General features: G+C 39.1%; 1 protein-coding gene and 3 non-coding genes across 4 annotated transcripts; all 4 read right to left on the bottom strand.

The window, feature by feature from the left end:
* Nucleotides 1-9,697: 9,697 nt before the first annotated feature.
* LOC130964714 (small nucleolar RNA R71) lies at nt 9,698-9,805 on the bottom strand. Its single transcript, XR_009080791.1, has one exon. It is a non-coding gene; the product is annotated as a small nucleolar RNA R71 (small nucleolar RNA).
* A 6,256-nt stretch (nt 9,806-16,061) lies between these two features.
* Nucleotides 16,062-16,748, bottom strand: LOC130963103 (uncharacterized). Its single transcript, XM_057889254.1, has one exon. It carries the CDS (start codon nt 16,746-16,748, stop codon nt 16,062-16,064), a length of 687 nt encoding a protein of 228 aa, XP_057745237.1.
* A 23,098-nt stretch (nt 16,749-39,846) lies between these two features.
* On the bottom strand, nt 39,847-39,950 carry LOC130963743 (small nucleolar RNA R71). Its single transcript, XR_009079863.1, has one exon. It is a non-coding gene; the product is annotated as a small nucleolar RNA R71 (small nucleolar RNA).
* A 6,853-nt stretch (nt 39,951-46,803) lies between these two features.
* On the bottom strand, nt 46,804-46,907 carry LOC130965128 (small nucleolar RNA R71). Its single transcript, XR_009081181.1, has one exon. It is a non-coding gene; the product is annotated as a small nucleolar RNA R71 (small nucleolar RNA).
* Nucleotides 46,908-72,089: the final 25,182 nt, after the last annotated feature.

Raw genomic sequence — 72,089 nt, 5'->3', positions numbered from 1 at the left:
AAGGAAGAAAGAAAGAGGAAGAACGTTAAATACAGATAGCTAGAAACTCGAAGGAAGAAAGTCCAAGTGATAATAAATGCCAAACAAAAAGATAACAGCTTAAATACATGGTAGCTACAACATGTAAATAAGACATCAATTAAGTTCATGAAGGCATATCATAACAACTAGATACATCGCACTACAAGAAAAAGCAATATTTGTAATAAAAAAATTGTTACAAAAAATCGAAATTTTGAACGAAAAGGATTTTGTAACAAAAAAGGTGTCACTGCAGTATGTCCCATTACAAAAAGTTTTTGTAACAAAAAATGAAACTGTTACAATTCAAAGTAATATTTTGTAACAATTTTTTCTGATACAAAAAACCAAAAGTCGTTACAAAGGTGATAACAAATTCTGATCTTCAAAATATTTTTTGTGACAATATATTTTTTCCTATCATAAAATTTTGTTACAAATTGTAACTTGATTTTGTAACATTTTTTTTCTTTAGGTACAAAACACTATTTATTTTGTAATAATTTTTTTTAATACAAATTACACGCATAATTTGCCAAATTATATTATTTTTTTAATTAATTAATATATTAACTAATTACTCAACAAGTCAACATTTATATAATATATAATAACATAGATAGTTCAAATATCTTTTATTTAACTAAAATTGCTTTATAAATCTTCAACCTATAAATTTTAAAGTACAAACTAACAAGGAATTATAAATCTCCAAAATATAAACTACAAATTACAAACTCCATCATGTTCATACATCTCCTTTTTCATGGAGAAGCTTCTAATAAGTGACACATATCTGAAAAGACGACCAACCAAAAACACTAGCTTAAGAAACAAGATTTGTTTTTCCTTTAAAAATACACAGGAAAAACAAAAAACTATACTCGTATTATTCAATAAAAAACTATAACCTTGGTAATTGTAGAACAAACCTCTCAACATCTCTAATATATAAAATGATGGGTGCAGTTTCTGAGATAGAAACCAAGACATTCACAAAGAAAACCAAAATTAAAAACAATGAAAACCAAAATTAAAAACAACACATAACACTATCTTCATCCAAGTGAAAATTAAAATAGAAGTTAAAATGAACTAATTATTTGATAATTTATTCTCAAAATTTAAAATCAACTAATCAAGAATACAAATTATCAAGAATTGATAATTCAATATATAAAATGTGGGCTAGTTAATCATCGTTCAATCACAAATATATAAAATGTGGGCTAATTAATCTACAACAATCTACTTTTAAGTCTCAAACATAAGCATTAGATGCAGTAGACCACATAATATAACACCATTAGTACAGCTACAACAACAAAAAGTATCACATTTCACTTACTTTTGTGATCGTTCATCTCAAAGGAAATCATTTTACTAACAACTCTTATGTCCTTGCGTTATCTGAAACACATGATAAAGTAACCAAACTAGGTTAGTAGAAGTAACCAAACTAGGTTAATAGAAGCATGTGGATTATTTATCTACAGAAAATGTAATTCTAAGATAACATTGTAACATCACCATCTAGAAAAATGATAATCCAGCAAAGAAAAAGATCCTAGAAAAAAAATTTCTTTATTTATTTATTTTCCATGTCCAACAAGAGTAATCTATTCCACATTCATTCAGAGAACTATAATAAAGGAAACTATTCCTAAGAGGTACAATCGAAAGTATACACCAACCTTCTATCAGTGGTGTCTAATATTTTGAGAATAACCATTCAAAATCCAAATCCAAAACCAAGAGGCTGAAAAGCCACTCTTGACCAAAAATCCATATGCATCCGTAAACCATCACATTGTGTCAAGCTTTTAAATAATAATACTGAAGAACATATTGATGTAAGAGACCATTCCAAGAAAAAAATGAAATTGTAGTATCTCAAAGAGACTTTTGAATCAAACTTGTAATATGAGAAGCGGCAATGAGCCCCATGGAGAATTTAAGACCAGTCCATAGAGAAAGCATACAAGGCAGACCAAAAAATTTAAACTTTATGTGGAATTTGAAGTGAAATTCTGAAGAGAATGACCAAGTACCAAGCTTTACCTTGAATGAGCAGAATCTTTAAAATCAGTGAGCAGAATCAAACAAAAGCACAAGCATCAAGCTTTACCTTCAGTGACCACAAGCACAAAAGAGGAGGCAACCTTTAGCAGCAATTTAGTATATTTCCCAAATTCACTCAATCAAATCAATATCCAAATGAATACAATACAATTAAACAAAATTCACATATTCATCCATATGAAATAAGTAACAAACAACTTGAGTGCACAATCTAAATTCATCATCATCATTGCACAAACTAAATTCACATAACAACAGTTGTTCACAATTCGATTCAGAAAAGAAGAAAATCATTATCATCAAATCACAGATTCACAAAATTTCAAACAACATTCATGATCATTCAACAAACAATTCACAAAAATTTATTTCAAACACATTCAAAACAGCAAAATCTTTCTAGACCTAATTCCTCTACAAACTATGTTCAGCCTACCTAACAACCTAGAATCCACTACAACATGCATATCTAACTAAGTCTAACTAAGAAAAATTAACATAATTAAATGAACTTAACAGAATTGAAAAAGCTTTCTATTAAACTAAAAATCACAATTTTTCGATTACTCTTTCTTTGAGAATAGAAGGAAGTTCGTGACTGCTTTGTAGTGTTTGTAAAAAAATAGAAAATAGCAACAGCAGAAAATATTCAGAATTCCATATAAAATTCAAATTAAATCCATCCACTTTCAAAATTAGTATGGTTAAATTTAACTTATCCAAGTTTTTTTCTCAGATTTTATAATTTAACTTCGAAAAATCGTAACTAATTCTCTAGTTAATACGAAACCTTTTAAATATGAATCTTAGCAACCATACGGCAGCTCCAGCATTGGCTCTCGGTAGTAGAAGGTTGGCGGCACATTCTCTAGTGGCAATCGACAACGGCAGTAGCTTCAAAAGGGACGGAATCCCAAACCCTAATAATCAGAATGAAAACTAGGAGCAAGAACAGAACAAAAACCAAAAGCAAAACAGAACTGAAACTAAGAGAAAGAATGCTTGCCTCGATTCATCTTCACAATGGTGGCAAGCTCCCACGGCGGCGGCGAGGAGAACACCCACCAATGCGTCCTTCGACTCCCCTCTCTCTTGGCCAGTCGCGGATTTTCCCTTCTCTCTCCCCCCTCTGCGTACGACGGCGATGGCTACGACGATGGTGACGAGCCCTAGCAATGACAGCGATGAAGCACGACGGCGACAATCTTAGGCGACGACGATAGAGATGGCTTCGTGCAGCTCCAATGGTGACGACAGCTCTGGGCAACAACCTTGTTCGCGAGCTCTCCCTCTCACCCACACAACAGCAGTGGCAGCGACGGTGGCACCCTTCCCGGCGCCATCCCTTCCCCCTCTTCTCCTTCCTCTTCTTCTCTAATTCCCCCCTTTTCCCTTATGTCTTTCCCCTGTTTCCCGTTTCCTTTCTTTTCCCTTTCTGAAGGCTTAAGGAAAGGGTAATAGATTTTGGAATCTAAATAAAATTAGGATTTTATTTGGTAATTCTAGAGTTAAGGTAAAATATATACAAGTAATATAATAATTATATAAAATATTTGAAATAAAATGATAATTTAGGGTTTAAATATAATATTGTAAAAATTAATTTTGGAACACATAATTTTATTAATTTATCAATAAATTTAAATAATTATTTTTAATTTAAATTATAAAATAAATATTCTAGTCATTTTATAAAATACATGTTAAACATGAAATATCTATTGTCTAAATTAAATTATATGACATTTTATTATTTTTCTATTACTAGAACTTTAATTTCAATTTGTATAACATAATTAATTATAATAAAATTGTACATATTCTTTTTTATTTCCATCTATGAAATAAATAATGTCTAAAATAAAATTTAAAATTTAGAAAATTCAAATTCACTTTGTTAATCTTAAAAATCTGATTATTAATAAAAATTATATATTAATTTTTTAAAAGAATATAAAATAATATTTACCATTTTTAAAAATTAATGAATACAAATAGTATGTAAAAAATTTTATTTTTTAAACAAAATAAAATTATTTTTTAAAAAATATATATACAATTTTTTTTTTACTCTTAAAGTATTTAACAATTTGAAAAAAAATTGTTATAAAATATACTTATATTTTGTGACAAACAATTAACTTGTTACAAGTAATATTAAATTTGTGATAAATTAATTTTTTGTTACAAAATAATTTGAGTTTTTTGAAACAAAAAGATATTTTATTATAAAACAATTGGAGTTTTTGAAACAAAATATTTTGTTACAAAATATTTCAAATTTTTGCAACTTCTTTTTTTTTTTGTTACAAAATATTATAATATTTTGTAACAAAACACCATCTCGTTACAAAAACTAACATAATTTGTAACAAAAAAACCAGATTATTACAAAATATTATCATGTTTTGTAACAACTTGTAATGTTGTTACAAAACATTATTCTTAACAATCACCAATTATTATTACAAAAAATTATTTTTTTGTAACAATTTTAAATTTGATACAAAATTTTTGTTACAAATGTTTCATTTTCTTGTAGTGTACAAGAGGGTTTAAAGCATGCAAGTAATAGGCATGAGAAGCATAGCTCAAGCATCGAACTCAACAATAAGTATTACATGTAACAAAATAATGAGCATTTGAATGTTGACAATTAATGACTAATATACTCAACCTACATAGAATTCAAAGGTTGTGAAAAAGAGGCATTAAAGTGTAAGAATAAAATAAAAGAGAAATCACAATGCCATAAGAGCTTTTTCACAAACACTTGGTATGCACTTTTAAAAGTTGAAAGTAAGGTAATTAATCCAAGCATGTATGAGACCTAGAATAAAATTTCAATTGTCAAATCACTCCTCGTAATATCCAAAAGCAAATACATAACAAAGCAATCACCCAAATAAATCTCTAACACCAACATAAGAATGCAAACATAGGGAGTAGAAGAGGGAAAGAAAAAGAACCTTAAGAAGAGGAAGATGAAAATAGGGAAGTAATTGAGAGTGAAGGTAATAGAAGAGTAGTAAGGATGAAGGAAGAAGAAATCAAGAAAGAGAGAAGAAGAAGAATAATGAAGAAGAGAGTAAGAAGGAGAAGAAGAAAGAATTAGGATTTGAAAAGAAAAGGAGAGAAAAAGGGTTTGAAAGAAAGTAGAACAGGGTGAGCTTAAAGGTGAGGGATGCGTCACCCACGCGTATGCGTGGGTGAGCTTAAAGGTGAGGGACGCGTAAGCGTCAGTCACACGTATGCGTGACTAGGATCCGTGCCAAACGCGCGAATCCATCTACACTTTCGCACAACTCTCTGTTCAATTGCCCATTTACGCCATTTTGGACATACACGTATACGCATATGTCACGCGTGCGCGTGACCACTGGTCATTCTAGACGCACAATTCCAGCGCCATGGCATCATAACTCTCTGTCAAAAACACTATTTTTCGCCGATTTACATACCACGCGTATGCGTCACTGACGCTTACGCATGGATTGGCAAAATCGCAGGGGACACGTATGCGTCAGTGCACGCGTATGCGTGGGTAGCATGTGCGTCAAGCACTCCTTCTGCACGTCTCCAGCCATCTCTCTGTAACTTTTTATAAAATTTGATCCTCCAAGGGATGCGTGCGCATCATAGACGCGTAAGCGTCGAAGACTCTCTATTTTTTTATATGTATATATATATATATATATATATATATATATATATATATATATATATATATATATATATATATATGCAGAAGTAAATATGCAGAACTGAGAAATAATAGTAGTATGAATGAAATGAAACTAATATAAAAGGTAAGATCATACCATAGTGGGTTGCCTCCCACCTAGCACTTTTCTTTAACGTCTTTAAGTTGGACGGTCCATGAGCTCAGTTCTCTTCTTGTGCTGGTGATGAGCGGATAATTTGTACGCTTTTTGGCATTGTTTTTAGTATGTTTTTAGTATGATCTAGTTAGTTTTTAGTATATTTTTATTAGTTTTTAGTTAAAATTCACTTTTCTGGACTTTACTATGAGTTTGTGTGTTTTTCTGTGATTTCAGGTATTTTCTGGCTGAAATTGAGGGACCTGAGCAAAAATCTGATTCAGAGACTGAAAAGGACTGCAGATGCTGTTGGATTCTGACCTCCCTGCACTCGAAGTGGATTTTCTGGAGCTACAGAAGCCCAATTGGCGCGCTTTTAACGACATTGGAAAGTAGACATCCTGGGCTTTCCAGCAATATATGATAGTCCATACTTTGCCCAAGATTTGATGGCCCAAACCGGCGTTCAAAGTCACCTTCAGATTTCCCAGCATTAAACGCCGGAACTGGCACCAAAATGGGAGTTAAACGCCCAAACTGGCACAAAAGCTGGCATTTAACTCCAAGAAGAGTCTCTACACGAAAAATGCTTCATTGCTCAGCCCAAGCACACACCAAGTGGGCCCGGAAGTGGATTTTTATGTCATGTACTCATCTTTGTAATTCTTAAGCTACTAGTTCTCTATAAGTAGGACCTTTTACTATTGTATTTTTGATCTTTGGATCTGAGATCATCTTGAGATCTTTGAATCTTTTGATCATTGGGAGGCTGGCCTCATGGCCATGCCTAGACCTTGTTCTTATGTATTTTCAACGGTGGAGTTTCTACACACCATAGATTAAGGTGTGGAGCTCTGCTGTACCTCGAGTATTAATGCAATTACTATTGTTCTTCTATTCAATCCTGCTTGTTTTTGTTCTAAGATATCACTTGTTCTTCAACTTGATGAATGTGATGATCCGTGACACTCATCATCATTCTCACCTATGAACGTGTGACTGACAACCACCTCCGTTCTACCTTCGATTGGGTGAATATCTCTTGGATTCCTGATACACGATGCATGGTTGATCGCCTGACAACCGAGCGCTCGCCTGACAACCGAGCCAGCCATTCCGTGAGATCAGAGTCTTCGTGGTATAGGCAAGAACTGATGGCGGCATTCAAGAGAATCCGGAAGGTCTAACCTTGTCTGTGGTATTCTGAGTAGGATTCAATGATTGAATGACTGTGACGTGCTTCAAACTCCTGAGGGCGGGGCGTTAGTGACAGACGCAAAAGAATCACTGGATTCTATTCCGACCTGATTGAGAACCGACAGATGGATAGCCGTGCCGTGACAGGGTGCGTTGAACATTTCCACTGAGAGGATGGGAGGTAGCCACTGACAACGGTGAAACCCTTGCATAAGCTTGCCATGGAAAGGAGTAAGAAGGATTGGATGAAGACAGTAGGAAAGCAGAGAGACGGAAGGGACCAAGCATCTCCATTCGCTTATCTGAAGCTCTCACCAATGATATACATAAGTATCTCTATCTTTATCTTTATGTTTTATTCATCACCTATACCCATTTGAGTCTGCCTGACTAAGATTTACAAGGTGACCATAGCTTGCTTCATACCAACAATCTCCGTGGGATCGACCCTTACTCGCGTAAGGTTTATTACTTGGACGACCCAGTGCACTTGCTGGTTAGTTGTGCGAAGTTGTAGTGATCACAATTTCGCCCACCAAGTTTTTGGCGCCGTTGCCGGGGATTGTTTCGAGTATGGACAACTGACGGTTCATCTTGTTGCTTAGATTAGGTATTTTTCAGAGTTCTTAAGAATGAATTCTAGTGTTTCAAGGTGATGTTCTTATCATCACCAAAGCTGATTGATTCTTATCAATTTAGCTCTTGAATGCAATGTCCTGCTGAAGCTTGGCTAGCCATGTCTAATTTCTTTAGACTAAAGCTTTAGACTAACATTGCATGATTCCTGGAATTCTCATAAAGAATTTTGATACCTTTATTTTCTTTTCCACTTAATTTTCGAAAAATCCAAAAAAATTTTTACAAAATCATAAAAAAAAATATTGCATGTTTCTTGTTGAGTCTAGTGTCTCATTTTAAGTTTGGTGTCAATTGCATGTTTCTGTTCTTCTTGCATTTTTCGAATTCATGCATGTGTCTTCATTAATCTTCAAGATGTTCTTGATGACTTCCTTGCTCTGATCTTTGAATTCTCTTGACTTGAGTGTTTTGTTGTTTCTCATGTGCATTCTCTTGTTGTTAGTGTCCGTAGTATACAAACTTCTAAGTTTGGTGTCTTGCATGCATTGTTATTTGATTTTAGTTGCATTTTGATTATTCCTCATTATTAAAATTCCAAAAATATTTTTAATTTATGTCTTTTCAAGTCAATAATACAGAGAATTGAAGATTCAGAACATACAGCAGAGGAATTATACAGAAAAAGCTGGGCGTTCAAAACGCCCGTGAGGAAGGCAAACTGGCGTTTAAACGCCAGCCAGAGTGCCTGGCTGGGCGTTTAACGCCCAAAAAGGTAGTGCATTGGGCGTTAAATGCCAGAATGTGCACCATTCTGGGCGTTTAACGCCAGGATGGCACAAGAGGGAAGATTCTGTTTTTAATTCAGATTTTTTTCAAGTTTTCAAAGTTTTTCAAAATCAAATCTTTTTCAAATCATATCTTTTCAATCAAACCTTTTTCAAAATCAATTTCTTTCCTTTTTCAAAGATACTTGCTAACAACTAATGATTTGATTGAACAATTCAAGTATGTTGCCTTTTCTGTTGAGAAAGGTTTAATGTTTGAATCATATCTTTTCTTGTTAGGCAAGTCATTAATTTTTAAAATCAAATCTCTTTAAAATTGTTTTTCAAATCATATCTTTTTCAAAATAGTTTTCAATCATATCTTTTTTTTATTTCTAATTTCAAAATCTTTTTTCAAGAATCACTTGATTCCCTTCCCACTTTTAGTTTTCGAAAATTATCAATCAACTTTTTCAAAATCTTTTTAATTAATTTTCGAAAAACTCTTCTTCTCTTCTTACATCCTTCTATTTATGGAGTACCACTCCTCCTCAATGCACAATTCGAACTCTATCTGACTAAGTTCGAATTCTTCTACCTTTTCCTTCTAATTTTCTTCTTCTCTGACACCTCAAGGAATCTCTATACTGTGACATAGAGGATTCCATATTTTCTTGTTCTCTTCTCTTTCATATGAGCAGGAACAAAGACAAAGGCATTCTTGTTGAAGCTGACCCTGAACCTGAAAGGACCTTGAAGCGAAAGCTAAGAGAAGCTAAGGCACAACTCTCTGTAGAGGACCTAACAGAAATCTTCAAAGAAGAAGACATGGCAGCCGAAAACAACAACAATGCAAACAATGCAAGGAAGGTGCTGGGTGACTTTACTGCACCTACTCCCGACTTCTATGGGAGAAGCATCTCTATCCCTGCTATTGGAGCAAATAACTTTGAGCTTAAGCCTCAATTAGTTTCTCTAATGCAATAGAATTGCAAGTTCCATGGACTTCCATTGGAAGATCCTCATCAGTTCTTAGCTGAATTCTTGCAAATCTGTGACACTGTCAAGACTAATGAGGTTGACCCTGAGGTCTACAGACTTATGCTATTCCCTTTTGCTGTAAGAGACAGAGCTAGGACATGGTTGGACTCACAACCTAAAGAAAGCCTGGACTCATGGGAAAAGCTAGTCATTGCCTTCTTGGCAAAGATCTTTCCACCTCAAAAATTGAGTAAGCTTAGAGTGGAAGTCCAAACCTTCAGACAGAAGGATGGAGAATCCCTCTATGAAGCTTGGGAAAGATACAAATAATTGATCAGAAAATGTCCTTCTGACATGCTTTCTGGATGGAGCATCATAGGTATTTTTTATGATGGTCTCTCTGAACTATCCAAGATGTCTTTGGATAGCTCTGCTGGAGGATCTCTTCATCTGAAGAAGACGCCTACAGAAGCTCAAGAGCTAATTAAAATGGTTCCAAATAACCAATTCATGTACACTTCTGAAAGGAATCCTGTGAACAATGGGACTAATCAGAAGAAAGGAGTTCTTGAGATTGATACTCTGAATGCCATAGTGGCTCAGAATAAAATATTGACTCAACAAGTCAATTTGATTTCTCAAAGTCTGTCTGGAATGCAAAATGCACCAAGCAGTACTAAGGATGCTTCATCTGAAGAAGAAGCCTATGATCCTGAGAACCCTTCAATGGAAGAGGTGAATTACATGGGAGAACCCTATGGAAACACCTATAATTCTTCATGGAGAAATCATCCAAATTTCTCATGGAAGGATCAACAGAGACCTCAACAAGGTTTCAACAACAATAATGGTGGAAGAAACAGGTTTAGCAATGGCAAGCCTTTTCCATCATCTTCTCAGCAACAGACAGAGAATTCTAAGCAGAACCACTCTGACTTAGCAACCATGGTCTCTGATCTAATCAAAACCACTCAAAGTTTCATGATTGAAACAAGGTCCTCCATTAGGAATTTGGAGGCACAAGTGGGACAGCTGAGCAAGAAAGTTACTGAACTCCCTCCTAGTACTCTCCCAAGCAATACATAAGAAAATCCAAAAGGAGAGTGCAAGGCCATCAACATGGCCAAATTTGGAGAGGAAGGAGAGGCAGTAAACGCCACTGAGGAAGACCTCACTGGGCGTGCACTAGCCTCCACTGAGTTCCCCAATGAGGAACCATGGGAATCTGAGGCTCAAAATGAGACCATAGAGATTCCATTGGACTTGCTTCTGCCTTTCATGAGCTCTGATGAGTATTTCTCCTCTGAAGAGGATGAGTATGTCACTGAAGAGCAAGTTGCTAAATACCTTGGAGCAATCATGAAGCTAAATGACAAGTTATTTGGAAATGAGACTTGGGAGGATGAACCCCCTTTGCTCACCAAAGAATTGGATGACTTGTCTAGGCAGAAATTACCTCAAAAGAGGCAGGACCCTGGGAAGTTCTCCATACCTTGTACCATAGGCACCATGACCTTCAAGAAGGCTCTGTGTGACTTAGGGTCAAGTGTAAACCTCATGCCTCTCTCTGTAATAGAGAAGCTAGGGATCTTTGAGGTGCAAGCTGCAAGAATCTCACTAGAGATGGCAGACAATTCAAGAAAACAAGCTTATAGACTTGTAGAGGATGTTCTGGTGAAAATTGAAGACCATTACATCCCTACTGATTTCATAGTCCTAGAGACTGGGAAGTGCATGGATGAATCTATCATCCTTGGCAGACCCTTCCTAGCCACAGCAAAGGCTGTGATTGATGTTGATGGAGGTGAACTGATCATTCAAGTGAATGAAGAATCCCTTGTGTTTAAGGGTCAAGGATATCCCTCTGTCACCATGGAGAGGAAGCATGAAGAGCTTCTCTCAAATCAGAGTCAAACAGAGCCCCCATAGTCAAACTCTAAGTTTGGTGTTGGGAGGCCACAACCAAACTCTAAGTTTGGTGTTGAACCCCCACATTCAACCTCTAAGTTTGGTGTTGGGAGGTTCCAACATCGCTCTGAGCATTTGTGAGGCTCCATGAGAGCCCTCTGTCAAGCTACTGACATTAAAGAAGCGCTTGTTGGGAGGCAACCCAATGTTATATTTTATCTATTTTCCTTTGTTATTTTATGTTTTTTGTAGGTTGATGATCATGAGAAGTCACAAAATCAATTGAAAAAGCAAAAACAGAATGAAAAACAGGAAGAAAAATAGCACACCCTGGAGGAAGATGTTGCTGGCGTTTAAACGCCAGTAAGGCTAGCAGTTGGGCGTTTAACGCCCAGTCTGGCACCATTCTGGGCGATTAACGCCAGAAAGGGGCACCAGACTGGCATTAAACGCCAGAAAAGGGCAATCACTTGGCGTTAAACGCCAGAAATGGGCACCAGCCCGGCGGTTAACGCCAGAAATGGCTAAAAACGCAATTTTGCATGCCATTTGGTGCAGGGATGACTTTTCCTTGACACCTCAGGATCTGTGGACCCCACAGGATCCCCACCAACCCCACCACTCTCTCTCTCTTCTTCACCCATTCACCAATCACCTCAACACTTCTTCCCCAAAAACCCTTCACCTATCAAATCCCATCTTTCTCTTCACCACTCACATCCATCCTTCATAAAACCCCACCTACCTCACCCTTCAAATTCAAACCACTTTCCCTCCCAAACCCACCCATACATGACCGAACCATGAGCCCCCCTCTCCTATATAAACCCTTCTTCACTCCTTCATTTTCACACAACCTAAACACCACTTCCCCTCCTCTTTGGCCGAATATAAAGCCATTCCCTTCTTCCTCATTTCTTCTTCTTCTACTCTCTTCCTTCTTCTTTTGCTCGAGGACGAGCAAAACTTTTAAGTTTGGTATGGTAAAAGCATTGCTTTTTGTTTTTCCATAACCATTTATGGCATCCAAGGCCGGAGAAACCTCTAGAAAGAGGAAAGGGAAGACAAAAGCTTCCACCTCCGAGTCATGGGAGATGGAGAGATTCATCTCAAGGGTGCATCAAGACCACTTCTATGAAGTTGTGGCCTTGAAGAAGGTGATCCCCGAGGTCCTTTTTTCACTCAAAAAGAGTGAATATCCGGAGATCCGACATGAGATCCGAAGAAGAGGTTGGGAAGTTCTTACCAACCCCATTCAACAAGCCAGAATCTTAATGGTTCAAGAGTTCTATGCCAATGCATGGATCACCAAGAACCATGATCAAAGTGTGAACCCGGATCCAAAGAATTGGCTTACAATGGTTCGGGGGAAATACTTGGATTTTAGTCCAGAAAATGTAAGGTTGGCATTCAACTTGCCTATGATGCAAGGAGATGAACATCCTTACACTAGAAGGGTCAACTTTGATCAAAGGTTGGACCAAGTCCTCACAGTCATATGTGAAGAGGGCGCCCAATGGAAGAGAGATTCAAGAGGGAAGCCGGTTCAATTAAGAAGGCATGACCTCAAGCCCATAGCTAGAGGATGGTTGGAGTTTGTCCAACGCTCAATCATTCCCACTAGCAACCGGTCCGAAGTTACTCTAGACCGGGCCATCATGATTCATAGCATCATGATTGGAGAAGAAGTGGAAGTTCATGAGGTTATAGCTCAAGAACTCTATAAGGTGGCGGACAAGTCCTCTACCTTGGCAAGGTTAGCCTTTCCTCATCTCATTTGTCACCTCTGTTATTCAGTTGGAGTTGACATAGAGGGAGACATCCTCATTGATGAGGACAAGCCCATCACTAAGAAAAGGATGGAGCAAACAAGAGACCCCTCTCATCATGAGATCCCTGAGATGTCTCAAGGGATGCACTTTCCTCCACAAGACTATTGGGAGCAAATTAACACCTCCCTAGGAGAATTGAGTTCCAACATGGGACAACTAAGGGTGGAGCACCAAGAACATTCCATCCTCCTCCATGAAATTAGAGAAGATCAAAGAATCATGATAGAGGAGCAACAAAGGCAAGAAAGAGACATTGAGGAGCTCAAGCACTCCATAAGATCTTCAAGAGGAAGAACAAGCCGCCATCACTAAGGTGGACCCGTTCTTTAATCTCCTTGTTCTCTATTTTCCTATTTTTCGAAATTTTCATGCTTATGTTTGTCTATGTTTGTGTCTTATGATCATTAGTGTCTTAGTGTCTATGCCTTAAAGTTATGAATGTCCTATGAATCCATCACCTCTCTTGAATAAAAAATGTTCTTAATTGAAAAAGAAAGAATTGCATGAATTTTGAATTTTATAACAGTTTGATTATTTTGATGTGGTGGCAATACTTTTGTTTTCTGAATGTATGCTTAAACAGTACATATGTCTTTTAAATTTGTTGTTCATGATTGGTTGGCTCTTGAAAGAATGATGAAAAAGGAGACATGTTACTGAGGATCTGAAAAATCATAAAAATATTCTTGAAGCAAGAAAAAGCAGTGAAAAAAAAAAAGCGAAAAAAAAAATTTGAAAAAAAAAACGAAAAAAAGGAGAAAGAGAAAAAGAAAGAAAAAGAAAGAAATAAAGTTGTGATCCAAGGCAAAAAGAGTGTGCTTAAGAACCCTGGACACCTCTAATTGGGGACTCTAGCAAAGCTGAGTCACAATCTAAAAAGGTTCACCCAATTATGTGTCTGTGGCATGTATGTATCCGGTGGTAATACTGGAAGACAGAGTGCTTTGGGCCACGGCCAAGACTCATAAAGTAGCTGTGTTCAAGAATCATCATACTTAACTAGGAGAATTAATAACACTATCCGGATTCTAAGTTCCTAAAGAAGCCAATCATTCTGAATTTCAAAGGATAGAGTGAGATGCCAAAACTATTCAGAGGCAAAAAGCTAAAAGCCCCGCTCATCTAATTAATACTGATCTTCATAGATGTTTTTGGAATTCATTGCATATTCTCTTCTTTTTATCTTATTTTATTTTTAGTTGCTTGAGGACAAGCAACAATTTAATTTTGGTGTTGTGATGAGCGGATAATTTGTACGCTTTTTGGCATTGTTTTTAGTATGTTTTTAGTATGATCTAGTTATTTTTTAGTATATTTTTATTAGTTTTTAGTTAAAATTCACTTTTCTGGACTTTACTATGAGTTTGTGTATTTTTCTGTGATTTCAGGTATTTTCTGGCTGAAATTGAGGGACCTGAGCAAAAATCTGATTCAGAGACTGAAAAGGATTGCAGATGCTGTTGGATTCTGACCTCCCTGCACCCGAAGTGGATTTTCTAGAGCTACAGAAGCCCAATTGGCGCGCTTTTAACGGCATTGGAAAGTAGACATCCTGGGCTTTCCAGCAATATATGATAGTCCATACTTTGCCCAAGATTTGATGGCACAAACCGGCGTTCAAAGTCACTTTCAGATTTCCCAGCGTTAAACGCCGGAACTGGCACCAAAATGGGAGTTAAACGCCCAAACTGGCATAAAAACTGGCGTTTAACTCCAAGAAGAGTCTCTACACGAAAAATGCTTCATTGCTCAGCCCAAGCACACACCAAGTGGGCCCGAAAGTGGATTTTTATGTCATGTACTCATCTTTGTAATTCTTAAGCTACTAGTTCCCTATAAGTAGGACCTTTTACTATTGTATTTTTGATCTTTGGATCTGAGATCATCTTGAGATCTTTGAATCTTTTGATCATTGGGAGGCTGGCCTCACGGCCATGCCTAGACCTTGTTCTTATGTATTTTCAACGGTGGAGTTTCTACACACCATAGATTAAGGTGTGGAGTTCTGCTGTACCTCGAGTATTAATGCAATTACTATTGTTCTTCTATTCAATCCCGCTTGTTTTTGTTCTAAGATATCACTTGTTCTTCAACTTGATGAATGTGATGATCCATGACACTCATCATCATTCTCATCTATGAACGTGTGACTGACAACCACCTCCGTTCTACCTTCGATTGGGTGAATATCTCTTGGATTCCTGATACACGATGCATGGTTGATCGCCTGACAACCGAGCGCTCGCCTGACAACCGAGCCAGCCATTCCGTGAGATCAGAGTCTTCGTGGTATAGGCAAGAACTGATGGCGGCATTCAAGAGAATCCGGAAGGTCTAACCTTGTCTGTGGTATTCTGAGTAGGATTCAATGATTGAATGACTGTGACGTGCTTCAAACTCCTGAGGGCGGGGCGTTAGTGACAGACGCAAAAGAATCACTGGATTCTATTCTGGCCTGATTGAGAACCGACAGATGGATAGCCGTGCCGTGACAGGGTGCGTTGAACATTTCCACTGAGAGGATGGGAGGTAGCCACTGACAACGGTGAAACCCTTGCATAAGCTTGCCATGGAAAGGAGTAAGAAGGATTGGATGAAGACAATAGGAAAGCAGAGAGACGGAAGGGACCAAGCATCTCCATTCGCTTATCTGAAGCTCTCACCAATGATATACATAAGTATCTCTATCTTTATCTTTATGTTTTATTCATCACCTATACCCATTTGAGTCTGCCTGACTAAGATTTACAAGGTGACCATAGCTTGCTTCATACCAACAATCTCCGTGGGATCGACCCTTACTCGCGTAAGGTTTATTACTTGGACGACCCAATGCACTTGCTGGTTAGTTGTGCGAAGTTGTAGTGATCACAATTTCACCCACCAGCTGGGTCCTTCAAGTGGAAGATCTCCAGCTCCTTATTGCTCTTCATTTTCTCACCATGATATAAATTCAAGCGGTGGCCATTTACCTTGAAGAAGGTGGGGCTTGAAAGGTGACTCAGGTGGAAGACTCCATAAGGCTCAGCCTTCTCCACCCTATAGGGTCCTTCCCACCTTGATCTCAACTTTTCTGGCAAGAGTCTTAGCCTTGAGTTATAGAGGAAGACCAAATTCCCAGCTCTAAACTCTCTTCTCTTGATATTCTTGTCATGCACTGCCTTCACCTTTTCCTTGTAGAGCCGTGAGTTCTCATACTCCTCTAGTCGAAGGCTCTCTAATTCCTGAAGTTGCAGCTTCCTTTTAATGCCGGCTCCCCTCAATCCTAAGTTGCATTCTTTCACCGCCCAGTATGCCTTGTGTTCCACCTCCACTAGAAGGTGACATGCCTTTCCGTAGATGAGGCGGAATGGACTCATTCCGATAGGTGTCTTGTATGTAGTCCTATAAGCCCAAAGCGCATCTGCCTGTCGAGCACTCCAGTCCTTCCCGTGAGGCTTCACATTCTTCTCTAATATGCGCTTGATCTCCCTATTTGACACCTCGGCTTGCCCATTGGTCTGGGGATGGTAAGCTGTTGCCACCTTGTGAATGATGCCTTGTTTCTTCAGCAGACATGTCATTCTCCTGTTATAGAAATGAGAGCCTTGATCACTCACGATTGCTCGTGGTGATCCAAAGCGACAAATGATATTATTTCTAACAAAAGAAACAGCAATGTTAGCATCATCAGTACGGGTAGGAATTGCTTCCACCCATTTAGAAACATAATCGACAGCTAACAATATGTATAAGAAACTATTAGAATTTGGAAATAGACCCATGAAGTCAATACCCCACACATAAAACATTTCACAGAACAACATAAGTTGTTGGGGGCATCTCATCCCTCTTGGATATATTCCCAAATCTCTGACATTGGGGGCAAGACTCACAATAAATACTAGCATCCTTAGAAAGTTTGGGCTACCAGAATTCATAGTCTAAAATTTTTCTAGCAGTTCTCTGAGGACCAAAGTGTCCACCACTCTCAGAAGAGTGGCAGGCCTCTAAAATTGACTGGAATTCTGATTGTGGTATACACCTTCTAATTATTTGGTCAGCACTACATCTCCACGATATGGGTCATCCCATATGTAATACTTGGACTCGCTTTTAAGCTTGTCCTTTTGATGCTTAGTAAAATTAGGAGGAAATGTATGACTAACCAAATAATTAGCTATATGTGCATACCAAGGAACAACCTCAGATACTGCTTGCAAGCTATCAAGTGGAAAATCATCATTGATAGGAGTGAAGTCACCTTTAATATGCTCAAGGCGACTCAAGTGGTCCGCCACTAAATTTTGGGAACAACTCCTATCTTTGATTTCTAAATCAAATTCTTGCAAAAGTAGTATCCAACGGAATAACCTTGGTTTAGACTCTTTCTTAGCTAACAGATATTTTAAGGCTGCATGGCCTGAATATACTACCACCTTAGTACCAAGTAAATAAGCCCAAAATTTATCCAAGGCAAAAACAATAGCTAAAAGCTCTTTTTCAGTGGTAGTATAATTAGACTGAGCACCATCTAGAGTTTTAGAAGCATAGGCAATTATATAAGGGTCCTTACCTTCGCGTTGAGCCAGCGCCGCTCCTACCGCATAGTTGGATGCGTCACACATGATCTCGAATGGCCTACTCCAGTCAGGCCCTCTCACAATAGGATCTTGGTGATGAGTGGATATTTTATACGCTTTTTGGGGGTAATTTCATGTAGATTTTAGTATATTTTAGTTAGTTTTTAGTATATTTTTATTAGTTTTTAAGCAAAATTCATATTTCTGGACTTTACTATGAGTTTGTGTGTTTTTCTGTAATTTCAGGTATTTTTTGGCTGAAATTGAGGGAGCTGAGCAAAAATCTTATTCAGGCTGAAAAAGGACTGCTTATGCTGTTGGATTCTGACCTCCCTGCACTTGGAATGGATTTTTTGGAGCTACAGGAGTCCAATTGGCACGCTCTCAATTGAGTTGGAAAGTAGACATCCAGGGCTTTCCAGAAATATATAATAATTCATACTTTGCTCGAAGATAAATGACGTAAACTGGTGTTTAACGCCAGTTCCATGTTGCATTCTGGCGTTGAACGCCAGAAACAAGTTGCAAGTTGGAGTTAAACGCCAGAAACAGGTTACAAGCTGACGTTTAACTCCAGAAACAGTCCAGGCACGTGAGAAGCTCAAGTCTCAGCCCCAGTACACACCAAGTGGGCCCCAGAAGTGGATTTCTGCATTATCCATCTTAGTTTACTCATTTCCTGTAAACCTAGGTTACTAGTTTAGTATTTAAACAACTTTTAGAGACTTATTTTGGATCTCATGAAATTTTTAGATCTGAACTTTGTACTCTTTGACGGCATGAGTCTCTAAACTCCATTGTTGGGGGTGAGGAGCTCTGCAGTGTCTCGATGAATTAATGCAATTATTTCTGTTTTCTATTCAAACACGTTTGTTTCTCTCTAAGATGTTCATTCGTACTTAACCATGATGAAGGTGATGATCCATGACACTTATCACCATTCTCAATCTAAGAATGCGTGCCTAACAACCACCTCCGTTTTATCTTCGATTGAATGAATATCTCTTGGATTCCTTAATCAGAATCTTCGTGGTATAAGCTAGAATCCATTGGCAGCATTCTTGAGAATCCAGAAAGTTTAAACCTTGTCTGTGGTATTCCGAGTAGGATTCAGGGATTGAATGACTGTGACGAGCTTCAAACTCGCGAGTGTTGGGCGTAGTGACAGACGCAAAAGGATCAATGGATCCTATTCCGGCATGATCGAGAACCGACAGATGATTAGCCATGCGGTGATAGCACATTTGGACCGTTTTCACTGAGAGGACGGATGGTATCCATTGACAACGGTGATCCACCAACACACAGCTTGCCATAGAAGGAACCTTGCGTGCGTGAAGAAGATGACAGTAGGAAAGCAGAGATTCAGAAGACAAAGCATCTCCAAAACTCCAACACATTCTCCATTACTGCGTAACAATTACTAATTTCATGCTCTTTTACTTCTTACAATTGAAACTAAAGAACCCTATTGGTATCCTGACTAAGAATAATAAGATAACCATAGCTTGCTTCAAGCCAACAATCTCTGTGGGATCGACCCTTACTCACGTAAGGTATTACTTGGACGACCCAGTGCACTTGCTGGTTTGTTGTGCGGAATTATATAGTGTGAGTGTGATTTTTGTGCACCAAGTTTTTGGCGCCGTTGCCGGGGATTGTTTGAGTTTGAACAACTGACGGTGAATCTTGTTGCTTAGATTAGGAAAATTTTGTCTTTTTGGTTTAGAGTCACTAGAATTGTATCTTTTATTATTCCTTTTAAAATTTTTTTCTTCAAAAATATTATTTTTCTTTATTTAATTGTTAGTTTTTCATTGAGTCTAGTTGCATGTTTTAAGTTTGGTGTCCTTTGTGTTTTTGTCATAAAAAAATCAGTTTTTATCTGTTCAATCCTTGCATTTGTTAAATGTGCCTATTTTCTTGGGAATAGTTGCCCCTTTGAGTTTTTCTTTTTAAAAATAATTTTTCTTTGATTAAATCTTGTGCCAAACTTTAAGTTTGGTGTTCTCTTGTTAAATTTTCTTTGAATTTCGAAAATTTTATTGTGGTTTTCTAAAAATTTTAAGTTTAGTGTTCTTTCTTTTGTTCTTGGTGTTCTTGTGAGTCTTCAAGGTGTTCTTGAGTCTTCTTTGTGTTTTGATCTTAAAATTTTTAAGTTTGGCATGCCTTGGTATTTTCCCTCCAAAATTTTTGAAAACAAGGAGCATTGGATTTAAAAATTTTAAGTCTTGGGTCTTTTGTGTGTTTTTTTCTTTCATAATAAAATTCAAAAATAAAAAAATTATCTTTTATAAAAATTCAAATTTCAAATTTCAAAATTTTTCAAATCTTATCCCTTTAAGATTTTTTAAAAAAAATCATATCTTTTTCAAAAATATCCCAACCACTTTCTCTCTCCTCACTTTTTCGAAAATCTTCATAAAATATTTTCAAAATTTCTATTTTTTATTTTTATTTTATTTTTTAGTCTTATTTTATTTTATTTTATTATTTCGAAAATTATTTTTCTTATATAATAAAATAAATAAAATAAGTCCACATCATCTCCCTTTCTCCATCATGGACCTTAGTGGAAATGAACAGTCCAGAAGGACTCTGGGGTCATATGCTAACCCCACTACTGCTTCATATGGGAGTAGTATCTGTATATCCTCCATCGGAGTTAGTAGTTTTGAGTTGAATCCTCAGCTCATTATCATGGTGCAGTAAAGTTGCCAGTATTCCGGTCTTCCACAGGAAGAACCTATAGAGTTTTTTGGCACAATTTTTACAAATTGCTGACACAGTACATGATAAGGAAGTAGATCAGGATGTCTACAGATTATTATTGTTTCCATTTGCTGTAAAAGACCAAACTAAGAGGTGGTTAAATAACCAACCTAAAGCTAGCATAAGGACATGGAAACAGCTGTCAGAAAAATTCCTGAATCAATACTTCCCTCCAAAACGGATGACACAACTAAGGCTGAACATCCAAGGCTTTAAACAAGGAGATAATGAATCTCTTTATGATGCCTGGGAGAGATACAGAGAGATGCTAAGAAAATGCCCCTCTGAAATGTTTTCAGAATGGGTGTAGTTAGACATCTTCTATTATGGGCTTACAGAGAAAGCTCAGATGTCTTTGGACCACTCAGCTGGTGGATCTATACACATGAGAAAGACAATTGAAAAAGCTCAAGAGCTCATTGATACAGTTGCCAGAAATCAGCATCTATACCTAAGTAGTGAACTTTCCGTGAAAGAAGAGGCTAAAATAGTAACTACTGAACTCAGTCCTGCAGAACAAGTTACTGAATTCAACCAGCAATTAGATTTTCTAACAAAACAGCTAGCCGAATTCAAGGAGATACTACAAGAGACAAGAATGGCTAATATGAATATGGAAGTGCAGTTGAAGCAAACAGAACAGCAGTTATCAAAACAAATAACAGAAGAGTGCTAAGCAGTTCAATTAAGAAGTGGGAAGATATTAAATACCTCACTTCAAGGCAGCAAGAAGCCAAGAAATAAACAAACTGCTACCCAAAATCCCTCTGAGGACAGTAAAAGCCCAGAGAGGAACAATTCTGGCATTCAAACGCCAGAAGAGGGTGAAGGGCTGGCGTTAAACGCCCAACCCATGCCCAGTTCTGGCGTTCAAATGCCACAAACAGGCAGGAAAGTGGCGTTGATCGCCCAAAAGAAGCTCAGTTCTGGTGTTCAGATGCCAGAAACAGGTAAGGAGTTGGCGTCTAATGATGAGCGGATAATTTATACGCTTTTTGGCATTGTTTTTAGTATGTTTTTAGTATATTTAGTTGAGTTTTTAGTATATTTTTATTAGTTTTTAGTTAAAATTCACTTTTCTGGACTTTACTATGAGTTTGTGTGTTTTTCTATGATTTCAGGTATTTTCTGGCTGAAATTGAGGGATCTGAGCAAAAATCTGATTCAGAGACTCAAAAGGACTGCAGATGCTGTTGGATTCTGACCTCCCTGCACTCGAAGTGGATTTTCTGGAGTTACAGAAGCCCAATTGGCGCGATCTCAATGGCGTTGGAAAGTAGACATCCTGGGCTTTCCAGCAATATATGATAGTCCATACTTTGCCCAAGATTTGATGGCCCAAACCGGCGTTCAAAGTCACCCTCAGAAATTCCAGCGTTAAACGCCGGAACTGGCACCAAAATGGGAGTTAAACGCCCAAACTGGCATAAAAGCTGGCGTTTAACTCCAAGAAGAGTCTCTACACGAAAATGCTTCATTGCTCAGCCCAAGCACACACCAAGTGGGCCCGGAAGTGGATTTTTATATCATTTACTCATCTCTGTACACCCTAGGCTAGTAGTTCTCTATATATAGGACCTTTTACTATTGTATTTTTCATCTTTGGACATCTAGTTCTTAGATCAGATCTTGGTTCTTCTGGTTCCCTCTCTGGGGCCGAAACCAATGATCACTTTTGTTCTTATGTATTTTTCAACGGTGGAGTTTCTACACACCATAGATTAAGGTGTGGAGCTCTGCTGTACCTCGAGTATTAATGCAATTACTATTGTTCTTCTATTCAATTCCGCTTGTTCTTTGTCCAAGATATCACTTGTTCTTCAACTTGATGAATGTGATGATCTGTGACACTCATCCTCATTCTCACTTATGAACAAAGTGACTGACAACCACTCTTGTTCTACAAGCAACAAGGCTCTAGTGAATATCTCTTGGATTCTTTAACCGGAATCTTCGTGGTATAGGCGAGAACTGATGGCGGCATTCAAGAGAATCCGGAAGGTCTAACCTTGTCTGTGGTATTCTGAGTAGGATTCAATGATTGAATGACTGTGACGTGCTTCAAACTCCTGAGGGCGGGGCGTTAGTGACAGACGCAAAAGAATCACTGGATTCTATTCCGGCCTGATTGAGAACCGACAGATGGATAGCCGTGCCGTGACAGGGTGCGTTGAACATTTCCAATGAGAGGATGGGAGGTAGCCACTGACAACGGTGAAACCCTACATAAGCTTGCCATGGAAAGGAGTAAGAAGGATTGGATGAAGACAGTAGGAAAGCAGAGAGACGGAAGGGAAGGCATCTTCATTCGCTTATCTGAAGCTCTTACCAATGATATACATAAGTATCTCTATCTTTATCTTTATGCTTTATTCGTTTATCACTATACCCAATTGAGTCTGCCTGACTGAGATTTACAAGGTGACCATAGCTTGCTTCATACCAACAATCTCCGTGGGATCGACCCTTACTCGCGTAAGGCATTACTTGGACGACCCAGTGCACTTGCTGGTTAGTTGTGCGAAGTTGTAGTGATCACAATTTCGCGCACCATCTAACACCACTCCAGCTTCCACCCCTGGCATTCAAATGCCAGTGGGGGATCAGACACATACAAGTGCTGATAGCAACCTTTCTAAAAAGGCTTCTCAACCCACGTTTGTAGGCAATAAACATGCAGCAATTAAGGTTGAGGAATACAAAGCCAAAATACCTTATCCTCATAAACTCTACCAAGCGGAACAGGATAAGCAATTTGCCCACTTTGCAGACTATCTCAGGACTCTTGAAATCAAGATTCCATTTACAGAGGCACTTGAGCAAATACCCTCTTATGCTAAGTTCATGAAAGAGATCTTAAGTCATAAGAAGGATTGGAGAGAAACTAAAAAAGTTTACCTCACTGAAGAATGCAGTGCAGTCATTCTGAAAAGCTTACCAGAAAAGCTTAAAGATCCCGGAAGCTTTATGATACCATGCACATTAGAGGGTACTTGTACCAAGCAAGCTCTATGTGATCTTGGGGCAAGTATCAACCTAATACCTGCATCTACTATCAGGAAGCTTGGTTTGACTGAAGAAGTCAAACCAACCCGGATATGTCTCCAACTTGCTGATGGCTCCATTAAATACCCATCAGGCGTGATTGAAGACATGATTGTCAAGGTTGGGTTATTTGCCTTTCCCACTGACTTTGTGGTGCTAGAAATGGAGGAGCACAAGAGTGCAACTCTCATTCTAGGAAGACCTTTTCTAGCAACTGGACGAACCCTCATTGACGTCCAAAAAGGGGGAAGATACCCTGAGAGTCAATGAGGACGAGTTTAAGTTGAATGTTGTCAAAGCTATGCAGCATCCAGACACCCCAAACGACTGCATGAGCATTGATATTATTGACTCTCTGGTAAAAGAGGTCAATATGACTGAGAGTCTCAAATCAGAGCTAGAGGATATCTTTAAAGATGCTCAGCCTGATCTAGAGGAACCAGAGAGAATAATAGAACCTCTAAAAATCCCTCAGGAAGAGGAGAAACCTCCCAAACCCGAGCTCAAACCATTACCACCATCCCTGAAATATGCATTTTTGGGAGAAGATGATACATTTCCTGTAATCATAAGCTCTACCTTAGAGCCACAGGAAGAGGAAGCACTAATTCAAGTGCTAAGGACATACAAGACAGCTCTTGGGTGGTCCATCAGTGATCTTAAGGGCATTATTCCACTCAGATGCATGCACAAGATCCTATTAGAGGATGACGCTACGCCAGTGGTTTAACCACAGAGGCGGCTGAATCCAGCCATGAAGGAGGTGGTGCAGAAGGAGGTCACTAAATTACTAGAGGATGGGATTATTTATCCTATTTCTGATAGCCCCTGGGTAAGCCATGTCCAAGTCGTCCCTAAGAAGGGTGGCATGACAGTGGTTCATAATGAAAAAAATGAACTGGTTCCTACAAGAACAGTTACAGGGTGGCGTATATGTATTGATTACAGAAGGCTCAATACAGCTACTAGAAAGGATCATTTTCCTTTACCATTCATTGACCAGATGCTAGAAAGACTAGCAGGTCATGAATACTACTACTTCCTGGATGGATATTCAGGTTATAATCAAATTGCAGTAGATCCCCAGGATCAAGAGAAAATAATATTCACATGTCCATCCAGAGTATTTACATACAGAAGGATGCCATTTGGTCTGTGCAATGCACCTGCAACCTTTCAAAGGTGCATGCTCTCTATTTTCTTTGATATGGTGGAAAAATTTCTGAAAGTCTTCATGGATGACTTTTCAGTATTTGGAGACTATTCAGCTCCTGTCTTGACCATCTAGCACTTGTTCTAAAGAGGTGCCAAGAGACTAACCTAGTTTTAAACTGGTAGAAATGTCACTTTATGGTGACTGAAGGAATTGTCCTTGGGCACAAAATTTCGAACAAGGGAATAGATGTGGATCAAGCTAAGGTAGAGGTAATTGAAAAATTACCACCACCTGCCAATGTTAAGACAATCAGAAGCTTTCTGGGGCATGCAGGATTCTATAGGAGTTTTATAAAAGATTTTTCAAAAATCGTCAAACCTCTGAGTAATCTGCTAGCTGCTGACACGCCATTTATCTTTGATAAGGAGTTTCTGCAGGCATTGGAGACTCTGAAAGCTAAGTTGGTCACAGCACCAGTCATCTCTGCACCAGACTGGACATTACCATTTGAACTAATGTGTGATGCCAGTGACCATGCTGGTGGACGAAATTGTATCTCTTTATGGAATATGATAATAGAGCCTGGTCCAAGATCAACTTCGTTCAACTAACCAGCAAGTGCACTGGGTCGTCCAAGTAATACCTTACGTGAGTAAGGGTCGATCCCACGGAGATTATTGGCTTGAAGCAATCAATGTTTATTTTATTTGACTTAGTCAGGATGTCAACAAAGTTATTTGGATTACTTGAACAATAGAGTTATTTGTTTATAAAGGACTGGGGAATATGTTACTTGTTATGCAGTAATGAGAAGTATGTTGGAGTTTCGGAGATGCTTTGTCCTTTGACTTCAACTCTTCCTTGAAATCCTTCAATACACGCAGGGCTCCTTCCATGGCAAGCTCTATGTAGGGTGTCACCGTTGTCAATGGCTACTTCCCATCCTCTCAGTGAAAACGTTCCTATGCTCTGTCACAGCACGACTAATCATCTGTCGGTTCTCAATCAGGTTGGAATAGAATCCATTGATTCTTTTGCGTCTGTCACTAACGCCCAGCCTTCAGGAGTTTGAAGCTCGTCACAGTCATTCAATCCCAGAATCCTACTCGGAATACCACAGACAAGGTTTTAGACTTTCCGGATTCTCATGAATACCGCCATCAATCCGGCTTATACCACAAAGATTCTGATTAAGGAATCTAAGAGATATTCATTCAATCTGATGTAGAACGGAGGTGGTTGTCAGGCACACGTTCATGGATTGAGGAAGGTGATGAGTGTCACGGATCATCACCTTCTTCACAATTAAGCGCGAATAAACATCTTAGATAAGAACAAGCGTGTTTGAATGGAAAACAAAGGAATTGTATTAAATCATCGAGACGCTGCAGAGCTCCTCACCCCCAACAATGGAGTTTAGAGACTCATGCCGTCAAAAAGTATGTAATTCAGATCTGAAAATGTCATGAGGTACCAGAAATGTCTGTAAAAGTTGTTTAAATAGTAAACTAGTAACCTAAGTTTACAGAAAATGAATAAACCAAGATAATTGGTGCAGAAATCCACTTCTGGGGCCCACTTGGTGTGTGCTGGGGCTGAGACTAAAGCTTTCCACGAGTAGAGGCCTTTATTGGCATTAAACTCCAGGTTATGACGTGTTTTGGGCGTTCAACTCCGGATCATGATGTTTTTCTGGCGTTTAACTCCAGACAGCAGCATGAACTTGGCGTTCAACGCCAAGTTACGTCGTCTATCATTGCGCAAAGAATGGACTATTATATATTGCTGGAAAGCCCTGGATGTCTACTTTCCAATGCCATTGAGAGCGTGCCAATTGGACTCCTGTAGCTCCAGAAAATCCATTTCGAGTGCAGGGAGGTCAGGATCCAACAGCATCAGCAGTCCTTTTTCCGCCTAAGTCAGATTTTTGCTCAGCTCTCTCAATTTCAGCCAGAAAATACCTGAAATCACAGAAAAACACACAAACTCATAGTAAAGTCCAGAAATATGATTTTTGCCTAAAAACTAATATTATTTTACTAAAAACTTAACTGAAACAAGCTAAAATCTACATGAAATTACCCCAAAAAGCGTACAAAATATCCGCTCATCACAACACCAAACTTAAACTGTTGCTTGTCCTCAAGCAACTAGATGAATAAGATAGGTTTTAACAGAAATAAAGAAGTAATAATATTCTCGAGTTTTAAATGAAGCTCAAACTCTTATTAGATGAGCGGGGCTTGTAGCTTTTTGTCTCTGAACAGTTTTGGCATCTCCCTGTATCTTTTGAATTTCAGAATGATTGGCATCCTTAGGAACTCAGAATTTAGATGGTATTATTGACTCTCCTAGTGTAGTATGTTGATTCTTGAACACAGTTATTTTATGAGTCTTGGCTGTGGCCCTAAGCACTTTGTTTTCCAGTATTACCACCAGATACACAAATGCCACAGACACATAACTGGGTGAACCTTTTCAGATTGTGACTTAGCTTTGCTAAAGTCCCCAGTTAGTGGTGTCCAGAGCTCTTAAGCACACTCTTTTGCTTTGGATCACGACTTTAACCACTCAGTCTCAAGCTTGTAACTTGGACCTGCATGCCACAAGCATATGGTTAGGGACAGCTTGGTTTAGCCGCTTAGGCCTGGATTTTATTTCCTTGGGCCCTCCTATCCATTGATGCTCAAAGCCTTGGATCCCCTTTTTACTCTTGGCTAGTGCTCATGGCTTATGAATATATATATATATATATATATATATATATATATATATATATATATATATATTTGAACTGCTTTTTCTTGCTTCAAGAATCAATTTCATGATTTTTCAGATCATCAATAATATTTTTCGTGTTCCTCATCCTTTCAGGAGCCAATATTCATCAAATTCAAAGTACAATTTATGCACTGTTCAAGCATTCATTCAGAGAACAAAAAGTATTGCCACCACATATAATTAATTATAGTCTTTATTACTAAGAACTCATAAATATAGATTACTTCTTTATTCTAAAAAAATTCTACTACTTTATTCATGCCTGATGATGATGAGAAAAATAAATTATAGCTTTAATTGGAAATAAAATCAAAATAGACAAACTAAATATCTCCTAAGGTAAAATCCTATAATAATACTATCACAGAGTTAAAGCTGGAATTAGAACTTAACAACCTGTATTTTGGGAAGTGGATGTTCCTCTAGTCTGTGGGGTGTCTTCAAGAATCTGACGCTTCAGCTCCCTTAAGTTCACATCCTTGCTCTTCCTGTTCTCTTAGGTGCCATGATCTTAATGAGTTTTAGCTCAGTGATCATGGCAAATCACACCAAACTTAGAGGTTTGCTTGTCCTCCTCCCATCATCCTGGCGTTGAACGCCCACATGGTGCATGTTTTGGGCGTTCAACGCCCACATGTTGCTTCTCCTGGGCGTTCAACGCCCATTTGGTGCTTCTTTCTGGCGTTGAACGCCAGAAAGTCCTTCGTCACTGGGCGTTTTTCTGAACGCCCAGGATGCTAGCAGACTGGCGTTAAACGCCCAGAAGGTGCATCTTTCTGGCGTTTAACGCCCAGAAGATGCTCTTTTCTGGCGTTTAACGCCCAGATGGCTACCCTTACTGGCGTTAAACGCCCAGTGGGAGCTTCTTTTGGGCGTTTAACGCCCAAAGTATTTCTTACTGGCTTTTTCACGCCAGTGAGCTTCCAAATTTCCCTGTAACTCTGTGACTTCAACCAATTGCTATTTTACCTTGAAGAGATTTGGACCTATACCTGTAAAAAAAGAAAATTTATATAATTAGTAAATATACTTTGTAAATGGCTGGGTTGCCTCCCAGCAAGCGCTTCTTTAATGTCATTAGCTGGACTATCACTGAGTTCTAATCAAGTCTCAGTTTCGAGCATTCTTGCTCGAAGTTACTTTCAAGATAATGTTTAATTCTCTGTCCATTAACAGTGAACTTTTTGTTGGATTCATTATCCTGAAGCTCTACGTATCCATATGGTGATACGCTTGTAATCACATATGGACCTCTCCACCGGGATTTTAATTTCCCGGGGAATATTTTGAGCCTGGAATTAAATAGCAGAACTTTCTGCCCTGGCTCAAAGACTCTGGATGACAATTTCTTTTCATGCCATCTTTTTGCTTTCTCTTTGTAAATTTTTGCATTCTCGAAAGCATTGAGTCTAAATTCCTCTAGCTCATTTAACTGAAGCAATCGTCTTTCTCCAGCTAACTTGGCATCAAGGTTCAGGAATCTGGTTGCCCAGTAGGCCTTGTGTTCCAGTTCCACTGGCAAGTGACACGCCTTTCCATACACAAGCTGGTATGGAGAGGTCCCTATAGGGGTCTTAAATGCTGTTCTGTATGCCCACAGAGCATCATCCAAGCTTCTTGCCCAATCCTTTCTACGGTTAAGTACAGTCCGTTCCAGGATTCTTTTGAGTTCTCTATTTGAGACTTCAGCTTGCCCATTAGTCTGTGGGTGATATGGAGTAGCTACCCGGTGACTAACTCCATAACGAACCAGAGCAGCATAAAGCTGTTTATTGCAGAAATGAGTGCCCCCATCACTAATTAACACTCTAGGGATACCAAATCTGCTGAAGATGTGTTTCTGGAGGAATTTTAACACTGTCTTAGTGTCATTTGTGGGTGTTGCAATAGCCTCCACCCATTTGGATACATAATCCACTGCCACCAGAATATAAGTGTTTGAGTATGATGGTGAGAAAGGTCCCATGAAGTCAATGCCCCATACATCAAACAACTCAATCTCCAAGATTCTTTGTTGAGGCATGGCATAACTGTGAGGTAAGTTGCCTGATCTTTGGAAACTGTCACAATTAAGCACAAATGCTCTGGAATCTTTATAGAGAGTGGGCCAGTAGAAGCCACTTTGGAGGACCCTTGTGGCTGTTCGTTCACTTCCAAAATGTCCTCCATACTGTGATCCATGGCAATGCCAAAGGATCTTCTGTGCTTCTTCTTTAGGCACACATCTACGGATTACTCCGTCTGTATATCTCTTGAAAAGATATGGTTCATCCCAAAGATAGTACTTTGCATCTGTGATTAATTTCTTTGATTGCACCCTACTGTACTCTTTGGGTATGAATTTCACTGCCTTGTAGTTTGCAATGTCTGCAAACCATGGCACTTCCTGGATGGCAAACAGTTGCTCATCCGGAAAGGTTTCAGAGATCTCAGTGAGAGGGAGGGACGCCCCTTCCACTGGTTCTATTCGGGACAGGTGATCAGCCACTTGATTCTCTGTCCCTTTTCTGTCTCTTATTTCTATATCAAACTCTTGCAGAAGCAACACCCATCTGATGAGTCTGGGTTTTGAATCCTGCTTTGTGAGTAGATATTTAAGAGCAGCATGATCAGTGTACACAATCACTTTTGATCCTACTAAATAGGATCTGAATTTGTCAATGGCGTAAACCACTGCAAGTAGCTCTTTTTCTGTGGTTGTGTAGTTCTTCTGTGCGTCATTTAGAACACGGCTAGCATAATAAATGACGTGCAGAAGCTTGTCATGCCTTTGTCCCAACACTGCACCAATGGCATGGTCACTGGCATCACACATCAACTCAAATGGTAAAGTCCAGTCTGGTGCAGAGATGATTGGTGCTGTAACCAATTTAGCTTTCAGAGTCTCAAATGCCTGCAGACACTCTTTATCAAAGATAAATGGCGTGTCAGCAGCTAGCAGGTTGCTCAGAGGTTTGGCGATTTTTGAAAAATCCTTTATAAACCTCCTATAGAATCCTGCATGCCCCAGAAAGCTTCTGATTGCCTTAACATTGGCAGGTGGTGGTAATTTTTCAATTACTTCTACCTTAGCTTGATCCACCTCTATTCCCTTGTTCGAAATTTTGTGCCCAAGGACAATACCTTCAGTCACCATAAAGTGACATTTTTCCCAGTTTAAAACCAGGTTAGTCTCTTGGCATCTTTTCAGAACAAGTGCTAAATGGTTAAGGCAGGAGCTGAATGAGTCTCCAAATACTGAAAAGTCATCCATGAAGACTTCCAGAAATTTTTCCACCATATTAGAGAAAATGGAGAGCATGCACCTCTGAAAGGTTGCAGGTGCATTACACAGGCCAAATGGCATCCTTCTGTATGCAAATACTCCAGATGGGCATGTGAACGCTGTTTTCTCCTGATCCTGGGGATCTACTGCAATTTGATTATAACCTGAATATCCATCCAAGAAGCAGTAGTATTCATGACCTGCTAGTCTTTCTAGCATTTGGTCTATGAATGGTAAAGGAAAATGATCCTTTCTGGTGGCTGTATTGAATCTTCTATAATCAATACACATACGCCACCCTGTAACTGTTCTTGTAGGAACCAGTTCATTTTTTTCATTATGAACCACTGTCATGCCTCCCTTCTTAGTGACAACTTGGACAGGGCTTACCCAGGGGCTGTCAGAAATAGGATAAATAATCCCAGCCTCTAGTAATTTAGTGACCTCCTTCTGCACCACTTCTTTCATAGCTGGATTCAGCCGCCTTTGTGGTTGGACCACTGGTTTGGCGTCATCCTCCAACAAGATCTTGTGCATGCATCTGGCTGGGCTAATGCCCTTAAGATCACTGATGGACCACCCAAGAGCTGTCTTGTGTGTCCTTAGCACTTGAATTAGTGCTTCCTCTTCCTGTGGCTCTAAGGTAGAGCTTATAATTACAGGAAAGGTATCACCTTCTCCCAGAAATGCATATTTCAAGGATGGTGGTAATGGTTTGAGTTCGGGTTTTGGAGGTTTCTCCTCTTCTTGAGGGATTTTCAGAGGTTCTATTATCTTCTCTGACTCCTCCAAATCAGGCTGAACATCTTTAAATATGTCCTCTAGCTCTGATTCGAGACTCTCAGCCATATTGACCTCTCTTACCAGAGAGTCAATAATATCAACACTCATGCTGTCATTTGGGGTGTCTGGATGTTGCATTGCTTTGACAACATTCAACTTGAACTCCTCCTCATTGACTCTCAAGGTTACTTCCCCTTTTTGGACATCAATGAGGGTTCGGCCAGTTGCTAGGAAAGGTCTTCCTAGAATGAGAGTTGCACTCTTGTGCTCCTCCATTTCCAGCACCACAAAGTCAGTAGGAAAGGCAAATGGCCCAACCTTGACAATCATGTCTTCAATCACGCCTGATGGGTACTTAATGGAGCCATCAGCAAGTTGAAGACATATCCTGGTTGGTTTAATTTCTTCAGTTAAACCAAGCTTTCTGATAGTAGATGCAGGTATTAAGTTGATACTTGCCCCAAGATCACATAAAGCTTGCTTGGTACAATTACCCTCTAATGTGCATGGTATCATAAAGCTCCCAGGATCTTTAAGCTTCTCAGGTAAGCTTTTCAGAATGACTGCACTGCATTCTTCAGTGAGGTAAACTTTTTCAGTTTCCCTCCAATCCTTCTTATGACTTAAAATTTCCTTCATGAACTTAGCATAAGAAGGTATTTGCTCAAGTGCTTCTGCAAACAGAATCTTTATTTCAAGAGTCCTGAGATAGTCTGCAAAGCGGGCAAATTGCTTATCCTGTTCCGCTTGGCGGAGTTTTTGAGGATAAGGCATTTTGGCTTTGTATTCCTCAACCTTAGTTGCTGCAGGTTTATTACCTACAGAAGTGGGTTGGGAAGCCTTTTTAGAAGGGTTATCATCAGCACTCGTAGGTGACTGATCCCCCACTGGCAATTGAATGCCAGAGGTGGGAGCTGGAGTGGCGTTAGACGCCACTTCCTTGTTTGTTACTGGCGTTTGAACGCCAGAACCATGCTCCCTTTGGGCGTTCAACGCCGGATTCATGCTTGTTTCTGGCATTGAACGCCAGGAATGAGCATGGTCTGGGCGTTCAGCGCCAGCTTTGTTCCTCTCTGGGCTCTGCTTGTCCTCAGAGGGATTTTGAGTATCCTCTTGTTCATTTCTTGGTTTCCTGCTGCTTTGAAGTGAGGTATTTAATGTTTTTCCACTTCTTAATTGAACTGCTTGGCATTCTTCTGTTATTTGTTTTGACAGTTGCTTTTCTGTCTGCTTTAATTGCACTTCCATGTTCCTGTTAGCCATTCTTGTTTCCTGTAATATTTCCTTGAATTCGGCTAGTTGCTGAGTTAGAAAATCTAATTGCTGATTGAATTCATTAGCCTGATCCACCGGACTGAGTTCTGCAGTTACTGTTTTAGCTTCTTCTTTCATAGAGGATTCACTGCTTAGGTACAGATGCTGATTTCTGGCAACTGTATCAATAAGCTCTTGAGCTTCTTCAATTGTTTTTCTTATATGTATAGATCCACCAGCTGAGTGGTCTAGAGAAATCTGAGCTTTTTCTGTAAGCCCATAGTAGAAGATGTCTAATTGCACCCATTCTGAAAATATTTCAGAGGGGCATTTTCTTAGCATCTCTCTGTATCTCTCCCAAGCATCATAAAGGGATTCATTATCTCCTTGTTTGAAGCCTTGGATGTTTAGCCTTAGCTGTGTCATCCGTTTGGGAGGGAAATAGTGATTCAGGAATTTTTCTGACAGCTGTTTCCATGTTTTTATGCTGTTCTTAGGCTGGTTATTTAACCACCTCTTAGCTTGATCTTTTACAGCAAATGGAAACAGTAATAGTCTGTAGACATCCTGATCTACTTCCTTATCATGTACTGTATCAGCAATTTGCAGAAATTGTGCCAGAAACTCTGTAGGTTCTTCATGTGGAAGACCAGAATACTGGCAGTTTTGCTGCACCATGATAATGAGCTGAGGATTCAGCTCAAAGCTACTAACTCCAATGGAGGGTATACAGATACTACTCCCATATGAAGCAGTAGTGGGGTTAGCATATGACCCCAAAGTCCTCTTGGACTGTTCATTCCCACTTGCTTCCATACTAGATCACAAGGGATAATTTATATGTTGATATTATTTATTTTATAAAAATTAATTTTTATAAAATAAAATAAAAACGAAATAAATAAAAGAAAGTGGAAATTTTTTTTTGAAATTGAAAATTGAATTTTTATAAAAGATTTTCGAAAAAAAAATAGTTCAAAATTAGTTAGAAAAATAAAAATTTTTTGAATTTTGAATTTTATGATGAAAGAGAAAAACACACAAAAGACACAAGACTTAAAATTTTTAGATCTAATGCTCCTTATTTTCGAAAATTTCTGGAGGGAAAACACCAAGGAACACCAAACTTAAAAATTTTAAGATCAAGACACAAGAAAAACTCAAGAACACCTTGAAGATTCACAAGAACACCAAGAACACAAGGAAGAACACCAAACTTAAAATTTTTAGAAAACTTTGATGAAATTTTTGAAAATTATGAAAGATTAACAAGAAAACACCAAACTTAAAGTTTGGCACAAGATTAAATCAAGAAAAATTATTTTTGAAAAAGATTTTCAAAAGTACTGGTGCTCCCTCTTCAAGAATATAAGCTAATGCTTTAGCCAATTGGGAATAAATATAACACTTGTTCTAGATATTCCAATTAGTGCTTTAAAAAGAACACAAGTGAAACAAGAGAAGACACAAAGCAAGAAAAACTCAAGATCAAACAAGAAAAATAAGCAAGAACAACTTGAAGATTAATGAAGAACAAAGAACACAAGTCGAAAATTTTAAAGAAAAATATGAGATATGCAATTGACACCAGACTTAGAACAAGATACTAAACTCACGAAAAATTAACAATTAATTTGAGAAAAATAATATTTTTGAAAAGAAACTATCCTATCAAGATTTAATGACTCTATAACAATAAAACTAAAAATAAAAATAAAAATAAATTATTCCTAATCTAAGAAATAAAATAAGCCTTCAATTGTCCAAACTCAATAATCCCCGGCAACGGCGCCAAAAACTTGGTGGACGAAATTGTATCTCTTTATGGAATATGATAATAGAGCCTGGTCCAAGATCAACTTCGTTCAACTAACCAGCAAGTGCACTGGGTCGTCCAAGTAATACCTTACGTGAGTAAGGGTCGATCCCACGGAGATTATTGGCTTGAAGCAATCAATGTTTATTTTATTTGACTTAGTCAGGATGTCAACAAAGTTATTTGGATTACTTGAACAATAGAGTTATTTGTTTATAAAGGACTGGGGAATATGTTACTTGTTATGCAGTAATGAGAAGTATGTTGGAGTTTCGGAGATGCTTTGTCCTTTGACTTCAACTCTTTCTTGAAATCCTTCAATACACGCAGGGCTCCTTCCATGGCAAGCTCTATGTAGGGTGTCACCGTTGTCAATGGCTACTTCCCATCCTCTCAGTGAAAACGTTCCTATGCTCTGTCACAGCACGGCTAATCATCTGTCGGTTCTCAATCAGGTTGGAATAGAATCCATTGATTCTTTTGCGTCTGTCACTAACGCCCAGCCTTCAGGAGTTTGAAGCTCGTCACAGTCATTCAATCCCAGAATCCTACTCGGAATACCACAGACAAGGTTTTAGACTTTCCGGATTCTCATGAATACCGCCATCAATTCGGCTTATACCACAAAGATTCTGATTAAGGAATCTAAGAGATATTCATTCAATCTGATGTAGAACGGAGGTGGTTGTCAGGCACACGTTCATGGATTGAGGAAGGTGATGAGTGTCACGGATCATCACCTTCTTCACAATTAAGCGCGAATAAACATCTTAGATAAGAACAAGCGTGTTTGAATGGAAAACAAAGGAATTGTATTAAATCATCGAGACGCTGCAGAGCTCCTCACCCCCAACAATGGAGTTTTGAGACTCATGCCGTCAAAAAGTATGTAATTCAGATATGAAAATGTCATGAGGTACCAGAAATGTCTGTAAAAGTTGTTTAAATAGTAAACTAGTAACCTAAGTTTACAGAAAATGAATAAACCAAGATAATTGGTGCAGAAATCCACTTCTGGGGCCCACTTGGTGTGTGCTAGGGCTGAGACTAAAGCTTTCCACGAGTAGAGGCCTTTATTGGCGTTAAACTCCAGGTTATGATGTGTTTTGGGCGTTCAACTCCGGATCATGACGTTTTTCTGGCGTTTAACTCCAGACAGCAGCATGAACTTGGCGTTCAACGCCAAGTTACGTCGTCTATCCTTGCGCAAAGTATGGACTATTATATATTGCTGGAAAGCCCTGGATGTCTACTTTCTAATGCCGTTGAGAGCGTGCCAATTGGACTCCTGTAGCTCCAGAAAATCCATTTCGAGTGCAGGGAGGTCAGGATCCAACAGCATCAGCAGTCCTTTTTCCGCCTAAGTCAGATTTTTGCTCAACTCCCTCAATTTCAGCCAGAAAATACCTGAAATCACAGAAAAACACACAAACTCATAGTAAAGTCCAGAAATATGATTTTTGCCTAAAAACTAATATTATTTTACTAAAAACTTAACTGAAACATGCTAAAATCTACATGAAATTACCCCAAAAAGCGTACAAAATATCCGCTCATCACATGCCATTGGTGCAGTGTTGGGACAAAGGCATGACAAGCTTCTGCACATCATTTATTATGCCAGTCGTGTCTTAAATGACGCACAAAAAAACTACACAACCACAGAAAAAGAGTTACTTGCAGTGGTTTACGCCATTGATAAGTTCAGATCTTATTTAGTAGGATCAAAAGTGATTGTGTACACTGACCATGCTGCTCTTAAATATCTACTCACAAAGCAGGATTCAAAACCCAGACTCATAAGATGGGTATTGCTTCTGCAAGAGTTTGATATAGAAATAAGAGACAGAAAAGGGACAAAGAACCAAGTAGCAGATCACCTGTCCCGAATAGAACCAGTAGAAGAGACGTCCCTTCGTCTTACTGAGATCTCTGAAAACTTTCTGGATGAACAACTCTTTACCATCTAAGAAGTACCATGGTTTGTAAACATTGCAAAATACAAGGCTGTGAGATTCATACCCAAAGAGTATAGTAGGCAGCAATCAAAGAAATTGATCACAAATGCAAAGTACTATCTTTGGGATGAACTATATCTCTTCAAGAGATGTGCAGACGGAGTAATCCATAGATATGTGCCTAAAGAAGAAGCACAGAAGATCCTATGGCATTAACATGGATTACAATATGGAGAACATTTTGGAAGTGAGCGAACAGCCACAAGAGTCCTCCAATGTAGCTTCTATTGGCCTACTCTCCATAAAGACTCCCGAGAGTTTGTACTTAATTGTGACAGTTGATGCCAAGGCATCTTAGGCTAGTTTCACTAGCATTTTTCTGTTAGTTTTAGTTGTTGTATGCATTTTCTTGAGCTTAAAGTAACCAAGAATGGTTAAATGAACAACAAAGCAATGAACCATCCAAACAGTATGATTTTGATGCAAATTCCATGAGTTTTTAGTTATATTACTTGAATGCTATGAATGGATGATTTCTCATGAAATTTTGTAAGACTTTGATGCAATTGTTTGGATGATTTCAGGGAAGAAGAGGCTAGGCAAGGAAGCAACAAAATCAATAAAGGAAGCTTGAATATCAAATGTGGAGTTTAAGCTCCAGTTTAAGCCTAAACTGGAGCTTAAACGCCAGAATCATGAGAAAGGAGGAAATGCTGTAACTGGCGTTTAACCTCCAGTTTAACCTTAAACTGGAGGTTAAACGCCAGAAGCAAGAGAGGCACCAGGAGCATTTCCACGTTTAACCTCCAGTTTAACCTTAAACTGGAGGTTAAACGTGTTCGACTATTTCTCTCCTCCAGGGTTGCTTTCTCATTTTCCACGTTTAACCTCCAGTTTAACCTTAAACTGGAGGTTAAACGTGTTCGACCCAATTGCTCCTCCAGGGTTGTTTTCTTCATTTCCACGTTTAAGCTTCAGTTTAACCTTAAACTGAAGCTTAAACGTGTTCGACATTTTACACCCCTAGGTTGCTTTCTTCCAATTCCACGTTTAAGTTTTAGTTTAACCTTAAACTGAAACTTAAACTTCAACTTAAACGCCACCTTTTGAAGGGGTTTCTGGGCCAAATATATTGAAGTTTAAGTTAGCATTTGAGCACAGATATTAACTTAAACGTATTATGGTATGAAACCCAATTGAATATCATGGTTTATGGGATTGGGCCGGAAGAATTGATGAGTCTGGAACTTCAATTTGTTGAGTCTTGTGTCATTACTTGTTTATCACTAAGTTTGCTCAATGAATGTTACAGAATTGGATCACAGCCTCATCAGGATTATGGATCATAAACCCAAAGCAAAAGGAAATCAAGAGAAAGCCTCAAAGCCCAAGAAAGTCAACAGAAGCTCAATTTAGAAAGTGTATAAATAGGATAGAATTGAAGTTAGTTGGCACTTTTGACAGGAGGGAACTTTTTGATCATTTGCTAGTTTTCATACTCTTTGTAATTGAATTCAGAGCTATGACTCACTAAACCCCTTTCATTGGGTTAGGGAGCTCTATTGTAATTCAATGAATCAATAATAGTTTTATCTTCTTCTTCAATCTTTTCTCTTGAATTTTGTTAGAAAGCTTCTCGATCTAATTCCATTGGGTAGTTGTCTTGGGAAAGAAACTACCCATAATTGGAATCCTTCGGAACCTTGGGAAAGGAATGATGGATTCATGCTAGAGAAGCTTTCTCATAGTGAATTGGATTGGGGTTTGGATGGATATTGTGACATGTAATCCTACCAAATTGTGGTTCATGAAACTGTGTGGTATAATCAGTGATCGAGCATCATCTCTTCTTATGAACATTTAAACCAAGGGATTGGGAATTTGTTTGTTTTTAGAGAGAATTGGTGAGCCAAGGGATTGGGATCCAATCATATAAGATTGCCAAGCAAAATTCAATGAATGCATTGGTTGAGGAAGGGATAAAAGTTGTTTTGATTCGGAGGTCTCAATATCTCCTAACACCCAATGAACTCCCCATTTCTGATCTACACTTTCTCTTTACATTCTGCAATTTCAATTCATGCAATCACCCCAATTCCCTTTTACTTTCAGCAATTTACTTTCTCGCACCTTAATTCTCGCAATTTAAGTTTATGCAATTTCAATTCCTTGCAATTTACGTTTCCTGCCACATTTACTTTATGCAAATTCACATCCAAAAGTTGATTCCGCTCAACTAAACAAACTTCTAATTCGAATTGCTCATTCAACCAATCCTTGTGGGATTCAACCTCACTCTATTGTGAGTTTTTACTTGACGATAATCGGTGCACTTGCCGGAAGGAATTTTGCCGTTCGTGCAATTTCCTAAAATCGTAGCATATCAAGTTTATGCGTATCAAGTTTATGGTGCCGTTGCCGGGGATTGGTTTTCGATTGACAATTCTCAAATTGGAAGTTAACTAGATTGAGCATTTTTCTTGTTTTGTTAATTTAGTTCAAGTTACTTGTTGAATTTTAATTTCTGCACTCTGTTAATTGCTTTTTCTTTCTTATGTCTTTCAATTCAAGCAACTAACTCACTGACCCACTAACTATTTGAATTAATTCCTCAACTGCTCTAACCATACTCTTCCATTAACCAAGAGTATTCCACTTGTTTGTTGCTTGTGGTGTGTTCTTGTATGACAGGTAGGAGAGGAGAGACATCAACTCCTCCATATACCGAACCAGAGAGGACCCTTCATAGACTTAGAAGGGAAGCAAGAGGGAAGAGAGTACTGAGAGAAGAAGAATCTGAAGGAGAATCTGAGGACAATTTTGAGGAAGCTCTAGACCTCAACATGGATAGAGAAGTTCACAACCATGAGAGGGCTGATGGAAACAATGCCATTCCTGAGAGGAGGGTTCTTAGTTCATACATAAATCCAACCTCTGGGAATTGTGGTAGCAGCATCCAGAAACCACCCATTCAGGCCAACAATTTTGAACTCAAACCACAGCTAATATCATTGGTGGAGGATCATTGTTCATTTGGTGGGAGTGCTAATGAAGACCCAAACCAACATCTCACAAAATTCCTGAGAATTTGCGACACTGTGAAGTCCAATGGAGTCCAGGAAGATGCCTATAAACTGCTCTTGTTCCCATTTTCACTTAGGGACAAGGCAGCTAAGTGGCTGGAATCATTCCCAAGGGGGAGCCTAACAACCTGGGATGAGGTGGAAAGCAAGTTTCTGGCACGTTTCTACCCCCCACAAAAGGTCAATAGGCTTCGATCTGAGGTTCAGACTTTCAGACAACAGGATGGTGAAACCCTCTACGAGGCATGGGAGAGGTTCAAAGAATTGACAAGGAAATGCCCACCAGACATGTTCCATGACTGGGTGCAATTACATATTTTCTATGATGGACTTTCTTATGAATCAAGGAAAGCTGTAGACCATTCATCAGGAGGTTCATTGAACAGGAAGAAGACTGTGGAAGAAGCCATTGAAGTGATTGAGACAGTGGCTGAGAATGAATACTACTATGCTTCAGAGAGGCACAACACTAAGGGAGTCATGGAGCTGAACCATGTTGATACAATTCTAGCCCAAAACAAGGTGTTTGCCAAGCAACTAGCAGAGCTCACCAGGAAATTAGACACAAAGCATGTGGCTGCAGTACACACAAGATCAAGAGGAAGTAAGCATTGAAGGAGGTGATTGGGAAGAGGCCAACTATGTGGGAAACCAACAAAAGCAATCATATGATCCACATTCCAACACTTACAACCCAGGATGGAAAAACCACCCAAACTTTGGGTGGGGAAACCAGCAAACCCAACCACAAACCCACAAACCTTACAACCACAACCAACATAACAATTCCACATACCAAAACTCCAACCAAAGATCATACCAAGCCACACAAAACACTTACTCCCAACCACCATATCATGGCCAAAATAATCAACCTGCCCAACCTAATCCGAGCCAACAATTTCAAGATCAATTAAACAGGATAGAAGGAATGCTTGCAACCATGGGTCAGGACATAAATGAGTTGAAAAGCTTTAGGGAAGATGTGAGATCGACCTTAAGGAACCATGGTGAAAAACTCAAGTGGATGGAGTCTCGAGTAGGAGAGCTATCTCAATAGGCCCCCAAGTCAACTGCAGTGTTCCCTAGTGACACAGAAAAGAATCCTAAAGGGGAACAAAAGGGAGTGAGATGGGAAGAATGCAAGGCCATCACCATATTGAAGGAAGTCTCAGAAGAAGAAGGAATCAGACCCTCAGAAAAGGAGCCAGAAATCTTGAAAGAAGGTGTGGAAGAAGCTAAGCAGGAAAGTGAAACTGAGCAAGCCAAGGAAATGCAAAAGGAAGGCATGCTGGGAACATACCAACCAAAAGCACCATTTCCTCAGAGGTTAGGAGGAGGTGAAAAAGGGAAAACATATTCAAAGTTCTTAGAGACATTTAAGTCTCTCCATATCAATATTCCCTTTCTTGAGATCCTCCAGCAGATGCCTACACATATCAAGTATTTGAAGGAATTGCTGAGCAAGAAAAGAGTTTTGAAGGGAGGACAAACTGTAATAATGAACAAGGAATGCAGTGCACTCATCAAGAAGGATATGGTCTCTAAGAAAACAGACCCAGGAAGTTTTCATATCCCCTGCATCATAGGGGAAACAAAAATTGACAGAGGATTCTGTGATCTAGGAGCTATCATAAATGTGATGCCTCTGACTCTTATGAGGAGGCTACAACTGAATGAGGTGAGATCCACTGATGTAATCATACAACTGGCTGACAAAACTCAAAAGCAAGCTGAAGGGGTAGTTGAGAATGTGCTGGTGAAAGTGGGAAATTATTTTTTCCCCACGGACTTTGTCATTTTGGACATGGAGGAAAGCTACCTACACCCTATCATTCTGGGAAGGCCATTTCTAGCCACTGCTAGAGCGCTCATAGATATAGAACAAGGAGAGCTAATTTTGAGAGTACATGATGAACAGCTCATTTTCCATGTTTTTAAACCTGCATCTGAGCCTGAACCAGAACCTGAAAAGCCTAAGGATGATAGTAGCAATCTGTGTTTGGAGGAAAGCAATTCAGCAGCTGAAACTCTAAAACAATCCTTTGAAGGCAAACAAGAATTACAAGAGTTAAAGCCACAAGAATCAATAAAAACAGATCAGAAGGTTCCTCCTAGCATAAGGGTCAATGAAGAAATCCTCGAGAGAGAGGGAAGAATTGTAAAGAAATTGCCAAGAGGGTGGAGAAACAAGAAAATTCCCACTGAAGGTTTCTCTCCGGGAGACAAAGTGATATCAAGTCATTATCTGCCAATCCCACCTGGCCTCAAACCCATTCCTTCCCAGCTCCCTCAAGTGTGCACAATCAGGAAAGTTCTTTCTATGGAACATTTGGAAATCATGAAGGAATCAAATGGGGACGTTTCCATAGTGAGAGGAGAGGACATCAAGCACTACAATCCACCCTAACAAGGGACAACCGTCAAGCTAGTGACGTTAAAGAAGCGTTTCATGGGAGGCAACCCATGTTTTAGTATCCTTACTCTTTATTGTTTTGCTCTGCATCTAATAAAGCATGGTTTCTTATGCATGAACTTGAATCCTCAGGACAACTGTTGATAAGGTGCACTAAACATTGCAATGTAAAATACAATTGGTCTCTAAGTTTGGTGTACCTGAAGGCAACCCAACCTGAGGTAATACTCTTTTGCTGTTTCTTTTAATTGTTTCAATAAAAAGGTGAAGTAGTTTCTGTGTATTGCAAAGAATTAAGTTTGGTGTTTCACACCAAACAATGAATTCATGGATCAATAATTCAAAAGGGAATGTGTGACTCTAAGTTTGGTGTTCCACCATACAGATCAACTGAACACAACAACCTTTGAATTATATGAAAGGAACAACCATTCTAAGCAATCACAGAAATGCTTAAATTCCTTAGCAGTAACTTCATTCCAAGAAGAATTCAAGGATTCAAAAAGCAGAGGAGTAAGTAGGAGACTAAGTTTGGTGTTCACACACCAACTTAAGACTCAGACACTTACCCATACATAGTTGAGCTAACCACTCAAGTGCTTGAGAAGCAAGCAACTTCATCACTCTTTGCAGGAAAGGAAACAAGGATCTTAGAAAGAACATGAAGCAACAACTAGGAGAGAAGGAGAAATCAAATTGTTTCCTGGCAACAAAGAGAAAACAAGAAATTTCACAAGGTGGTGTTGTTCCTTGACCATTCTTTAAAAGGCAAACAAAAGCATGCTTGTTCTGGTTTAAACTGTAATTGTTGAATCTTTCTGGAATGTGAAGTTTTTAGTCTGAGTGTTGGTTTATTGCTTTGAATAAAGTGAATGCCTAGATGTTTGGATATAACTCCACCTTCTTAAACAAATGCTTGCCATGCTTGTTCTGTTTCCAAAAATTAAAAGAAAAGTTTGAACAAAAGTAACTTGGCTCAATTAGTGACAAATCAAGTAGAATTAAGTGGTGGTATGCATGCTTGATTGTTTAGTCAGCTCACTGGAAATTGAGTGTAGAATTATCATCATTGTGTAGAAGTTGAATACTGTCTATGGATCTTGATGAATAAATGTCTTTGGCCATGAAAAAGAAAGAAAAAGAAGAAGAAAAAGCCACTGAAAAAGGGCAACCAAAAAGCAAAAAAAAAATTGAGAAAATAAGCTAGGCACCAATGGTTTGAACTTCTGAGACAAATGCCTGTGGTGTTTATGTATTAAGGATATGCTTGGATGAATAGGTTCTGAGGAGTGTTTCAACACTTGGTAACTTGGGTTAACTAACCCGGGATTATCAACCAAAAGTCCATTATCAAGAGCAGCCTAAATACAAAACATTTAGTCACACAAAGAGGTGTTGGGCACCAATGTCTCAAGAAGAAATGTGAACTAAAATGCCTGTAGTGGATATGTGTAATGCATTGATAAGAAAAAGAAAATGCCAAAGGCTTGTGCAACACATGACACTGAGCAAACAAGGAGCAAAAGAGCTCTAAGAAAAAGAAAAACAAAGAAAGGAAAAAGTGCCAAGGACATAAGAATAACAAGAGGCCATAGAAGTGTTTGATGGATGCAATGAAAAAGTGATAATCCTACCTGATAAGAATGAAAAAGTGATGCTGCAACTTTCTGCATAAAACCCTTCTGATGAACTTCAAATGCTTGCTAATATAGCCAATGTAATTGCTTTCTGCTTCATACTTTCTTCTCAAATAACTCAGGACTTGCTTAGGGACAAGCAAGTATTAAGTTTGGTGTTGTGATGCCAAGGCATCTTAGGCTAGTTTCACTAGCATTTTTCTGTTAGTTTTAGTTGTTGTATGCATTTTCTTGAGCTTAAAGTAACCAAGAATGGTTAAATGAACAACAAAGCAATGAACCATCCAAACAGTATGATTTTGATGCAAATTCCATGAGTTTTTAGTTATATTACTTGAATGCTATGAATGGATGATTTCTCATGAAATTTTGTAAGACTTTGATGCAATTGTTTGGATGATTTCAGGGAAGAAGAGGCTAGGCAAGGAAGCAACAAAATCAATAAAGGAAGCTTGAATATCAAATGTGGAGTTTAAGCTCCAGTTTAAGCCTAAACTGGAGCTTAAATGCCAGAATCATGAGAAAGGAGGAAATGCTGTAACTGGCGTTTAACCTCCAGTTTAACCTTAAACTGGAGGTTAAACGCCAGAAGCAAGAGAGGCACCAGGAGCATTTCCACGTTTAACCTCCAGTTTAACCTTAAACTGGAGGTTAAACGTGTTCGACTATTTCTCTCCTCCAGGGTTGCTTTCTCATTTTCCACGTTTAACCTCCAGTTTAACCTTAAACTGGAGGTTAAACGTGTTCGACCCAATTGCTCCTCCAGGGTTGTTTTCTTCATTTCCACGTTTAAGCTTCAGTTTAACCTTAAACTGAAGCTTAAACGTGTTCGACATTTTACACCCCTGGGTTGCTTTCTTCCAATTCCACGTTTAAGTTTCAGTTTAACCTTAAACTGAAACTTAAACTTCAACTTAAACGCCACCTTTTGAAGGGGTTTCTGGGCCAAATATATTGAAGTTTAAGTTAGCATTTGAGCACAGATATTAACTTAAACGTATTATGGTATGAAACCCAATTGAATATCATGGTTTATGGGATTGGGCCGGAAAAATTGATGAGTCTGGAACTTCAATTTGTTGAGTCTTGTGTCATTACTTGTTTATCACTAAGTTTGCTAAATGAATGTTACAGAATTGGATCACAGCCTCATCAGGATTATGGATCATAAACCCAAAGCAAAAGGAAATCTAGAGAAAGCCTCAAAGCCCAAGAAAGTCAACAGAAGCTCAATTTAGAAAGTGTATAAATAGGATAGAATTGAAGTTAGTTGGCACTTTTGACAGGAGGGAACTTTTTGATCATTTGCTAGTTTTCATACTCTTTGTAATTGAATTCAGAGCTATGACTCACTAAACCCCTTTCATTGGGTTAGGGAGCTCTATTGTAATTCAATGAATCAATAATAGTTTTATCTTCTTCTTCAATCTTTTCTCTTGAATTTTGTTAGAAAGCTTCTCGATCTAATTCCATTGGGTAGTTGTCTTGGGAAAAAAACTACCCATAATTGGAATCCTTCGGAACCTTGGGAAAGGAATGATGGATTCATGCTAGAGAAGCTTTCTCACAGTGAATTGGATTGGGGTTTGGATGGATATTGTGACATGTAATCCTACCAAATTGTGGTTCATGAAACTGTGTGGTATAATCAGTGATCGAGCATCATCTCTTCTTATGAACATTTAAACCAAGGGATTGGGAATTTGTTTGTTTTTAGAGAGAATTGGTGAGCCAAGGGATTGGGATCCAATCATATAAGATTGCCAAGCAAAATTCAATGAATGCATTGGTTGAGGAAGGGATAAAAGTTGTTTTGATTCGGAGATCTCAATATCTCCTAACACCCAATGAACTCCCCATTTCTGATCTACACTTTCTCTTTACATTCTGCAATTTCAATTCATGCAATCACCCCAATTCCCTTTTACTTTCAGCAATTTACTTTCTCGCACCTTAATTCTCGCAATTTAAGTTTATGCAATTTCAATTCCTTGCAATTTACGTTTCCTGCCACATTTACTTTATGCAAATTCACATCCAAAAGTTGATTCCGCTCAACTAAACAAACTTCTAATTCGAATTGCTCATTCAACCAATCCTTGTGGGATTCGACCTCACTCTATTGTGAGTTTTTACTTGACGATAATCGGTGCACTTGCTGGAAGGAATTTTGCCGTTCGTGCAATTTCCTAAAATCGTAGCATATCAAGTTTATGCGTATCAAGTTTATGGCGCCGTTGCCGGGGATTGGTTTTCGATTGACAATTCTCAAATTGGAAGTTAACTAGATTGAGCATTTTTCTTGTTTTGTTAATTTAGTTCAAGTTACTTGTTGAATTTTAATTTCTGCACTCTGTTAATTGCTTTTTCTTTCTTATGTCTTTCAATTCAAGCAACTAACTCACTGACCCACTAACTATTTGAATTAATTCCTCAACTGCTCTAACCATACTCTTCCATTAACCAAGAGTATTCCACTTGTTTGTTGCTTGTGGTGTGTTCTTGTATGACAGGTAGGAGAGGAGAGACATCAACTCCTCCATATACCAAACCAGAGAGGACCCTTCATAGACTTAGAAGGGAAGCAAGAGGGAAGAGAGTACTGAGAGAAGAAGAATCTGAAGGAGAATCTGAGGATAATTTTGAGGAAGCTCTAGACCTCAACATGGATAGAGAAGTTCACAACCATGAGAGGGCTGATGGAAACAATGCCATTCCTGAGAGGAGGGTTCTTAGTTCATACATAAATCCAACCTCTGGGAATTGTGGTAGCAGCATCCAGAAACCACCCATTCAGGCCAACAATTTTGAACTCAAACCACAGCTAATATCATTGGTGGAGGATCATTGTTCATTTGGTGGGAGTGCTAATGAAGACCCAAACCAACATCTCACAAAATTCCTGAGAATTTGCGACACTGTGAAGTCCAATGGAGTCCAGGAAGATGCCTATAAACTGCTCTTGTTCCCATTTTCACTTAGGGACAAGGCAGCTAAGTGGCTGGAATCATTCCCAAGGGGAGCCTAACAACCTGGGATGAGGTGGAAAGCAAGTTTCTGGCACGTTTCTACCCCCCACAAAAGGTCAATAGGCTTCGATCTGAGGTTCAGACTTTCAGACAACAGGATGGTGAAACCCTCTACGAGGCATGGGAGAGGTTCAAAGAATTGACAAGGAAATGCCCACCAGACATGTTCCATGACTGGGTGCAATTACATATTTTCTATGATGGACTTTCTTATGAATCAAGGAAAGCTGTAGACCATTCATCAGGAGGTTCATTGAACAGGAAGAAGACTGTGGAAGAAGCCATTGAAGTGATTGAGACAGTGGCTGAGAATGAATACTACTATGCTTCAGAGAGGCACAACACTAAGGGAGTCATGGAGCTGAACCATGTTGATACAATTCTAGCCCAAAACAAGGTGTTTGCCAAGCAACTAGCAGAGCTCACCAGGAAATTAGACACAAAGCATGTGGCTGCAGTACACACACAAGATCAAGAGGAAGTAAGCATTGAAGGAGGTGATTGGGAAGAGGCCAACTATGTGGGAAACCAACAAAAGCAATCATATGATCCACATTCCAACACTTACAACCCAGGATGGAAAAACCACCCAAACTTTGGGTGGGGAAACCAGCAAACCCAACCACAAACCCACAAACCTTACAACCACAACCAACATAACAATTCCACATACCAAAACTCCAACCAAAGATCATACCAAGCCACACAAAACACTTACTCCCAACCACCATATCATGGCCAAAATAATCAACCTGCCCAACCTAATCTGAGCCAACAATTTCAAGATCAATTAAACAGGATAGAAGGAATGCTTGCAACCATGGGTCAGGACATAAATGAGTTGAAAAGCTTTAGGGAAGATGTGAGATCGACCATAAGGAACCATGGTGAAAAACTCAAGTGGATGGAGTCTCGAGTAGGAGAGCTATCTCAATAGGCCCCCAAGTCAACTGCAGTGTTCCCTAGTGACACAGAAAAGAATCCTAAAGGGGAACAAAAGGGAGTGAGATGGGAAGAATGCAAGGCCATCACCATATTGAAGGAAGTCTCAGAAGAAGAAGGAATCAGACCCTCAGAAAAGGAGCCAGAAATCTTGAAAGAAGGTGTGGAAGAAGCTAAGCAGGAAAGTGAAACTGAGCAAGCCAAGGAAATGCAAAAGGAAGGCATGCTGGGAACATACCAACCAAAAGCACCATTTCCTCAGAGGTTAGGAAGAGGTGAAAAAGGGAAAACATATTCAAAGTTCTTAGAGACATTTAAGTCTCTCCATATCAATATTCCCTTTCTTGAGATCCTCCAGCAGATGCCTACACATATAAAGTATTTGAAGGAATTGCTGAGCAAGAAAAGAGTTTTGAAGGGAGGACAAACTGTAATAATGAACAAGGAATGCAGTGCACTCATCAAGAAGGATATGGTCTCTAAGAAAACAGACCCAGGAAGTTTTCATATCCCCTGCATCATAGGGGAAACAAAAATTGACAGAGGATTCTGTGATCTAGGAGCTAGCATAAATGTGATGCCTCTGACTCTTATGAGGAGGCTACAACTGAATGAGGTGAGATCCACTGATGTAATCATACAACTGGCTGACAAAACTCAAAAGCAAGCTGAAGGGGTAGTTGAGAATGTGCTGGTGAAAGTGGGAAATTATTTTTTCCCCACAGACTTTGTCATTTTGGACATGGAGGAAAGCTACCTACACCCTATCATTCTGGGAAGGCCATTTCTAGCCACTGCTAGAGCGCTCATTGATATAGAACAAGGAGAGCTAATTTTGAGAGTACATGATGAACAGCTCATTTTCCATGTTTTTAAACCTGCATCTGAGCCTGAACCAGAACCTGAAAAGCCTAAGGATGATAGTAGCAATCTGTGTTTGGAGGAAAGCAATTCAGCAGCTGAAACTCTAAAACAATCCTTTGAAGGCAAACAAGAATTACAAGAGTTAAAGCCACAAGAATCAATAAAAACAGATCAGAAGGTTCCTCCTAGCATAAGGGTCAATGAAGAAATCCTCGAGAGAGAGGGAAGAATTGTAAAGAAATTGCCAAGAGGGTGGAGAAACAAGAAAATTCCCACTGAAGGTTTCTCTCCGGGAGACAAAGTGATATCAAGTCATTATCTGCCAATCCCACCTGGCCTCAAACCCATTCCTTCCCAGCTCCCTCAAGTGTGCACAATCAGGAAAGTTCTTTCTATGGAACATTTGGAAATCATGAAGGAATCAAATGGGGACGTTTCCATAGTGAGAGGAGAGGACATCAAGCACTACAATCCACCCTAACAAGGGACAACCGTCAAGCTAGTGACGTTAAAGAAGCGCTTCATGGGAGGCAACCCATGTTTTAGTATCCTTACTCTTTATTGTTTTGCTCTGCATCTAATAAAGCATGGTTTTGTATGCATGAACTTGAATCCTCAGGACAACTGTTGATAAGGTGCACTAAACATTGCAATGTAAAATACAATTGGTCTCTAAGTTTGGTGTACCTGAAGGCAACCCAACCTGAGGTAATACTCTTTTGCTGTTTCTTTTAATTGTTTCAATAAAAAGGTGAAGTAGTTTCTGTGTATTGCAAAGAATTAAGTTTGGTGTTTCACACCAAACAATGAATTCATGGATCAATAATTCAAAAGGGAATGTGTGACTCTAAGTTTGGTGTTCCACCATACAGATCAACTGAACACAACAACCTTTGAATTATATGAAAGGAACAACCATTCTAAGCAATCACAGAAATGCTTAAATTCCTTAGCAGTAACTTCATTCCAAGAAGAATTCAAGGATTCAAAGAGCAGAGGAGTAAGTAGGAGACTAAGTTTGGTGTTCACACACCAACTTAAGACTCAGACACTTACCCATACATAGTTGAGCTAACCACTCAAGTGCTTGAGAAGCAAGCAACTTCATCACTCTTTGCAGGAAAGGAAACAAGGATCTTAGAAAGAACATGAAGCAACAACTAGGAGAGAAGGAGAAATCAAATTGTTTCCTGGCAACAAAGAGAAAACAAGAAATTTCACAAGGTGGTGTTGTTCCTTGACCATTCTTTAAAAGGCAAACAAAAGCATGCTTGTTCTGGTTTAAACTGTAATTGTTGAATCTTTCTGGAATGTGAAGTTTTTAGTCTGAGTGTTGGTTTATTGCTTTGAATAAAGTGAATGCCTAGATGTTTGGATATAACTCCACCTTCTTAAACAAATGCTTGCCATGCTTGTTCTGTTTCCAAAAAATTAAAAGAAAAGTTTGAACAAAAGTAACTTGGCTCAATTAGTGACAAATCAAGTAGAATTAAGTGGTGGTATGCATGCTTGATTGTTTAGTCAGCTCACTGGAAATTGAGTGTAGAATTATCATCATTGTGTAGAAGTTGAATACTGTCTATGGATCTTGATGAATAAATGTCTTTGGCCATGAAAAAGAAAGAAAAAGAAGAAGAAAAAGCCACTGAAAAAGGGCAACCAAAAAGCAAAAAAAAAAATTGAGAAAATAAGCTAGGCACCAATGGTTTGAACTTCTGAGACAAATGCCTGTGGTGTTTATGTATTAAGGATATGCTTGGATGAATAGGTTCTGAGGAGTGTTTCAACACTTGGTAACTTGGGTTAACTAACCCGGGATTATCAACCAAAAGTCCATTATCAAGAGCAGCCTAAATACAAAACATTTAGTCACACAAAGAGGTGCTGGGCACCAATGTCTCAAGAAGAAATGTGAACTAAAATGCCTGTAGTGGATATGTGTAATGCATTGATAAGAAAAAGAAAATGCCAAAGGCTTGTGCAACACATGACACTGAGCAAACAAGGAGCAAAAGAGCTCTAAGAAAAAGAAAAACAAAGAAAGGAAAAAGTGCCAAGGACATAAGAATAACAAGAGGCCATAGCAGTGTTTGATGGATGCAATGAAAAAGTGATAATCCTACCTGATAAGAATGAAAAAGTGATGCTGCAACTTTCTGCATAAAACCCTTCTGATGAACTTCAAATGCTTGCTAATATAGCCAATGTAATTGCTTTCTGCTTCATACTTTCTTCTCAAATAACTCAGGACTTGCTTAGGGACAAGCAAGTATTAAGTTTGGTGTTGTGATGCCAAGGCATCTTAGGCTAGTTTCACTAGCATTTTTCTGTTAGTTTTAGTTGTTGTATGCATTTTCTTAAGCTTAAAGTAACCAAGAATGGTTAAATGAACAACAAAGCAATGAACCATCCAAACAGTATGATTTTGATGCAAATTCCATGAGTTTTTAGTTATATTACTTGAATGCTATGAATGGATGATTTCTCATGAAATTTTGTAAGACTTTGATGCAATTGTTTGGATGATTTCAGGGAAGAAGAGGCTAGGCAAGGAAGCAACAAAATCAATAAAGGAAGCTTGAATATCAAATGTGGAGTTTAAGCTCCAGTTTAAGCCTAAACTGGAGCTTAAACGCCAGAATCATGAGAAAGGAGGAAATGCTGTAACTGGCGTTTAACCTCCAGTTTAACCTTAAACTGGAGGTTAAACGCCAGAAGCAAGAGAGGCACCAGGAGCATTTCCACGTTTAACCTCCAGTTTAACCTTAAACTGGAGGTTAAACGTGTTCGACTATTTCTCTCCTCCAGGGTTGCTTTCTCATTTTCCACGTTTAACCTCCAGTTTAACCTTAAACTGGAGGTTAAACGTGTTCGACCCAATTGCTCCTCCAGGGTTGTTTTCTTCATTTCCACGTTTAAGCTTCAGTTTAACCTTAAACTGAAGCTTAAACGTGTTCGACATTTTACACCCCTGGGTTGCTTTCTTCCAATTCCTCGTTTAAGTTTCAGTTTAACCTTAAACTGAAACTTAAACTTCAACTTAAACGCCACCTTTTGAAGGGGTTTCTGGGCCAAATATATTGAAGTTTAAGTTAGCATTTGAGCACAGATATTAACTTAAACGTATTATGGTATGAAACCCAATTGAATATCATGGTTTATGGGATTGGGCCGAAAGAATTGATGAGTCTGGAACTTCAATTTGTTGAGTCTTGTGTCATTACTTGTTTATCACTAAGTTTGCTCAATGAATGTTACAGAATTGGATCACAGCCTCATCAGGATTATGGATCATAAACCCAAAGCAAAAGGAAATCAAGAGAAAGCCTCAAAGCCCAAGAAAGTCAACAGAAGCTCAATTTAGAAAGTGTATAAATAGGATAGAATTGAAGTTAGTTGGCACTTTTGACAGGAGGGAACTTTTGATCATTTGCTAGTTTTCATACTCTTTGTAATTGAATTCAGAGCTATGACTCACTAAACCCCTTTCATTGGGTTAGGGAGCTCTATTGTAATTCAATGAATCAATAATAGTTTTATCTTCTTCTTCAATCTTTTCTCTTGAATTTTGTTAGAAAGCTTCTCGATCTAATTCCATTGGGTAGTTGTCTTGGGAAAGAAACTACCCATAATTGGAATCCTTCGGAACCTTGGGAAAGGAATGATGGATTCATGCTAGAGAAGCTTTCTCACAGTGAATTGGATTGGGGTTTGGATGGATATTGTGACATGTAATCCTACCAAATTGTGGTTCATGAAACTGTGTGGTATAATCAGTGATCGAGCATCATCTCTTCTTATGAACATTTAAACCAAGGGATTGGGAATTTGTTTGTTTTTAGAGAGAATTGGTGAGCCAAGGGATTGGGATCCAATCATATAAGATTGCCAAGCAAAATTCAATGAATGCATTGGTTGAGGAAGGGATAAAAGTTGTTTTGATTCGGAGATCTCAATATCTCCTAACACCCAATGAACTCCCCATTTCTGATCTACACTTTCTCTTTACATTCTGCAATTTCAATTCATGCAATCACCCCAATTCCCTTTTACTTTCAGCAATTTACTTTCTCGCACCTTAATTCTCGCAATTTAAGTTTATGCAATTTCAATTCCTTGCAATTTACGTTTCCTGCCACATTTACTTTATGCAAATTCACATCCAAAAGTTGATTCCGCTCAACTAAACAAACTTCTAATTCGAATTGCTCATTCAACCAATCCTTGTGGGATTCGACCTCACTCTATTGTGAGTTTTTACTTGACGATAATAGGTGCACTTGCCGGAAGGAATTTTGCCGTTCGTGCAATTTCCTAAAATCGTAGCATATCAAGTTTATGCGTATCAACAGTTGCCAAAGATCTGGCAATCTGCCTCACAATTATGCCATGCCTCAACAAGGGATCTTGGAGATTGAGTTGTTTGATGTATGGGGTATTGACTTCATAGGGCCTTTCCCACCATCATACTCAAACACTTATATTCTGGTGGTAGTGGATTATGTATCTAAATGGGTGGAAGCTATTCCAACACCCACTAATGATACTAAGACAGTGCTGAAATTCCTCCAGAAACATATCTTCAGCAGATTTGGTGTCCTTAGAGTACTAATCAGTGATGGGGCGTTCATTTCTGCAATAAACAGCTTTACTCTGCTATGGTTCGATATGGAGTCAGCCACAGGGTGGCAACTCCATATCATCCACAGATAAATGGACAAGTTGAAGTCTCTAATAGAGAACTTAAAATGATCCTGGAATGGACTGTGATTAACTGTAGAAGGGATTGGGCAAGAAGCTTGGATGACGCTGTGTGGGCATACAGAACAGCATTCAAGACTCCTATAGGGACCTCTCCATACCAGCTTGTGTATGGAAAAGTCTGTCACTTGCCAGTGGAACTGGAACATAAGACCTACTGGGCAACTAGATTCCTAAACCTTGATGCCAAATTAGCTGGAGAAAAATGATTGCTCCAGTTAAATGAGCTAGAGGAATTCAGACTTAATGCTTTCGAAAATGCAAAAAATTACAAAGAGAAAGCAAAAAGATGGCATGATAAGAAGCTGTCATCCAGAGTCTTTGAGCCAGGGCAGAAAGTTCTGCTGTTTAATTCTAGGCTCAGATTATTCCCCAAGAAATTAAAATCCCGGTAGAGAGGACCATATGTGATTACAGGTGTGTCACCATATGGATACGTAGAGCTTCAGGATAATGATTCTAACAAAAAGTTCATTGTTAATGGACAGAGAGTCAAACATTATCTTGAAAGCAATTTTGAGCAAGAATGCTCAAAACTGAGACTTGATTAAAGCTTAGTAATAGTCTAGCTAAAGACAATAAAGAAGCACTTTCTGGGAGGCAACCCAGCCATTTTGTTAATTAATTGAATTTTAGAGATTCATCTTAATTATCTTCAAGGTAAAATAGTAATTGCATGAGTTCACAGAGTTACAGAAGGGTTCAGAGGATAAAACAGCAAAAAGAAGCTCATTGGTGCGAAAAAGCCAGTAAGAGCTGTTTTTGGGCGTTAAACGCCCAAAAGAAGCATGATAAACCCCATTTTTAGGGTTTATCTTGTATTGAATTTAGAGTATTTTGACAACCTTTTCTTGCATTTAACCTATGAATTGGCATGGTTTTGTAATCTCTCCCATATTTGTGCTTAAGTGTAAAAACTTGCTTTCTAAGCCTTATTTTGATGAATTCTAATTCATCCTTGATTCCATAAGATGCCTTGATGTGTTTGCTAGTAATCTCAGGTTGAAATAGGCTAGGCATGGATCAAAGGAGCAAGGAAGGAAGCATGCAAGTGGAGAGAAGCACAAAAAGCCAAAGAATTAATCTCGGCCAAGCACGCGCACGCGCACAAGGCGCTCGCGCGCACATTGTGGAATAAGCCAGGGACGCGCACGCGTACCGTGCGCGAAAGCGTCGTAGTCTGCACGTGATTTTGTTATTGCAACACGTGCCTGGCGATTTTGGAAGGTTTTAGCAACCAAATTTGGCGCCAATTTGCATATAAGAACCAAGGATTGAAGGGGATTAACACACATACACATCCATAGACTCATTTTTACATCTTTTTGTAGATATTTTTAGTTAGTTACATTTGTAGAGAGAGAGACTCCAACCTTTCTCTAGGATTCATCTTCATTTTCTCACTTCTCAACCATTCCTTGGTGAGATCTATTACAACACTCAATTTACTTTGTTTATGTTGTAGATCCTCTTCTCTAATCTCAATTAGTGTGTGTAATTGTTCAATTCTCATAGATCTTAGGTTTAACTTTGTTGTTTTGGATTCTATTAATTCATTGAAGATCTCATTTTCATTGTTGTTCATTCTTGATTGTTGTTAATCTCTTGTGTTGAATTACTTCGATTCTAAACCTTTTCTCAATTTTACTATGTCTTTCATTCTTGCTCTCCACATGTTTGAGAAAATGCCAACTTTAGGTATGGAGTAGCATCCCCTCACTTGGCCTAGTGGTTGAGTCATTGGAGACACTTGAATAATGGATGTCAATTGTTGATTAATAATTGGGAATTGCTAATTGACCTAGAGTGCACTAAAGCTAGACTTCCCTAGGATGAGACTAGGACTTGTGACTCAAGTTAGTTACTTTTACTTGACTTTCCTCTATGATTAGGGGTTAACTAAGTAAAGCAACACTCCTTTGTTATCACACTTGAAGGAAGTTATAGTGATGGAACTTCCAATGTTCAACCTTGGCCAAGGCTTTTGATATTGATTGATTGTTGTTTTCTTTTATTAGCACTTTTATGCCACACTCTTCAAGCCACGAAAGATCACTTAACCAATAGCATGCATCCTTGTAGCATTCCTAGGGAAGAACGACTCGGGACTAATACTCTCGGTTATAGATTGTAGAATTGTTTGATGATGGATTTTGCGTCGGTTTAGACTATACTACGATTGATTACTTGATAATTTCTATACCGGCAAAAAATTCATTTATCAAAATGGCGCCGTTGCCGGGGACTGCACATGAGTGCCATGTTTTTGGTTAATGTAAATATGTGAATATTGTGAATATGCTTGTCTTTTGTTTGTTTGTTAGTTTTCATTAGTTTTAGATCTCTATTAGTTTTGTTCCTATTTTCCACTATGAATTCTCATCCTTGTGGTTTTGGATATGACTATGACTATGTTGTAGGTGATGAAAACTTGAATGATGGCTCACACTATGGGAGAGATGAATTCTTAGGAAAGGAGCCATATCCATATGAGCAATCATCATGGCAACCTTCCCCCTCAAGTTACTATGATGGTAATCCTTCCTATAATGCATATCATTCCTATGGATATGATGATTCTTATCATGGTTATACCACTCAACCACCATCATTCTATACACCATATTCTCAACCCACATCTTATTTCCACCAATTGCCTACATATGATCCAAATCTATATTCCCCCTATGCATAACCTTGTGACGATTATGAACAAGCAACCCTTGGATCACCACCACTCCATCATCTTTACCCTCCACGCCAAGTTCCCATGGATGATACACTTGGTATCATTCTCCAGGAGCAAGAAGAGCTCCAAACCGCACTCACTTGTTTCACCTCTACTCTCCAAGAATTTATGTCCCGTATAATCCCACCTTCTACCAACAACCAAGATGCTCTTCCACCGCCAAGCTTTGATGAACCTCCTTTCCAACCATATCATGATTTCTCCTTTCCGCCACAAACCTCCACAGAAAGAAATCCATGTCCATCAATCCAAGAGCCGTATGATCCTACCTATCTTAGAGAAGAGGAACAAGAGTCAAACGATCCTCTCAAGGAAGAAATGGATCAGCTTTAAGCAACCATCCGTCAAAAGATGGATTCTTGGGATTCATATCACAAGCAAAATGAGTTCACGGATGATTGTGAAAAAGCAACCAAAGAGGAAGGTATGAGGGAGACTTTAGAGTCTCAAGTTGAGCACAAGGAAATGGAGTGTGTGTTGCAACAAGCGGAGGAAATGAAGATTGTTGAAGATAAAGAAGTGGAAGAAGACCTAGAGGAGGTTGAACAAGAAGGAAGTTCCATCAACGAAAATAACTCTACATCAAGTGACAATGGTGATCTTGTTGAAGCTTTTCCCATCGAATGTGAAACCAATGTTGAGGAGGGTGCGCAACCTCCAACACATGACTTGATCAATGATAAAGGTTTGGAGGAAGTTAGCAAACAAGAAGAATTTAAAGAAAGTTATCAAAAGATGGAAATCATCATGGAGGAGCCAAAGGAAGTGGAACCTACAATGTCAAGACCATTGGATATCTTCCTTGCTAAGTCGCCATCCCAATTACAAATTGAGTGGGTAATCATCTCATCCTTTAATTTTCTTGGCCCATATCAATATGCGTTGTTAGAAATGGATGGTCAACTTAGAACTCTTTGTGGGCTAGAGAATAAGAACGGATTAGATGTTGGTGGACAATTTAAATCAAGGTGCATAAAGGATGGAAGATCAAACTTAGAGTTTCAAAAGTGGAGTGAAGCCAAATTCAATGGAACTAAGATGATGAGTATGAGTTACAAAGAGAATTCAATAAGTTTGTCACCCTATTGGAAGCATAAAGATCAAGAAAAAAAGGGGTTGACAAATAAAGTATGGGATCTCGGAACATACATAGACCACTATCAACTTAGGGGCCTTGTTACTTGCTTAGGTCCCCCTAAAGGCCTTGTACGTTTAAATTGGGATCCCGGAGGCTATTAGAAGTGCAAACACTGGTGGGGATTCGAAGAAGAGTTCAAGTATAAGCCACCCTAGCAAGGACTCCATCAAAATGTCCAACTTAAGGACATAAACTAAAAGTGCTAGGTGGGAGACACCCCACCATGGTACACTCTTTCCACTCTCCTTCAATTCTGTTTAATAAGTGATTTGAGTTACCATTGTAGGTAGGTCTTCATTTCATAATTAGTTTGTTTGTGTACATTAATTGCTAGCATATTAACATGTATGTTGTGCTTAGTAGAAATGGAATAAATCTCAAAACCAACATGCATTTTAGAAAGTGTATGGTTTTTGACTAAATAAGAAGTTGTAGGAACCATGGGGAATCTTTTGGGCAATTAAGAGCTTTTAGGCATTTTCCTGTTTAAAAAAAAAGGGGGGGGAGGGGGGTGGACGCGCACGCACGCTGTACGTGCACGCATCCATGAGCGGATGCATCATCACCCATATTCCAAAGAGTTGGGTCTCTCCTAGGCCAGCGTTGTGCCTCAAGCCCAATTCATTCCACGCTGACGTGCACTACGTGCGTGCGCGTCCATACAGCTATAGGGAAATGCACGCGTACGCACACCTGCCGCGTATGCGTCGAGCTGCTGCTGCAACTTCTAGGCCAATACCCAGAGAGTCGCGCTGGATCTGGGCCAACTTCAAGCCCCCAGCCCAACTTAACTCGCGCGGACGCGTACATGCCGCGTGTGCGTCCATGTGCCAAGAGAAGGAAAGGACGCGAGCGCACGTATCGCGCTTGCTGATGAGCGGATAATTTATACGCTTTTTGGCATTGTTTTTAGTATGTTTTTAGTAGTTTTAGTTGAGTTCTTAGTATATTTTTATTAGTTTTTAGTTAAAATTCACTTTTCTGGACTTTACTATGAGTTTGTGTGTTTTTCTGTGATTTCAGGTATTTTCTGGCTGAAATTGAGGGATCTGAGCAAAAATCTGATCCAGAGACTCAAAAGGACTGCAGATGCTGTTGGATTCTGACCTCCCTGCACCCGAAGTGGATTTTCTGGAGCTACAGAAGCCCAATTGGCGCGCTCTCAACGGCGTTGGAAAGTAGACATCCTGGGCTTTCCAGCAATATATGATAGTCCATACTTTGCCCAAGATTTGATGGCCCAAACCGGCGTTCAAAGTCACCTACAGAAATTCCAGCGTTAAACGCCGGAACTGGCACCTAAATGGGAGTTAAACGCCCAAACTGGCATAAAAGCTGGCGTTTAACTCCAAGAGAAGTCTCTACACGAAAATGCTTCATTGCTCAGCCCAAGCACACACCAAGTGGGCCCGGAAGTGAATTTTTATGTCATTTACTCATCTCTGTACACCCTAGGCTACTAGTTCTCTATATATAGGACCTTTTACTATTGTATTTTTCATCTTTGGACATCTAGTTCTTAGATCAGATCTTGGTTCTTCTGGTTCCCTCTCTGGGGCCGAAACCAATGATCACTTTTGTTCTTATGTATTTTTCAACGGTGGAGTTTCTACACACCATAGATTAAGGTGTGGAGCTCTGCTGTACCTCGAGTATTAATGCAATTACTATTGTTCTTCTATTCAATTCCGCTTGTTCTTTGTCCAAGATATCACTTGTTCTTCAACTTGATGAACGTGATGATCTGTGACACTCATCCTCATTCTCACTTATGAACAAAGTGACTGACAACCACTCTTGTTCTACAAGCAACAAGGCTCTAGTGAATGTCTCTTGGATTCTTTAACCAGAATCTTCGTGGTATAGGCGAGAACTGATGGCGGCATTCAAGAGAATCCGGAAGGTCTAACCTTGTCTGTGGTATTCTGAGTAGGATTTAATGATTGAATGACTGTGACGTGCTTCAAACTCCTGAGGGCGGGGCGTTAGTGACAGACGCAAAAGAATCACTGGATTCTATTCCGGCCTGATTGAGAACCGACAGATGGATAGCTGTGCCGTGACAGGGTGCGTTGAACATTTCCAATGAGAGGATGGGAGGTAGCCACTGACAACGGTGAAACCCTACATAAGCTTGCCATGGAAAGGAGTAAGAAGGATTGGATGAAGACAGTAGGAAAGCAGAGAGACGGAAGGGAAGGCATCTTCATACGCTTATCTGAAGTTCCTACCAATGAATTACATAAGTACCTCTATCTTTATCTTTATGCTTTATGCATTTATCACCATTATACATTTGAGTCTGCCTGACTAAGATTTACAAGGTGACCATAGCTTGCTTCATACCAACAATCTCTGTGGGATCGACCCTTACTCACGTAAGGTATTACTTGGACGACCCAGTGCACTTGTTGGTTAGTTGTGTGAAGTTGTAGTGATCACAATTTCGCGCACCACTTGCGCGCCGTATGATAAGCTGCCAATGCACGCGGACGCGCACATGCCGCGTGCGCGCAGGTCTAGTAGCACAACCTCCAGGCCATTTCCCAGAGAGTTAGGCCTGATATGGGCCAACCTTAAGCCTCCGGCCCAACTCCTCGCACGCGTGCGCGCACGGTAAGCGCACGCGTCTTTGCCTATTTTCATCATCCACGCCTTAGCGCACGATACGCGCACGCGTCGGCTCCTGGATACGCCAATGCGTGCGCCCGCACAACGTGCGCGTCCGCGTCGACATGAATACATGAAACCCTTAGACGCGAGGGACGCTGCGCAGTCGCGCAACCCCAACCTCATCTCACCCCCATCCTCTCCTTCCTTCAATTCTGCCCACCATCCTCATCACCGCCGGCGGCTACGCCGCCGTCACCAACCACCCCCTACCTTTCCCTCTAACCCCTCCTCTTCTCCCTGTCACCACCCCCCATCTCAGATTCCCCTCTCACTCTTCCCTCCGCCGCTGACAGCGACCGCCGGCCACCACCATCACACTGCCGATCTTTCCCTCTCTCACCATCCACTCCCATTTGCCCTCTCTCTCTCATTCACTCGCCGCCACTCACTCTCTCCCTCTGCTCTCTTGCAAAACCGCAGCTGCCGCCATCTTCACCGCCACCATCCACGGCGGCGCCTCCCATTGATTCTGCTGCCCCTACCCCAATCCCAATTCCCCTTTCCATTCTCGGTTCTTCCCCGCTCCCTGGTTTCTGCTCCAATTTCTGTTCTCTTTAATTGTTCATTTCTGTTAGTTACTGTAATTTTCTGTTAGTTAGTCTGAATTTAAATGTTGTATGTTAGGATTAGTTAGAAATAATTGCGGTTAGATAGCTAGGGCTGGATAGAGGATTCTAGGCCTGATAAGTGCTCCGTTTGTGTTTATTTTTTGTTTGTTAGCTTGTCTGATAAGTGCCACTTTTGAGTTGCTCTGTGTGCAATCTGTGTTGCCTGGATGCTATCTTATTGATGCTGTGATTAATTGACATCGTAATCATGCTGTTTGCACTATTTTGCTATCCGGGAATATCCACTTTTAAGCCGAGATGCTGCCCAATTTTCAAGAAAATTAATTTCATTTTGGTCTTTATTATAATTTTGGGCTAATTCTCGTTACTTTCGACTTCCGGGATTTGCATTAAACATTTTGAACTTGATTTCTATGACTAGCCACAACCCCTTTCTTATTGAGCCTAAATATCATCATACCACTAATTCACTTTTCTAACTTACTAATTTCTTTAACCATTTAACTGCCACTCACATTTAACCCTCTTTAACCATTCTTTCAAAAGTATGATGATAGTATTGCTTAATGAATTAGAGCTGTGACTTTATTGGACATTGCATTCTTGGTTTACTTGTTCGCTTATGCTTACTTGTTTACCAATTTACCTTTCAAGTTCAGTTCACATCATGATTGTTTATTGGCCAAGTGATATCCTGAACATGCTTTCTTTGCTCCGTGCTAAATGCTTAATTGCCCATATTCTATTCTATTTTTTCAGGATGTCGGATAAAGGGAAAGGAAAAGCATCATCTTCCAAAAAGAGGAAGAAAACACCAAACCCCACTTTTGCTTCACTGCTTGCCTATGCTCAAAACCCTCTAAATGACATAGATAAAGCAAACCAATTACTACCGGCTCAGGATACGGTCAAATTTCCCAATCTCTACTGTGAACTCAGATTCCCAAGCTACAATTCAAAGAATCTGAATACTGAGAAGAAGCTGGTTATTCCATCAGATTTGACCGACATCATCCACCAGCGTATTGACCGGATGGGTTTGGCTTTTCTGGATAGGGAACTGAGCCGGGTGAACCGATCTTGGGTGCAGGAGTTCTACTGCAATTTCTTCCGCCATACCCTTGATTCGGTACTTGTTAGGGGGATTGAGGTACCCATCACAGAGCAGGCCATAGAGGATGCCCTTACTTGCCGGCCTAAGACCAGTGACACTGATGCATTCATGCAGGCCGAGATAGACCTTCATTGCATGACCTTTGATTTTGAGGCATTGAGAGCAGTGGTAGCCACTCCGGATGCTCCTTGGGTTATGGATGCCGATAACACGGCACCCAAGGGATGCACTTTAGTTATCTGAGCCGAGAGGCCAAGACTTGGCAGCAGATCTTCGCTCATTACGTCATGCCTACGACTCACTTCACAGAGATCCCAGTTGCTATGTTGATCTTGATCAGCTGTGTGATGGAGGGGAAAGAGGTTTATTACCCCCAGCTGATCAGGCGGTTCATGTGGAGAGCCCACATCCGAGGTCTCTTTCCTTTTTCGGTCATGGTCACTCAGATGATTCAGCGAGCCGGAGTTCCGTGGCACCAGGATGATGTATCACCACCTCCACCGCTCCCTCAGAAGGAGCCAGTTACTATTCCGTGGGGATCCTGGGTGCACGAGAAGCCCGCCTCGCGTCGCTGATCTCGAGCCAGAGCAGCAATTGAGGGAGCTGGACCCTCTTCATCATCAGCCCCTACAGGAGCATCTACCGCAGCCGCACCTCAGCCGATTTACTTGTTAGTTCAGCGTCTCTTCCGGTACATGGAGCGCAGCAAGCGCCAGATCATGCGTCGCTTGGATCGGATTGACCAGATGTTTGTGGCCCAGGGCCTTGAGCTGCCCCCTCTACCAGAGTCTTCCGGTTTCGATGAGGAGACCCATGAGGAGGAGCATGCAGATTTACAGACTGAGGGTATTTATGCGGATGAGCCAGCATATATGGAGGCACCACCTCAGACACAGGAGTCTCAGCCGGTACCACAGCCACAGCCAGAGCCTATCGGTGTACCTATCCCTGATCCTCAGGATTAGCATCGAGGACGATGCTTGATCTTAAGTGTGGGGAGGTAGCCGGTGGCATCATTAGATACCGGTGAACATTTTGGCCACTTTTCTAGCTATCTTACTTTGCATACCCTTTGTATATATTTGATGTATTTTGAGTTTATTTTGGATACTTTTACTGCTTATTTTGGATTGTAGATACTTTGATGCTTATGGATATCCTTAGATGTTTTAGATGATAGATTTCATACTTTTAGTTGGATTTTTCTTTATACATTTTTGCATATCTTTCTTTTTAGTTTGTGGTTGTGATTAGAAATCATACTTTGAATTGCAAAAACTTAGTCACCCTTTTTGCATAAGAAATTGGTTTTAAGTAAAAGGAAAGGGTAAACTAAGGAAATTTTTGGATTTTTCAATCACAATAATGCTTAGTCAAATATTGAGATTTTTCAAGAAATTTAATTATAGGGCATTAACCCAATTGATTGAAAGAAAATTTTTGGTGAAACTTGCTTGAATTTATACTTTGTGAAGCATGTATTGAATTGAGAACACAAGCTTGTGAGACTTGAGCCTATTGATGTGGTTACATTTTATAACCACTTATTTTCCATTCTTGTGTGAAATTGCTCTCTTTCTATGATTGTGATCCTTGATTTGCTTGATTCTATATGTCCATTTATTTCTTGTATTCATGCATTTGTATGATTGAGGCCATTATTTCATTAGCCACTTACCTAACTAGCCTACCTTTTACTCTCCATTGTTAGCCAATTTTGAGCCTATGCTTAACCAACTTATTCTCATTTTAGCACATTACAAGCCCAAGGCGGAAAACCAATGAAAAGTCCTTGTTTGGATCTTTGATTAGCCTAGGCTAGTGAGAGTGTTTATTATTCAAAGTTGGTGAGGCTTGGGAACATTGGATGGGATAAAAAGGGTAGTACACTTTCATGTTTAGGAATTAGGTACATACTCATGTATTGATTAAATGTATAGACCTTATGCATTGATGTTCTTGTATATAGTTTGAAAGAAAAAAAAAGAAAAAAAAAAAGAAAAAGAAAAAAAAAGAAATGAAAAAATGTATATAGAAAAAGAAAGAAAAATGAAAAGGAAAGAAAAATAATAAAAGGGGACAAAATGCCCCAAAGTGAAGTCAATAAAAAAAGGAATCAATGCATAGGTGTTATGAATCAATTAAGAATGCATGAGTATGTAAGAAAAAGTGAAGAATGGGTAGTTAGAATAGTTTGAACTTGTATAGGTCATTATATAGTTAGGTAGGGAAGTCTATGCTAATCAAAGATTCAAATCCTAGTCCACTTAACCATAAATGATCCTACCTTGACCCTAACCCCATTACAACCTAAATGAAAGACCTCATGATGAATGTATGCATGCATTGAATAAGTGCTGATTGTTAGAAGAAAATCAAATTTTGGAAAGTATGATTAGAAGAGAATTGAGTGAATTAACCCTTAAACACTTGAGTGAATAGAGCGGATACACATCTGGTGAGGGTTCAAAAGTTCAATTACATGGGTTCACTCATATTATTTATATTCTTGCAAGTTTGAACTCTTTTTAATAATTCAATACAATTGTGGTTTGGACTTAATTCCTATTGCCTAGCTCTTGTGCTTACACATGCTCTCTTGGAAATTGATATGTTTGAACTAAGCATTTCCATTTGCTTTAGATAATTGCATTTAGATAAGTTCATATAGTTTAGTGTATTCAAATAAATGTCATAACCCTTAGTTCCTTCTTATTTTAGCATGAGGACATGCTAAGGCTTAAGTGTGCGGAGGTTGATAAACCCCATTTTTAGGGTTTATCTTGTATTGAATTTAGAGTATTTTGATAACCTTTTTTCGCATTTAACCTATGAATTGGCATGGTTTTGTAATCTCTCCCGTATTTGTGCTTAAGTGTAAAAACTTGCTTTCTAAGCCTTATTTTGATGAATTCTAATTCATCCTTGATTCCATAAGATGCCTTGATGTGTTTGCTAGTAATATCAGGTTGAAATAGGCTAGGCATGGATCAAAGGAGCAAGGAAGGAAGCATGCAAGTGGAGAGAAGCACAAAAAGCCAAAGAATTAATCTCGGCCAAGCACGCACACGCGCACAAAGCGCTCGCGCGCACATTGTGGAATAAGCCAGGGACGCGCACACGTACCAGTGCGCGAAAGCGTCGTAGTCCGCACGTGATTTTGTTATTGCAACACGTGCCTGGCGATTTTGGAAGGTTTCAGCAACCAACTTTGGCGCCAATTTGCATATAAGAACCAAGGATTGAAGGGGATTAACACATATACACATCCATAGACTCATTTTTACATCTTTTTGTAGATATTTTTAGTTAGTTACATTTGTAGAGAGAGAGACTCCAACCTTTCTCTAGGATTCATCTTCATTTTCTCACTTCTCAACCATTCCTTGGTGAGATCTATTACAACACTCAATTTACTTTGTTCATGTTGTAGATCCTCTTCTCTAATCTCAATTAGTGTGTGTAATTGTTCAATTCTCATAGATCTTAGGTTTAACTTTGTTGTTTTGGATTCTATTAATTCATTGAAGATCTCATTTTCATTGTTGTTCATTCTTGATTGTTGTTAATCTCTTGTGTTGAATTACTTCGATTTTAAACCTTTTCTCAATTTTACTATGTCTTTCATTCTTGCTCTCCACATGTTTGAGAAAATGCCAACTTTAGGTATGGAGTAGCATCCCCTCACTTGGCCTAGTGGTTGAGTCATTGGAGACACTTGAATAATGGATGTCAATTGTTGATTAATAATTGAGAATTACTAATTGACCTAGAGTGCACTAAAGCTAGACTTCCCTAGGGTGAGACTAGGACTTGTGACTCAAGTTAGTTACTTTTACTTGACTTTCCTCTATGATTAGGGGTTAACTAAGTAAAGCAACACTCCTTTGTTATCACACTTGAAGGAAGTTATAGTGATGGAACTTCCAATGTTCAACCTTGGCCAAGGCTTTTGATATTGATTGATTGTTGTTTTCTTTTATTAGCACTTTTATGCCACACTCTTCAAGCCACGAAAGATCACTTAACCAATAGCATGCATCCTTGTAGCATTCCTAGGGAAGAACGACTCGGGACTAATACTCTCGGTTATAGATTGTAGAATTGTTTGATGATGGATTTTGCGTCGGTTTAGACTATACTACAATTGATTACTTGATAATTTCTATACCGGCAAAAAATTCATTTATCAAAGCATCTACTGGGCGTTTAACGCCAGTAGAGATAGCCATATGGGCGTTAAATGCCAGAAAGAAGCAACTTCTGGGCGTTCAACGCCAGATTTATAGCATCCTGGGCGTTCAGAAAAATGCCCAGTGATAAAAGAGTTTCTGGTGCTTAACGCCAGCCAGATGCTACAGCTGGGCGTTAAACGCCCAGGAGAAGCTACAAATGGGCGTTAAACGCCCAAACATGCAGCGTTTGGGCGTTTAACGCCAGGATTGTGGGGAGGAGGTAAATTCGTTTTCACTTCAAATTTTATCCATTTTTATGTTTCAATTAATGATTTCTTGTATAAACATGTTACAAACTCTCATCTTTCAACTTCAATTCCAAAAATTTTTAATCCTAAACATGTTTCTTAATTTTTCTTCAAAATCTTTTCAAACCTTTTTCAAAACTCAATTATCTTTTTGAATTCTTTTCAAATCTTTTTAAATTCTTCTCAAATCTTTTTAAACTCATCATATCTTCTTTTCAAAATTCAGAATTATCTTTTTCAAATATCTTTCATAACTTTTCAATTTTAAATTACATCTTTTTCCTATCATACTTATTATTTACAAATCATATCTTCTATCTTATCTTTTTCAAAATTTTCAAAAACCCACCCCTTCCCTTTAAATCCACATTCGGCCTCCCTCTTCTCCTCCACAATTCGAAATTGGCTCTCCTTCTATCCCTCTCCTTTTATTTCTTTTACTTGAGGACAAGCAAATCTCTAAGTTTGGTATGCTTATCCATGATCACTAAACCAATACCCACTAAGATCATGGCTCCTAAGGGAACACAAACCACTCCAAGAGGCAAGAAAGAGAATATTCCAAAATCACTTTGGAATCAAGGGAAGTTCTTAACCAAAGAACATTCAGACCATTACTACAAAATAATGGGTCTAAGGTTAGTGATCCCGGAAGTTAAATTTGATCTGAAAGAAGAAGAATATCCGGAGATCCAAGAGCAAACTCGAAACAGGAGCTGGGAAATCCTAGCTAATCCTGAAACAAAGGTGGGAAGAAACATGGTTCAGGAATTCTACTCTAATCTGTGGCAAACAGACAGGCAGAAAATAGCTGGAACCGCCTTCTATGACTATTGGACTTTGGTCAGAGGGAAGATTGTTCACCTCCACCCTGACAAAATCAGGGAGATCTTTAAGCTACCTCAGCTGAAAGATGACCCAGACTCCTTTATAGGAGAATGATGAGAATAAATAAGGGCTTAAATGAAATTCTAGAGGACATATGCCTCCCTGAAACCAAGTGGACAACTAGCACAAAGGGTGTTCCAAATCAACTCAAGAGAGAAGATCTCAAACCAGTCGCCAGAGGCTGGCTGGACTTCATTGGGCATTCTATACTGCCTACTAGCAACCCCTCCGAAGTCACTATCAAAAGAGCAGTAATGATCCATTGCATTATGATGGGAAAAGAAGTGGAAGTTCATCAGTTGATTTCTTGTGAACTTTACACAATTGCAAACAAGAACTCCAAAGATGCCAAATTGGCTTATCCAAGCTTAATCTCTATGCTATGTAAAGATGCTGGGGTGAAGATGGGAGTAACTGAGTATATCTCTGTTGAGCGACCAATCACCAAAAAGTCAATGGAAGGACAACAAGTACAGGACGACCCCATCAAGAGGAAAGCACAGGAGTTCCTCCTGAAAATCCCTCAAATTGAATACTGGGAGCGTCTTGAAGCATCTATCACCAAGTTGCAAGAATCTATAGAGCAACTAAAGGAAGAACAGAAAAATCAAAATAGCATGCTTTGCAAACTGCTTAAGGAACAAGAAGAGCAAGGGCGTGAACTGAAGCAACTGAAGCGTCAGAAGCTGTCTCTTGAAGGGCCAAGCACCCCACAGATTAAAGGAGCATCCACCTCCCAAAATAAAGGTTGTTGAGTCCTAATCTTAGCCTTAACTCTGTGATAGTTGTTCTTATTAGGAATTTACCTTAGAAGTTATATATAAGTAGTAGTAATTAGTATATCTATTTTGATTTTATCTCCAATTAAGCTATAATTTATTTTTCTCATCATCATCAAACATGAATAAAATAGTAGATTTTTAGAATAAAGAGGCAATATTTTTTCGAGTTTTTAATAAGAAAAATTCTAATTATTTAGATGTGGTGGCAATACTTTTTGCCTTCTGAATGAATACCTGAACAGTGCATATTTTTTATATTGAATTTTATGAATGTTAAAATTGTTGGCTCCTGAAAGAATGATGAACAAGAGAAATGTTATTATTATTCCACCTCTGATTTCCATTGTTATCTCTGCCTCCTCTGTTAGAATTGTCCCTCCAACCCAGGTTAGAATTGTCTCTCCAGCCTTGGTTGGAATTATCCTGCCATCCTTGGTTATAATTGCCACCTTGATTGTACCCTTGATTGGGGCGATCATAAAAGTTGTGAGTGGCTGTTACAGTTTTGTCTTCTGGTTGGAGCTGCAGACACTCATCGGTATAGTGACTATAATCTGCACAGATGCCGCACACTCTTTGTGGGACTAACTGCTGGCTGTGCTGTGCTGGAGAAGGCTGAACATGCTGAGATTGTTGTTGATTCAGTTGCATCTGCTTCAGCAAGTTAGTAATTTCACATAGATTCTGGACTATAGCGGTAGTCTCTGTATTAGTGGATACCTCCGCAACAGCTCTTGACCGACTTTGTCTCTGCCTATAATTCCTAGTAGAGTTAGCTAAGTCTCTGATCAATTGCCATGCTTCGTCTGTAGTCTTGTGCTTTTTCATAGAACCATTGCAAGCACCTTCCAATGTGGTCCTATCTTGAGGTCTCAGACCCTGTGTAAAGTAACCGAGTAAGACTATCTTGTCAATCATATGATGGGGACATGCATTTTGAATTGTATTGAAGCATTCCAAGTATTCATAGAGGGTCTCAGATTCGTCCTGGACGATCATAGACATGTCCTTCCTTAGCTTATCAGCAATTTCAGCTGGAAAAAATTTATCCAAAAATTCGCTCCTAAGTGTATCCCAATTGGAAATAGTTTCTCTGGGCTGAGTGTAGTACCACTCTCTTGCCTTTCCTTCCAGAGAAAATGGGAAGGCTTTTAGTAGAATAGAGATTTCATCAGCTCCATCACGCTTAACAGTAGAGCAAGCGGTCTGGAAATCCCTGAGATGCTTGATAGGCTCTTGAGCAGGTAAGCCATGAAATTTGGGCATCAAGTTGAGTAGTGAAGATTTTATTTCAAAATCTACAGCTACTGCTGGGTGGTGCACCTGAAATGGTTGGAGCGTAAAATCAGGGGCTCCTTCCTCCTGGATGGTGACTCTTCTGGGTACTGCTATGTCACATGCACGTAAATGAACTGGACAGTAGAAAGGGGGGTTGTTTCTTCTTTAAATGACGGTTCAGGTTCGTCCTCAAAGAGGAGTCACCTACGCCTAGCTCGCCTTATATGCGAAAGAGTTCTTTCAATTTCAGGATCAAATGCTGGCAAGCTTGGATCAGGAAGCGAACGCGTCATTTAACGAAAGAAACATGCAGTTCATAGTGATAGAATGAAAAAGAAAATTGCAATAGAAATAAATACCAATCAATAAATTAACACACTGTTGCAACTCCCCGGCAACGGCGCCAAAAATTGATGATGCGGAAATTGGTGAATTAAAAATTATGAAAATGTGTACGTTGCAAGTATAGTTCTTAACTCACCGGAAATCCACTTATCAATTTAAAAATATGTCACAGAAATTCAAATTTTAAATACTGGGAGTATGAATCCCAGGTCGTCTCCCAACGAGTTGCAGGAAGGTGTGTTGTTTTATTAATCAGATGTTTTCAAAAAGGTTTGAGTTGAATAATAGAAAATTAAATTGATGAACTTGAACAATGTAAATAAAAGCCTTGATTGGGAGTTGATTAGTTGGAGTCCCTATTATAGTTGGAATGCTCTCAAGATTAATTGATAATTAAAAGTTATTCTGTTTGGTTATCCTTTACTAGGCAAAGGAAAGTCAAACAAGTTGGAATGCTATGTTTGTTCACAAGTTGCAACCCACTTAATTAAAAGGGATTGGTGTTAGTGACTAGAAGGCAATCCAACAGTAAACCCAATTACAATCTTTCTTTTAAGCCTTCCAACTCAATTGGTTCCTTTCAATCAACTCCCCATCAAGTTAGGGAACTACTCGCTCATTGTGAATAATAAATCCATAACATATGAAAGGGAATCAAAAGAAGACATGATTATTGGAAGTTAAAATGGATTAAAATGAAAGAAATAATTCTTGTATTAAATAATCATAAAAGTATTCCAATGACAAAATTGAACAAGGCAAGGAACATGGAAGAAATAAACCAAGTTAAGAGAACGAACTAGAATGACGAAGTCTTGATGAGGAAATAACTCTTCTCAATATCCCAATGCAAAAATAGTAGAAAAATAATATCCTAAAAGTATCAATTGTGCAGATAGAAAACCTAGAGGAGGAGTAAAACTAGATCTAAAAACTAAAAACTGTCTAGAATGAATGTTGTAATTCGTTTTTGCATGTTCTCTGGCTTTAGTCTGCTGTTCTGGGCCGAGAACTGGGTCAAAACAGGGCCCAAAATCGCCCCCAACGAAATCTGCAGATTATGCAGATCGCGCATGTCACGCGATCGTGTCATCCACGCGGATGCGTCATTCGCATTTTTTCGTGCCACGCGTTCGCGTCGTCCACGCCTCCGCGTCACTTGTTCTTTTCCTTTCCACGCGAACGCGTGAGCCATGCGGCCGCGTCACTTCTCGCTGGTTGTCTCCTCAATTTCTTGTGTTCCTTCCATTTTTGCTAGCTTCCCTTCCTATCTCCAACTCATCCATGCCCTATAAAGCCTAAAACACTTAACACACAGATCATGGCATCGAATGGGATAAAGGAGAACTAAAATGCATAAAAAAAAGTCTCTATGAAGTAGTTTTCAACCATGTAATAATTCCAGGAAGAAAATATAAATGCATGCTAAATTAATGAATAAGTGGGTAAGGATCATGATAAAACCACATAATTATACACAATATAAACCATAAAATAGTGGTTTATCAAGGGCCCAAGGAAATAAATCCAGGCCTAAGCGGCTAAATCAAGCTGCCCTAACCATGTGCTTGTGGCATGCAGGTCCAAGTGAAAAGTTTGAGACTGAGTGGTTAAAGTAGTGATCCAAAGCAAAAAAGTGTGTTTAAGAACTCTGGACACCTGTAATTGGGGACTCTAGCAAAGCTAAGTCATTATCTGAAAAGGTTCACCCAGTTATGTGTCTGGTAATACTGGAAAACAAAATGCTTAGGGCCACGGCCAAGACTCATAAAGTAGCTGTGTTCAAGAATCAACATACTAAACTAGGAGAATCAATAATACTATTTGAATTCTGAGTTCCTATGGATGCCAATCATTCTAAATTTCAAAGGATAAAGTGAGATGCCAAAACTGTTCGAAAGCAAAAAGCTACTAGCCCCGCTCATCTAATTAGAATCTGAACTTCACTTGAAACTCTGAGATATTATTGCTTCTTAATTTCTTTTTATCCTATTTTATTTATCTAGTTGCTTGGGGACAAGCAACAGTTTAAGTTTGGTGTTGTGATGAGCGGATATTTTATACGCTTTTAGGGGGTAATTTCATGTAGATTTTAGTATGTTTTAGTTAGTTTTTAGTATATTTTTATTAGTTTTTAGGCAAAATTCATATTTCTGGACTTTACTATGAGTTTGTGTATTTTTCTGTGATTTTAGGTATTTTCTGGCTGAAATTGAGGGAGCTGAGCAAAAATCTGATTCAGGCTGAAAAAGGACTGCTGATGCTATTGGATTCTGACCTCCCTACACTCGGAATGGATTCTTTGGAGCTACAGAAGTCCAATTGGTGCTCTCTCAATTGGGTTGGAAAGTAGACATCCAGAGATTTCTAGCAATATATAATAGTTTATACTTTTCTCGAAGATAAACGATGTAAACTGGCGTTTAACGCCAGTTTCATGTTGCATTCTGGCGTTGAACGCCAGAAACAGGTTGCGAGTTGGAGTTAAACGCCAGAAACAGGTTACAACTTGAAGTTTAACTCCAGAAACAGCCCAAGCATGTGAGAATCTCAAGTCTCAGCCCCAGCACACACCAAGTGGGCCCCAGAAGTGGATTTCTACATTATTCATCTTAGTTTACTCATTTCCTATAAACCTAGGTTACTAGTTTAGTATTTAAACAACTTTTAGAGACTTATTTTGGATCTCATGACATTTTTAGATATGAACTTTGTACTCTTTGATGGCATGAGTCTCTAAACTCCATTGTTGGAGGTGAGG

This window comes from Arachis stenosperma, chromosome 2 (assembly GCF_014773155.1).
Source record: "Arachis stenosperma cultivar V10309 chromosome 2, arast.V10309.gnm1.PFL2, whole genome shotgun sequence".
Classification (NCBI taxonomy): domain Eukaryota; kingdom Viridiplantae; phylum Streptophyta; class Magnoliopsida; order Fabales; family Fabaceae; genus Arachis; species Arachis stenosperma.
Note: the sequence above shows the minus strand (reverse complement) of the source record. Positions and strands in the feature narration are given on the sequence as shown.

Excerpts from the sequence above, each read along its gene's own strand:
- LOC130963103 (XM_057889254.1), bottom strand. The coding sequence starts at position 16,748 with ATGACATGTCTGCTGAAGAAACAAGGCATCATTCACAAGGTGGCAACA.